This window comes from Elaeis guineensis, chromosome 1 (assembly GCF_000442705.2).
Source record: "Elaeis guineensis isolate ETL-2024a chromosome 1, EG11, whole genome shotgun sequence".
Lineage (NCBI taxonomy): Eukaryota > Viridiplantae > Streptophyta > Magnoliopsida > Arecales > Arecaceae > Elaeis > Elaeis guineensis.
Genome location: NC_025993.2, coordinates 99,270,531 through 99,342,619, shown reverse-complemented (window position 1 = coordinate 99,342,619; position 72,089 = coordinate 99,270,531). Strand labels below are relative to the sequence as shown.

Genomic DNA, 72,089 nt, shown 5'->3' with positions numbered 1-72,089 from the left:
GGTGAGAGATTCCTTAATGTTGGAGATGGAAGACCAGTTCCAGTTCTAACTATAGAGATTGTCAAACTTGTATTTAAATCTAATATAGTTGTTCTCAGTGAATGTCACTTCTGTCTTAATTTTTTATTGAATATTATTTCTGTAAGCCTTTTGGCCAAAAACAGTTATGAAATATCAATAAAAAAAAATTATAATGTCATTTTGAATGGTATTACTATTATGAATGAACAATTGAACAATGGGATTTACATATTATCACAGCCTGTTAATATAGTATACACATCCGAAAAATGCCCTAGAGTAGAAGATGTATCCGATATCTATCTTTGACACTGTAGGCTAGGTCATATTAACAAGAATAGGATAAATGGGCTGACACAAGAGAAAATCTTCGAAGTCAATAATTGTGAATACTACCAACCTGTGAGTCTTGTCTTCTTGGAAAGATGACCAAATTATCTTTTATTGAAAAAGGTGAGCGAGCTAGTGAACTTCTAAGTCTAATACATACAGATGTATGCGGACCTATGAACACAAGTACTAGAGGTAGATATTATTACTTCATTACGTTTATAGATGATCTATCTAGATATGGGTATGTCTATCTTATAAAATATAAATCTGAATCATTTGAAATGTTCAAATGCTTCCATAATAAGGTAGAAAAATAAATTGATAAGAGTACTAAAACTCTTCGATCAGATCGAGGAGGAGAATATCTTACTGGTAAGTTGGTGACATATCTTGAGGAGAATGAGATTCTCTCTTAATAGACCCCTTCTGGGACACCACAACATAATGGAGTGTCTGAAAGGAGAAATCGAACATTATTGGATATACTTCGGTTCATGATGGATTTTGCGAGTCTGTCGATCTCTTTTTGGAGATATGCATTAGAATCATCTTGTTACTTAATAAAGTTTCCAACAAGTCTGTAAGTAAAACATCATATGAGATATGGACAGGATGTAAGCTGGTACTCTTACACCTTAGGATTTGGGGATGTCCCACTTATATCAAGCATTCGAGAACAGACAAGCTCGGACCCAAATCAAAAAAATATTTATTTATAGGATATCCGAAAGAGACTAAGGGATATTACTTCTACCAGACTGATGAACAAAAGATATTCGTCAACAATAAGATATATTTTTTACAAAAAGAGTTTCTTAGTGAAGGAACAAGTTCTTTAAATGTCGATCTTGATGAAGTTCGACAGGTAGAAGAACTGACACCAGTGACTAAACCTGAATCGAATTTGATTAGATCAAACCCAAAGCCCAATATAGAACCACCCTTAAGGTAATTCGATAAAGTACCGCATCAGTCAAACAGATACTATGGTTTTTTCGTTCAGAATGGTAATCCTATTGAACTTGATGAGAATGACGAGGATCCGATCACCTATATGGATAGATGCAGAGGTCTGACTCTGAAAAATAGCTTGAAGCCATGAAGTTCCAAATGAAATTCATAAAGGTTAACAGTGTGTGGACATTTGTTAATCCACCTGAAGAGGTAAAACCCATAGAGTGTAAGTGGATCTTCAAAAAGAAAAGGGGCATAGATGGGAAGGTGGAGATCTATAAAATCCGTCTGATTGTCAAAGGTTATCGTTAGCATTATGATATCGACTATGACAAGATATTTTCTCCTATGACAATGCTCAAATCCATTCGGATTATGCTTACGATAGCAGCATACCTAGACTGTAAAATCTGACAAATGAATGTGAAGGCAGCTTTTCTAAATAGAAAGCTAGATGAAGAGGTGTATATGATATAACTTGAAGGATTCATATGTTAGATGTGTACCCTAGATGTCAGATTGGCTGACACATTCCTGTACAAATCTAAAGATAAATTTATAATTTTGACTATAAATGAATAAAAGGGTTATTCTACTATCACATTATGTACATTATGTCTGTGATACATCCTTTGAGTTAGTAAGAATGTTAATTCATATTTTCAAGAGTTGAAAATTTAAGGCATGAATTTACATAACTAACTCATAAATAGCTCCTGACCATAGGATCATCACGAGGATGGTGATCGATCCGAAAAGTTGGTGTACGATCATTTTCTTAGGATAGATATGTCTTGAGTCTATGGTGTAAAGACACCGGAGCGAGAGTACAGATATTCGTTGAGAACGAGAGTACTGAGCGTGATCACTTCGAGCAGTCATAAGGAAGTCTACCTTCTCGTCGATGACTAGCTCGATGCTGCAGCTGTGTGTCTAGTTCTTTGATCTGAGGTACATCGACAGTTCACCTTGAGTGTGTTATAGTTTGACTACACTATAACTCGATCTCCTAGCCATTCGAAATCCTGAAGTGTATGTTGGCTATAGCATATTTATTGTAGGAATCAAATCGCATCAAGATGGGATCTATCAACCTCGGTAGATAAGAGGAGTAGTCCTATGATGATCGAAAGATCGAGTCCTTAAGCCCATGGCCATGGCAGAGTGAAATAATGGAAAAAAAAATTTTATTGGGATTTCACATCGGACTTGGATCGATCGATTAATTCATATGACTGATATTGAGTTTGACAAGTTCACCTTAACTCTAATTCAGTTGGGACTCATGATAGAAGAACTCAATCACATAGGTAGCTGCACCGAGAGATTCGTCTTCATTTCTCATGGGTTGCCACCATATACTACTAGGTGTCACTGATGGATTTTGGGTGCAATTAGAATGATCTTGATGATCGATCATTCTAATTGTCTGAATCAGAAGAGTTCTGGTCCATCGAAAGGAGTTTCGATGATGTCGATGATGAGATCATGACATGTCTCATTACCATATGAAAATGAACCTAACTGGATCACACAAACAAGGGTTAGGGTCTGGATGTCATCAATTGAGCTAGCCCAGTTCGATTGATTTGGATTAGATCCAATTAGGTTCAAGAAAATCGTGCTAGTACACGATTGAGCCTAACTTTCTCCTCGTATAATCTTTTCTATCTCGACTGAACCAAATGTGATTTGACTCACCCAGAGAACCTTGAGAAGGTTTCTCTCAGACTGACTGGAGTCAGTCCAGCTCAGAAAGGACTTGTCTTAATTCATGAGATGAATTTAAGACAAGCACCTGCTAATTTCTGTCACCTGCCATTTTTCGTTTTAGGACATTGGTCAAATGTTGACCCATGGACATTGGACTGAAGGCCACTTGGCAAGAGATCATTGAAGAATTTTTGTGGAGTGTCCATCTGCTAATTTTACCCTTAAAGTGGGTGCCATAATCAGATATGGCATGCATCCCAAGTGGATAAGGATAGAGTCTCATGAGATGAGGACTCTGATGCCTTGATCGATTCAAACTGTTGGGCACCAATCTCACTGTGTTTATCCAATGTTGGCGCCAACAGTAGGTGGGATTGTGAGGATTCTTATCTGATATGATCAGATGACATCACTCCACCAATCAAAATTTTTTTAAAATTAATTAAAATTTTTTGATTGATCGAATGATATGGCACTGCATGACGCAGCAGGGTCTATTTAAACCCTGTCTGCGCCTAGGGTTTGTTGTTGTTGCGCCATACCTAGCAAAAGCCAAAAATCCCTCCACCTCTCCATGCCCCCTCTGGTCCTCTCTCTCCTCTCTTCACGTCCAAGGAGTTGGGCATCCATCTGGTGCTTGTCCAAGGCGTGGTGGCTCTTTGATCAGAAGGCTGCAGCAATCTATCGAGAAACTGCTGCTCCAACTTCAGAAGCTCTTTTGAAGAACTTCCAGATCAGATCCAGATTTGAATTTTGGAGCGAAGATTCACGAGGAGAAGATAATCCAGATCCTGCTCAAGTGGATATCGGTAGAGGCTAGATGACTGCGTGGCTAAATCAGAACCTCGGACATTGCTGCGATCATCTACAGGGTAATCAAGTTACCCTAGAGGTATTTCTGTATTCCTCATAGTTTTAGATTTAATTTTAGATTTAATATCAGATAATAGAAATCAGATCTAATGGATCTTAAATCTGAAATAATTGTAGGATATTTTTTTTTGAAATATTCTGCCCCAAATCTCATTAGATCTGGAAGATCCTACAGCAGAAAAAGCTATTTTCCCTTCATCATATCCATAGATGAGTCTAAAGTGTGCAAGCTTCAGAAGTTCATTTATGGATTGAAGCAAGCATCTCAGAGTTGGAACATATATTTTGATAAAACAATTAGAACATATGGCTTTGTTAAGAATAGAGAGAAATCCTGTATGTATAAGTGGTCTAATGGTTTTATTATCATATTTCTTATTTTGTATGTGGATGATATTCTCTTAATCAAAAATGATGTCTCTGCATTATAAAGAATAAAAGTGTGGCTATTGTCAAAGTTTTTCATGAAGAATTTGGGAGAAGTACCTATATCCTAGGGATGAAGATCTATAGAGATAGATCTAAAAGGCTGCTTGGGCTCTCTCAGTCCACGTACATAGATACCGTGCTGAAATAGTTCAACGTAGAGAATTTCAAGAAAGACTATCTTCCGATAGATCATAAAATTTTTTTCTCGAAGAAAGATTGTTCGACAACCCCTCAAGAGAGAGCGTATGAGTCGAATTTCATATACTTGGACCGTGGATTCTATAATGTACGCTATGATATGTACGAAGCTGGATATGGCATACTCACTAAGGGTAGTGAGTAGATACCAATCTGATCTGAGTGAAAACTATTGGAAGATTATGAAAATCATCCTTAAGTATTTGAGGAATACTAAGGATCAATGACTCGTTTATGGAGAATCTGACTTGAAACTAGTGGGATACGCTGATTTCAGCTTTCAGTCAGATCGTGATGATAGTAAGAGTATGTAGGGATACATTTTTACTCTAAACAATGAAGCTGTATGCTGAAAAAATTTCAAGCAGCACACTATGGCTGACTTAGTTTGCGAGGCGGAGTACATCGCAGCATCCGATGCTGCCAAAAAAGCTATGTGGCTGAGAAAATTTATCAGCGAGCTCAAAGTGGCACCTTCTATTGATGGTCTAGTTCTGCTCTACTGCGACAGCACTAGAACCATTGCTCAGGTGAAGAAATCGAAGGTCCATCAGTATACGAAGTATATTCTGCATCGCTATTATCTTATCCGAGAGATCATTGATCGAGATGACGTCAAACTTCAGAAGATCGACAGAAAGAAGAATCTGACCGATCCATTTACTAAAGCTCTCAGTATCAAGAAGTTCGAAGATCATAAATCGAAGATGGATATACGATACTGTATCGATTGGCTTTAGTCCAAGTGGGAGTTGTTGAAAAATGTATCTTAAAGCCAATCGTCAGCTTGTTGACGGTTGAGCTTATATTTATAAATTATATATGAGTTATTAATTATTAATAAAATATTATTTGACCTTTTTCATCACTTTGTGTACATCTTCTATGAACTCCAGTATTGTGATGAAATCCTTAGGACTAATTGAATCGATATAGAAAGATATATCATTTAGTCCTTAAAACTAGTTCACGATCAAATGATATACTATTATTAGGACAATAGCTATATCAAGTATAGGTCATTGTATGCCATGTACGTTGGTTGTCCTCTTAACCAAGAAATATAGAGACACTGGCATGACATGCAAATGAGATATAAAAATACATCTCACTGAACGTGATCAACTCCGGAACACTATACTATCAAGAGTTACTCCAAAGGGATATGGGTATAAGTGTCCCTTCGATCTAAGATCACCATGATGACTTACAAGTAACTCACTGTGCTTTGGTGTTGGACTATCTAAATTTTTAATTCAGGTTCGGAAGGATTCTAAGCACAGTCAAGTACTTGTGAAGTCGATGTGTGAGTCAAGATATGATTGATCACTCCAAGCCATTGAAGAGTATGCTTAAATATATTTTTAATTTAGCAAAATCTTAGTTAGGGTAGTCCTTGTGAGGAGTCATAGAATTAATTGGATTGAGACATAATTAGGATACACTGATTAAGAGTTGACAATTAACGCTGATGTCATTTTGAGTATCAAAGGTCAAAGGGATGAATTATACGGTAACTATAGTCCATTAGGTTCTTGGATATTGCTTCGCACATATTCGACCTATCCGAACGTCGGGTATCATTGCTAAATGGTCACTTTGATTGATATAGAAATTATTTCTATGCTACTGACTTAGATTCAAACCTATGAGATTATATACATAAGAAGTACCTCTCCGATCATATGGTTGATCGGCGATTGAGAATCATCTGAGGGTAAAATCATCAATACGATTGATGATTAATCCTGAGCAACAGTTGCAGTAAATTTATTCCTTGAGAGTCAGTGATGTATAGAAGGATTAATCAGCAATTAAATCACTAATTAGATCAATTTGATTGAGTATTAAAGTCTGGATTAAGTCTAATTGAATTGGATTCAATTAGGTCAAATACGATTAGGTTATAGGATGATCTAATCATCAAGGAAGATTAAGCCCTGATTTGATCAAGACTTGAATCCAATTATTTTCTAATTAAGTTAGGATTAAATTAGATTAGATTTAATCATTTCTAATCAAATAGAGTTTGATTGGATCAAATTTATTTTGAATTTAAAATCAACTTGAATTTTGAATTCGAGATTGAATTCAAAATTCAAACATTTGAGCTCTCTTGCGCCACCTATCTTTTCTACATCATTTCTCATCGCACAAAACTTGTTTGTGCATGAGATTTCTTTAGCAAACACTCTTTTCTGTCACCCACTTAGGATAGGGTGGAGATTAGTTGGTTTGATTTTAAATTGGATTTAAATTTAAACCCTAATCCTATCTCATCCCTTCGACCCGTCGGCCCCTTGTGAACGGACTTCTTTTATGGAACAATAAGGAAGCACTCCTAAGTTTTTTCCATGCCAATTAACTCATGTTCGGCTCTTCTCTGATCTGAGATTGGATAGGGATAAGGTCGTTAGATTTTGAGTTCAAAAAGGTTTTGAATTTGAACTCAAAACAAGCTCTTATCTCATCCTATCTCCCTTGATCGGCAACCATAAAAACATCTCCTTTTTGTGCGTTGAATATTTGATCTTTTCCACCAAGAGAAAGAGAAAAAAGAGAGGGACCGAACCTCTGGTTGGGGGCATGAGATCTGGGGTGGGTTGCCTTCCATAGGCGTGAGAGCATAGAGGAGTATTTCCTCCTCTTTGGTGAGAGTTCAACCTTGGCGCTGAATACTTTTAGAGAGAGAGTTTCAGATCAGATCTAGGAGATTCTCTGCCATTCCTCCATCCTCCAGAGACCTCCGTCAACTCATCTTCAATCTCGGAAAGATTCGAGGTGACTGTAGAAAAAGATCCAATTAGATCAGCCTCCAGATATAATTTTCGCGAGCTAGTACTTGCAGAGACGGCAGATCGGAACCAAAACTTCATGTGGACGTTTCGTAGAAGCCGGACCGCTGTGCGGCTGCGAACAACCAGTGAGGATCTCCAGATCTACGTTCACAATTATAGTGTTCAACTATCCACACTCAGATATTGGATTTGGATCTCTGATTATTGTAGATCAGATCTATTGCTTTACTTATTTTCATGCACATCATGCAGATTTTGTTATTCAGATTTTTTACATACACATGTATATATCATAGATTTTTATGTGGGGTGTTTTATGATTAGATCATGTATTTATATTATAGATTGAAATATTTAATTTAAAAAAAATTTATTATAAAATTTTAAAAATACGTACATGAAATACCAATGATTTTCCAACAGTCGGCCACTGATTTGGAGTCACGGCGGAGGTTGGACAATATCTCTTGGAGGCCAAAAATCCTAGATTGGGATTTGTTGGCATAGGTAGTCCAAAGAATATCCCACGCTTGTTGGGCAGTCAAAGCATGAGCAATCAATGGTGCAATAGAGTGATCTACGGAGGCCATAATTGCATTTCGTACTAGGCTGTCTTGACGTTGTCATAACTTGTATCCGGGATTCACATGTTACCGTTCATTATCCTGAAGATGCATGGGCGGACAAGAAGAGGAGCCATTGATGAACGAAAGAAGGTCGTACCCGAACAGCAAGGTAGTTACCTGGGCCTACCAGGTTGAGTAGTTGGTGCTTCCTATCAGTTTAAGAGATAGTTGAGAAGCTGGGTTCAATGATATCAGTTGGGGGGGCTGCATCACGGTGCCGTGTCCAAAGACGATGGAGGGTGAGGAGCTGGTTGTGTCTGATGATCCTGATGATCCTGGTGTAGTTGAAGAGCTGGTTGTTTTCGGGCTGGTTGGAGGAGGGTTGTCGGCCATAGCAAAGCAACGATGATCGGAAGAGAAAAGGCTCGTTAGAGCAAGTAGTGCTCTGATACCATGTAAAGTCTAGAGTTTAAAAATAATTTTCAGCTCATCATTCTCATTGATACAAGGCACTTTATATAGTGCATGATTTAGAACCAAAATTGGAAAACACCAGAAAATCAGGAAAAGAAAATAAAATCAGAGAATAAAATCAAAACAAGATCGGGAAATGTAACAAGATCAGGAAACAATATCAAATCTGCATAAATGAGAAAACCGTTATCTTCTTTAGTAACAAGTTGTGTTTGGGAAGTTTTGTTGTTGACGAAGGCTTTATGATGTTGTTTTAGCCATTTGCGCTTCTCAAAATGAAGTTGGTGCTGTTCGTCGGTTGCTAGCTGGAGTGGAGGCAATGAGTGCAGGGCGTAGAAAGAAAACAATATCATGGTTATTGCAAGGTTACGTCAAAGGAGGGTTTTTATTTAGATACTTCAGAAACTCTTATACAAATGCTTGATTTGGGGTTATGGCCTGAATACATAGACAGGGCAGCTGTGTTGCAGGGACCTGGGAGGAGCATACAGGAATCTGGAAACATTAAACCTTACATCAAGCTGTGCAAACGCCTATCTGATATGGATCTGACTGGACCCTGCCTTGTATATTTGTACATAAGTAAATATAATCTGTGGATTATAAAATTGCTCTGAAGGCTTTGATGAGAACTTCTGCCAACTTGTTTGGCCGATTGTTCTCTTACCAGCCAAGCTTTTCTTTATGCATTTTGCTGCACTTGTATGGTAAGATGAATGAGGACCGGAAGTTAAAGTGTTTTAATTGGCATCAAACATGGATCAAGATGAAATATGTCCAAAAAAATGTCACCATTGTCTATACAGGCATACATAAGATATATATATATAGTTTCAGATTTTTGTAACTTTGCCTTCTATGATGTTGTAAATCTTGTATTTCAAATGTGTGGGCGGTCTGAAATAATCCTCTGGATGGCTTTATTAAGTCTCCCTCAGGTTGAAGCTTGACTATCAAGTCTGCATTCTACTCAGAATGATGATGTCTTGAAACGCCAAACTACCCTTTTTCCCATTTTGTGGAAAATCAATGGGGGAAGAAGTGCAGGTGCGTCCTCCATTCTTCATCATTTCCCTTTTTCTAACATTTGTTAAGTGCTACTGATATCTACTCTACATGCATCGCTGCTCCACTTCCTGTTGTTATTTCAATATGCTTCAGATATTGTCAATCATTTTATTTTAATGCCTGAAGTTTCTCATCTCCATTTAATTTAGTCCTGATGTCTTTTTTTTTTCCTTTTAGTAAATCCATTTAATGCTGCTTTTCTAAGTTGTGCAGCTTAATGACATATACTTGATGCAAAGTTGTGCATTAGCAAATCTCTCTTTTGTAACTAATGAAGATGAATGATTATTCACTCTTCGCTAATTCATGCATAAATATGGTTTTCCAATAACCAAGCATCGTGCTGTTGTGGAGCAATCATCATTTTATGGTCATTATATTACTTGAAAAGCAAAAAAGATTGGTAAGAAGAAGAAGAGAATATCTTGTTCTGATTATGTCCATTGTTTGATTTTGAGACAGCAAGCATTTAACCATAATGGTACAAGCATTTAACTCCCAGAATTTGGAGATACATCATAGCTAATTGTTTAAAAATCGCTCCTTTCAAAATATGACCGTAATATATGGTGGGTGACAAAAAATAAAAACTTAGGTGTTTGAAAGCTAATTGAAGACTATAACATGTTTTTGTTTGATGATTATATAGCCATGTTCGCATATGTATGTAGTTGCTGACGTTCTATTTATAGGATTTGGCAATTCTACATGTGCGAACATGTGAGAAATAAAATGTTATATGCTTTGAAGGTTGCTTGCCAATGCATGTAACGGTATAAGACTGGTAGTAGATAGGTGTGCATGCATGCATATGTGAAGCAATGTTATGCAGTGTTGCATGTTCCTGGAAGAAGTCCCATCGCTTGCGTGACTGTTGTTGCATAAGTAGTCATCTCTGTGGTCTAACCTATTTAAGAAGCACCTTATAGGTCTGAAAAGTTGAGAACTCATCTTTCTCAGCATTTTTTTTTTAAATAATGTAGGAGTGAGGAAATGCATGAAGAATATCACCTATAAAGTAAGGCAGGATAGGTGATGAATGGAAGTATTCATGTTCCGTTGTATCAGGGAGAACTCCCTGAAAAAATACATGCTAATACGTACGTTATACATTACTAAAATTAGTGTACGTGTTTTTTTCCTAAATTAGATGAATTGTCAGTGAGTTTATATTGAATCTTGGGTTACCGGATCAAAATTTAAATATTACTGAGGAATTGCATGAAATGCCTGTTCACAGCCCAAAAAGTTAGTTTCCAGAACTCGTTGAGTATTTCTCTTAGGCTACAAAGCAGGCCACTTCATGTATGACCCTCAGGTATCTTTTTTAAGAATATTTTGGACAGTTAATATATTTTTTATTCGATACATTCATCTCGATTCATCTCTGTTTTTTTAAAAGATGCTAACAGGAGGTCATCAATAAAATGCGTGTGCATTCAACAATCTTGAATCAGATTAAGATCACAGCTTCTGGTCATGCTCGTTTTGCATTGCGTCGCACTTGCCTTAAGTTGATATATGATATCTGATGCCTCCAATAGTAACCAACCTTGGTTCTTAGCCAGAGGAGTATAACATGAGGCGGCGGCAGAAAACGAACACGCCAACAGAACATGAATAATCAGATGCAGGCTTCAATACCGCAGTCAATGGAAACCTGTCGCACATCTTTGCCTGCAATTATTTCTCATAACCATGTAGAAAATTGGCACTTCTCATCTGCCTTATTTTCTTGTTATCTTTGTTAGCAGTTCCTCAGGAGGGAACTAATAAATAGGTGCAGAAACAGTAACGTAAGACAAAGGATGTTGGTACTGGATTCCAAAAAAAGCATATGCAACTTGAGAGATTCCAAAGTCTATGCTCTCTGCCTAAATATGAAACTGGTTCATATTGTTTCGACATTTTTAATAAATTTTGGACAGGTATATATATATTATTATACAGATTATTTTTGGATTATATGTTTTTTATTTTTTTTTCAAATTTAGTAAATACCGACACTTTAAAGCATCGAAATTTATATTTTTATCGATGCAAATGATAGTGTCGGAAACATTTCTTATATTACCAACGCTTTACTAAAGCGTTGGAAAAAATAGTTTCCACACTTCACACTTTTTCCAATGCTTTTAAAAGCATCGAGGAATTAATTTGCGATGCTCATAAGCATCAAGAATTGACTAATTTTGTGTCGGCAATGCTCCATTATGCTTTAGTGTCAAATCTCTCCCCTATGCTCACTCTCAAAGCAGTGTGTATGTCTAGAACTAAATATTTAAATCTAAAAAGAAAGGAGAGATAACGAGCTCGATAGCTTAATAATTAATGAATATCTTTACCGGATATTTTAGACATTATCATATGATATAATATTCAAATACAAATAGCATGATTAAATATAAAAAAATAATTAATTTACTTTATTAAAATATAAATTTAAAAAATTAAATTTATTCAAATTTATTCATATATATTTAATAATTTGATTTAAAACAAATTTCATTCAACTCAGCCTTTAACTATAACCATTCTTATATCCTACGATCAGGCTAGAAATAGAAATAAAAATAATGAGCTCAATAATAATCAGAGTGTAAATGTATAGCTCCCATTGATAGGATCCAGAACCAATACATAACTCTAATTGGCAAGGGTAGAACTAGTTCATAACCTCTGTTGGTAGGGTCTAGATCTAATGCATAACCTCCATTGGTGGAGTCTAATACTAATGCACAACCCTCATTGACAAGATCTAGAACACCGTTAGGCTGAGAGCTCTAATTTGATGCACGTCAAAACTCTTTTGCAAGATAACATATACACTATAATTCCAATCAACATGTACATATTTTGTAATAAGTTGATAAACCATAATGTTTCAAAAATCTCAAAATTATTGCAAGTTTACCCTCCATTCAAAATATAACTTTATAAACTACACACAAATTAATAACTAATTTATCTACTTTTAAATAAGATATCTTGAAAAGATGGTTCATTACTTATCTTTGTAGAAATAATGAATAAATAAAGTCAATCAATTCTAAGGATCCTTTAGTACATTTTATTCAAAATACTTTCTTTTATCAATCTTAAGTCATAATTGATTAAAAATAAAAATCTTAAATTAAAACCCCACATAAAATTGAATAGTATAAGATTTTATCCTTTTAGTGGTAACTTTCTTGTGGTGACTACCTAGAGTTTTCATTAATACTAAGCTTTTTGTGATAACTATTGAAATTTGTTACTAATATTAATCATTTCTATGGTGATAATTTTTTTTATTACAAAATATCTAGTATGAGTGGCGACGGCACATAAAGCCATAAAAAGGCCACCACTAATACCTCCTTCTTATTTGCAGGTAACAAAAATTTGATATCAAAGTTACTTTTAGTGATGAATAAGTAAAGTCGCCACTAATAGTACTATTTTTTAGTGATGGCTTGATTTATTGTCACTAATAGTTATTATAATAATGATGCATGGTAACTAATATATCACCACTAATATTATATTTAATAGGTGACGGTAATAGCATCATTACTGATATCGTAATTCTTAGTGGCAGCAAAATTCTAATGTCATAAATAATGTGAATATTTGTGGCGATCACTAATTACAAGGATATTAATGGTGATTTCATTTGTTGCTGCTAATACAATACCTTACAAATTAGATCTCCCAAGATAAAAATCAAGCTAGGATTATAATGATCATGGAACATGGATCCTCTAGATTTACCAATCCAAAGAAAGATACATAGTAGAGAGGACAATACTCATGGTAGAGAGAGATAGTAGATAGATAAAATGATGGGAGAGAAACTCTCTTTTTTCTTTCTTCTACTTTTTTCCTTTTTTTTTCTTTTCTTTTTCTTTTTTTCTTCTCTTTCTCTTCATTTGGTTCTTGGTGAAATAAAGAATTACTTCCCCTTCTTTTTTGGAGCATAAAGGATCTCTCGTCAATAGCGGCTATGGTCGGTGATGCGGGCCATGATGGTCACTATGGCCGATGAATGTGCTGATCATGACAACACCGCCAAGGATCCTCCAACCAACGTTGACGGCATTGACTGGCATAGTTAGGATAAATCAAGGAAGCAACTAAAAAATGAGGGATCATGTTCTCGACTTGATCCGAGTGCTGGCCCACTCATTGGCGGCCATGATTTTGATGTGGTTACAAAGAAGGCACAAAGGGTTTGGTTGGAACTTCATCCAAGAGGGCCAGGACGATGGTGGTTGGAAAGGAAGGAAGAAGATTGGAATCAACTAAAAAACAAGGGAAGCAAACAAAGCATCATTATCTTGATAAAAAATCTGACGATTAATTCGGTTAGATGCTAAGATCTTAGATTAGAGAAGATGGGGAGAAAAGTATCTAAAGGATCAATGGATCATTCCATGTATTTTGATGGTGTTTAGCCATGATTTATGGCATTCATGGTAAAGGACATTCAAAAGAAGCAAGGAAAGAACAGCTTTTTAGTGATGAATTGACGGCCGGTGATGGTGAGGCTCGAAAGGATGTGGTGGTCGTTAAATAGGATGGAAAGATGCATTAGGAGTCTTTCATAGTGTTGGATTCTTTTTGACAAGATTAGGAGGAAGAAGACTCCAAAGTGGAGTCTTCTTCTCATCTTATCTTTTCTTTTTTTTTTCTTTTTCTTGAATTTTGGACTATTTTTTTGAAGTTTGGGCCAGTCAAATGGACCTGGCTCAACACTTTTTTAGTCCAACTGAATTGGGTTATCACAAGTTAGGAGATAGTTTCCTTTCAGGTCTAACCAATCAGGGCTAATTGCTAGCACATGCTGATGAAAGTATTTTTTATGTGTGATATTAAGACTAGTTTCCTTCCAAGCCTCAATAGGGTGATGACGATGCATGATCAATGAATGATATGCTGTAGTCAGGATCTAATCTCTTTCAGGGCTTACCATGGTTGATCATAGCCATAGTTCTAAAGACTAGGAGAGTGAGTGTAGATGGTCCATCCAAAGTTGATTCAAAAATTTAATTTAGCCCAATGCATCATATATCTTAAAATCTATACTGATATATATGATATGTTACATGTGTTCATTGGCATGGTTTTATAAAAAATCATACAAACTAAAAATATATTGCTTGCATAGTATATTTAATCGAACTAGGGGTTTTGGTAACTTACCGAGCTTGTAAAACTCATTTTCTCTCTTTCATTTTTTTCAAATGTCAAGGAATAGATGGCATCTGGGATAAAGTAGTGAGGAGCTTAGGATTTAAAGACATTTGATTAGTGTTTCTTTGAGTGACTTGATTAGACATTCTTACTCATTATTCTTAAATGATTGTGGACTATTTCTTTTAGATAATTATATTAGATTATTTGTTTCTACCACTACCTGAGTTTGAAATGATGTGAATATGTATAAATCAAAAGGCATATCTTATGGGATTAAAGACTATGGATGTGTGGCCATCTATCATGAGGTTAGCTTGGGCCATTGGATCAAGAAGTGATAGGGAAGACAATATATTTTAGAGTAATGTTAAAACAATTATCTTAGTGGGTGGCAATGGAGGATGATGCAACTTATAAATTGCTACCAACAACCCATGGGTTAGTTGATAAAGGAGTTGCTAAGTTAGTGACTATGGACTTGATGAACATGCATCAGGACTATAGGTCACTTGCAAGGAAGCTTCGAAGAACTCAGTCAAATTATTTATGTCACGCCCCAAATCCGGGACATAACACGGTCATGCTATCGAGGGATGGAGCCCACGATAACACGAAGCCAATCTATCATAATCATCTAAAATTCATCAAATAAAAAGATTCAATTTCATTATTCTTCAAATAATTGAACCAATATTGGTTCAGAGCATCTAAATCCAAAAGCAAGTACCAACCCAAATCTCAACATTCATAAATAACTACGAATCCGTAATCATAAAATAATCTAAACTTTCACTGTCAAATTTTCAAGCTTACTACGCAGATCTTCAAGTTTAAATCCTTCACCGATCCTAACCTTTTTTCTCTATAAAAAAAAAAAATAAAAAAGAATATGAGCTACACTAGCCCAGTAAGTAGAACTTGCACTTCCTTATCGAATCAAACATAATTTTTTCATGATAATGTAATATTTAAAAAATAACAGATAATATAAAATAAATTATTTTATAGAGCATATAATAAAATGAGTCATAAACCAATCATGTATGCATAAAATCATATATATTTCACAATCATGAATCATAAATCATTCTTATCATGTATTCATGTCAAGTTTCGAAATATTGCTCCCAGATATTCGTGCTAAGGTCACTATTATACCCGTGATAGGGCCATATTTCTTAATCGACAGAGTTCTTAATTCATGTGCCAACTTTATACCCGCTGGCAGGGCCATATTTCGTGTGGATGCTAGCTCCGGATGTCGACCTTTCCGAAGGAATTCGTTCATAGCCATCTGAGAGCCTTTGAAATCTTTATATCTTTTTCTTAAAACATACATATACATAGATGAAAAAATAATAAAATTTCATACTTCATAATCATGCAACTTTTTATAAAATACATTAATGCAATCAATGCTCATAATAAAACATACTTTTTCATATCACATATGCTGATCCCTATTTTATGAAAAATATGACTTCATCAATAAGAGATCATATGCATGAAAATCATGAAGATTTAAAAATAAATAAGGAGCGTAAGATCCACTTACCTCGTTCATCTTAGATCTTCAGACTTTGTTAGAAGAATCAGCTAATCCTATTTAAAATATCAAATCATCATCAATTTTTATTCCATAAATATAATAAGATTAAATCATAAGGAAAGATGACTGTTGATCGGATGTGTCAGACCATCCAGATATCAGGATAATTCAAGGTCTCTGATCTGAGGGTTAGATTTAAGTGACTTGATCAAAAAATTATGAAGCACAGATTAGATCAAGATCAATCAATAGAGTTCATTAATAATGAATTTGAAAGATCCTTGATATAATCAAATGAGATTGACATACAGCACGGATATCAAAGCAACTTTGGATCATCTTGTTAGGATCAATATGAGTCCCTAAAAGATGAAGGCATGACTCAGTACAGGATTCATAGACCTTTTTAGAGAGAGAAAGTCAGTTATGAGAGAGAAAGTAGAGAGAGAATCTTCGTATCCTTCAAAAGTGGCAATCATGATTGAGATCATCAAAGGTCATATCAGGATGACTTAATATGGATTAACCATGATCGATGTTATCAATTTCGAATAAGGATCGGATCAGGATCCAATCTACTGCATGTATTTTGGAGCAATCTCAGGTCATCATATTTTCATCTAAAGTTTATCCTAAGGTCTATAAAGCAATCAGAGAGAGAGAATGATCCTAGAGAGATAAAATCCATAAAAAGAGATAAAAGATCTAAAGAGAAAATAGAGAAAGAATTTAGAGAGAGAAACTGGAGAGAGAAGATAAAGAGAGGAGAGAGAAAAGAGAGAGAGAATTTTCTTTTTTTTTCTATTTTTCTTTCTTTGTTTTTTTCTTTTTCTTTTCCTTTTCTTTTCTTTTTCCTTTTTCTTTTCCTTTTACGGGAGCAGAGGACCTGTGTGGTTCTCTTCTTCATGGAGCAGGGGAGGTCCTTCCTCCCCCTTGTTCCCGAACTAAGGGCCTCCCCCCCAACCGACCACCACTCCGACCAGTGGAGCAGTCTCCGACGACGTCGAGAGATCGGGTCTGGTGACCGACGACGGCAAACAGTGACGGAAAGAAAAAAAATAAAGTAACATGGAGAAAACAGGGGATCTTCTTTGGAATTTATTTTTAGCAAAGTCGATGGCCGACGGCGAGGTCTGGGGTTGTGAGAAGATGAGCAAGAGAGAGAGAAGGAAGGATTGGGACCTTACCTTGGTTCCGATGGCATCTCCGGTCTTGATTTTCGGTGGGCACGGTGAAAGCAATCAACGACTCCAACAAAAGAAAAAAGGGAGAAAAAAGAGAGAGGAAGCCTGATGTTTTCATTGCTTGCTTAAGATAGAGAAGAGAGAATTTATAGATAGGATCTAGGGCTCCTAGAGTCCCAATCCCATTCTGATTCAAAGAGGGAAGCGAACTCTATCAGGAGTCCTCTTCCGTTCTCTTCTTTCTTTTTTTTTTTTAAATCTGGGTTATTATATTCTCCCCCTCTTAAAATAATTTCATCCTCGAAATTAACTTTGCTTGATCAATAACTTTGAAAGAACCTCAATTATATCATCTTCGAACTTTTAATAGTCTGCCTTACATAGTACTTGCTTCACAAGATTTTGATATAATAAAATTATGTGAGGTCTCAAACTCATTCTCTTCATACTGGGTTTTTTTTTTTTTTTTGAAGAACAGTAATATTTTGATCTTGTATTAAAATATCCTAGTTATTTATCTAATACATTCCACTCAAAGTTCATAATTGTCTCAAACTGCCTATGATAGAAAAATAAATAAAGGCCAAACATCGGGCACTCTTCACAATCATCGATTTCTTTCTTCTCTTGACTTTTTAATTAATTTAATAGATAGACTTTCATCTTAAGAAAACCTCAATCTTCTATATCAGTTCGAGTAATAATATTAAATTTTAAAAAATATGAGATCTGTGTCAAGGCATTTTAGATTTGAACTAATAAAAGAACTATCAAGCTGTTAATAATAAACTTGAGATATTTAAGATTTCTTGACATTATCTACAATGAAGCAACCTACTGACAAAAATTGCCCGACTATGATCAGATTAGGTCAAAATCAATAGCATCCTTTCATTATCAATAAAATTCTTCTTTATTTGCAACTAATGTATTCCATCATAATATCTTTTGAATCATGAAATTAATATTTTTTTAAATCAATTTAATCCACCACACTTTTGTTGCGCACTCTAATCTTAATTTATTAAATTATATAAGTTTTTCAAAAGATAAGAATATCCTTGTATGTTAGATCAATCAAAGATAGATTCAACTTTCAAATTTCATATAAAATTTAGAGCAAAACTTTAAGTTTCTTTGTCTTTACTATTTGTTGGATATAGTATATTAAAATTAAATCTTGATCCACTTTCTATGTTTGAAATCATTGTATAAGCTTCATCACTCCTCAAAAATCTAATATATCTGAATTTAATTAGAGTTAACCTTAGATTTACCTTACAATCATTTAGATAATTTTCAAATCAATCTTCTTTGTTTAAAAAAATTAATTCTAACTTGACAAACTAGAAGAACTCAAGCCAACATCCTTGTAAGTAGAATCAATTTGATTATTTCTTGTAGAGCTCTCTTCATCACAACCCTTAATATTAATCAATAAATCCATACAAAATTTTATCCCTCGTATAAGTCATTCAAAATTTAATACTAGCAAGATATCTTAGTTCAATTAAAAAATCCAAACTTTGATTTGAATAATTAATACACTTTACTATCTTCAACAATCATAAGAAAAATTAAAGAATCTAATCCAAAGATAATAATACAAATAATTAAAAATTTCATCATAACCTATATATTATACTCTAACAAAACTAATTTCTTATTCGAATCATCAAAATTCTTTAGATCCATTTAGAAAAGCAACTTTTGACTTGAAATTCAATGCAACTTGAAAGATCAAAAAAAATATCCAAATATGATATTTTGAATAACTAAAAATTTTATCAAGATGTGTATCTCATATTCTCATAATAAAATTCAAGTATATTTTTCATCTAAAATTGAGTTTCATATATGACCTCTTATAGGTTCAATGCTCAAAAATATTTCTCTCTCATATGATGTAATTTCTTCTTAGACCATACCCTAATTAACTTCCTTTAGATAAGTCCAAAATTCATAATGCTCAAACAATTATCATCGAAATTAGAAAATATATCATGATCTTCAATCATATAAGTTTAACATTTTCAAATCATCTAGTATACTCAACATAACTTGTCAATTCCTTGTACTTCATTCCAAGATCAACTCTTCTCATACTTAGGTCAACCTTTGAAATCCAATATATACTCATCAATTTTATTATAGACATCATATACCACTTATGCATAAATTTTATCATAGTATCTATTGATTTAAAATTCAAATATTGAATCTTATCTTTTATATCTATCATGTTCCTAATGATCATAGTCTAGAGTCACAATCCTGAATAATTATAACCTTAAGCTCAAATACCACTTAAGTCATATTCTTTAGTGATCATAACCTATGTTCTAATATCATTCTATTGCATCCTTAATGATCATAACCTTAAACTCCGATATTATCTATCATACTCTATTGATTATAATCCTAGAAATATCACAGTCCGTAGTGATATTAAAGTTTTAATATCACTTCAATCATATTCTCTGATATCACTCTATCACATCCTATTGATCATATATAAAGTTTTGATATCACTTCATAATTTCTAGTGATCTTAAACCTAAGCTCTGATACCATAAAATATCATGCCCTAAATCCAGGACATAATACGGTCATGCTACCGAGGGATGGAGCCCACGATAACACGAAGTCAATCCATCATAATCATCTAAAATTTATCAAATAAAAAGATTCAATTCTATTATTCATCAAATAATTGAACCAATATTGGTTCAGAGCGTCCAAATTCAAAAGTAAGTACCAATCCAAATCTCAACATTCATAAATAACTACGAATCCATGATCATAAAATAATCTAAACTTTCGCTACCAAATTTTTAAGCTTGCTACGCAGATCTTCAAGTTTAAATCCTTCATCGGTCCTAACCTTTTTTCTCTGTAAAAGAAAAAAAAAATAAAAAAGAATATGAGCTACACTAGCCCAGTAAGTAGAACTTACGCTTCCTTATTGGATCAAACATAAATTTTTCATGATAATACAATATTTAAAAAATAATAGATAATATAAAATAAAGTATTTTATAGAGCATATAATAAAATGAGTCATAAACCAATCATGTATGCATAAAATCATATATATTTCACAATCATGAATCATAAATCATTCTTATCATGTATTCATGTCAAGTTTTGAAATATTGCTCTCAGATATTCATGCTAAGGTCACTATTATATCCGTGATAGGGCCATATTTCTTAATCGATAGAGTTCTTAATTCATGTGCCAACTTTATACCCGCTGGCAGGGTCATGTTTCATGTGGATGCTAGCTCCGGATGTCGACCTTTCCGAAGAAATTCGTTCATAGCCATCTGAGAGCCTTTGAAATCTTTATATCTTTTTCTTAAAACATACATATACATAGATGGAAAAATAATAAAATTTTATGCTTCATAATCATGCAACTTTTTATAAAATACATTCATGCAATCAATGCTCATAATAAAATATACTTTTTCATATCACATATGCTGATCTCTATTTTATGAAAAATAAGACTTCATCAATAAAAGATCATATGCATGAAAATCATAGAGATTTAAAAATAAATAAGGAGCATAAGATCCACTTACCTCATTCATCTTAGATCTTCAAACTTCGTTGGAAGAATCAACTAATCCTATTTAAAATATCAAATCATCATCAATTTCTATTCCATAAATATAATAAGATTAAATCATAAGGAAAGAGGACTGTTGATCGGATGTGTCGGACCATCCAGATACCAGGGCAATTCAGGGTCTCTGATCTGAGGGTTAGATTTAAGTGACTTGATCAAGAAATTGTGAAGCACAGATTAGATCAAGATCAATCAATAGAGTTCATTAATAATGAATTTGAAAGATCCTTGATATGATCAAATGAGATTGACATACAGCACGAATATCAAAGTAACTTTGGATCATCTTGTTAGGATCAATATGAGCCCCTAAAAGATGAAGGCATGACTCGGTACAGGATTCATAGACCATCTTAAAGAGAGAAAGTCGGTCATGAGGGAGAAAGTAGAGAGAGAAAGTGGAGAGAGAATCTTCGTATCCTTCAAAAGTGGCAATCATGATTGAGATCATCAGAGATCATATCAGGATGACTTAATATGGATTAACCATGATCGATATTATCAATTTCGAATAAGGATCGGATCGGGATCCAATCTACTGCACGTATTTTGGAGCAATCTCAGGTCATCATATTTTCATCTAAAATTTATCCTAGGGTCTATAAAGCAATCAGAGAGAGAGAATGACCCTAGAGAGACAAAATCCATAAAAAGAGATAAAAGGTCTAGAGAGAGAAAATAAAAAAAAATTTAGAGAGAGAAATTGGAGAGAGAAGGTAAAGAGAGGAGAGAGGAAAGAGAGAGAGAATTTTTTTTTCTATTTTTCTTTCTTTGTTTTTTTTTCTTTTTCTTTTCTTTTTCTTTTCCTTTTCTTTTCCTTTTTCTTTTTCTTTTCCTTTCACGGGAGCAGAGGACCTGTGTGGTTCTCTTCTTCATGGAACAGGGGAGGTCCTTCTTCCCCCTTGTTCCCGAACTAAGGGCCTCCCCCCCAACCGACCACCACTCCGACCAGTGGAGCAGTCCCCGATGACATCGAGAGATCAGGTCTGGTGACCGACGACGGCAAACAGTGACGGAAAGAAAAAAAATAAAGTAACATGGAGAAAACAGGGGATCTTCTTTGGAATTTATTTCCAGCAAAGCCGATGGCCGACGGCGAGGTCTGGGGTTGTGAGAAGATGAGCAAGAGAGACAGAAGGAAGGATTAGGACCTTACCTTGGTCCCGGTGGCATCTCCGGTCTTGATTTTCGGTGGGCACGGTGAAGGCAATCAACGATTCCAACGAAAGAAAAGAGGGAGAAAGAAGAGAGAGGAAGCCTGATGTTTTCATGGCTTGCTTAAGATAGAGAAGAGGAAATTTATAGATGGGATTTAGGGCTCCTAGAGTCCCAATCCCATTCTGATTCAAAGAGGGAAGACGGACTCTATCAGGAGTCCTCTTCCATTCTCTTCTTTCTTTTTTTTTCTTTTTTTTTTTTAAATCTGGGTTATTACAATTTATGCTCAATTGAAGAAGATGGGGGAAGATCAAGCCCTTTCTTGGAGAGAGAGAGAGAAAGAGAGAGAAAATAATATATGATTCTCCTTTTGAGCCACTTTGGTATGTCAATTTGCCATCAAACACAACAGCAATCATCTCTAACCTCTTCTCTTTCTTCACTTCTCTTCCCTCTCTTCCTCTCTTACTGTTTTCATCATCTTCTAATTTCTCTCCTTTTTCTTCCCATTTTTCTCTTCTTCAATTATTATTTTTCTATAAATTCTTTCTTTCACTCCCTTTTTGTTCTTTCATCTGCCCTGACGTATGGAGTAGATATAGTGATTTATCCACATCACCAATGGATCAAACCTCAAACTTGATTTGACCCAAATCAAGTCTTATTTTTTTTAATTATTCTAATTTTTTCTTAATTGATAAATTAGATCTAACCCATGAACTTTCATCTAATCAAATGGAAACCCAAATCTAGATAGCAAGGAGGCATGATCGAGACTAATTCCTTTACATTCAGGTAACCATAAACTCCATCTCATTGTGAAATATTTGTGATAATTAATTGTTAGATCTAACTGATGGTCGGGACCCCTCAATGTTAGACTAGATTCGATAGTCTATACATGCACAAGGTAGACCCTATCATAGGACATTTTAAGTTATATAATGCCTTATAGAAGTCTAATAAGACTCTTGATTATTCTAGATTATTGGATGATTTTCCTAATTAGTGAATTTCAAGAGATTGTAGAGCAGAAATGGTAAGTTACTACTACCCCTATTATTCTATATCATCTGAATTTCCATTATTTGGAAATTAACATATTATGTTTTGCTTAAATTAGATATTTTTATGTTTGCTACATGAAATAATTTGTAAAATATTGGATCAACTATGATGCATTTTATTTAGGCATGAACTGTCTTTTATTGCATCGATGAATGCGATGATCTTGAATATGTTATGTGTTGATTTTGCTACTCTTAGTCTGACTATGATCACATAGGCTTAGGATCTAGTCTCCTTCCAGATCTCTAGTGGGGTGAAAATGGGTGCATGACAGCTGACGGCATGTTGTAGCTAGTAATTAATTTTCTTTTCTGTCTAGCCAATTGGACCTGATCACTAGCGCATGCTAATAGAAGTATAATTTTTTGTATGATATTAGAGTTAGTTTCCTTCTAGGCTTCTAGTGCGACAATCACTGGTAAATGATCAATGAACAGCATATTGTAGTTAAGATATAGTCTCTTTTAGGACTTGCTGCAGGCCGATCGTGGCCATAGTTGTAATGACTAGGAAAGTAAGAGTGGACGGTCCATCCATAGTTGATTTGAAAACTTACTTTAGCTGAATGCATTATATATCTTAAAATATATGTTGATAGATATGATATGTTTGATGTATTCATTAGTATGTTCTTCCAAAAAATCATGAAAACTAAATATTTATATTGCTCATACAATATATTCAATCAAACTAGGGGTTTTGGTAACTTTTCTAGCCTTTAAATCTTATTCTCTCTCTCTTTTATTTTTTTAGATGTCGAGGAATAGATGAGGCTTGGGATCAAATTGTGAGAAGCCTAGGGTTTAAAAGATATTTGATTAGGGTCTCGTTGAATAACTTGATTAGACTTATTCTTATATATTCATTATTATTAAATAATTATGGACTATTTATTTTGGATAATTACATTAGATTACTTGTTTCTACCACTGTTTGAGTTTGGAATGATGTGAATATATATAAATCATAATGCAGTCCTTACATATCCTATATGATTAAACCCTATGGATATGTAGCCATCTATCACATGCTCAGCTTTGGCCATTAGATTGGGGCATGATAGAGAGAATAATATATTTTAGAGTAATATTGAAATAATTCTTTTATTGGCTCATAATGGAGGATGCTACAACCTGTGAATTTGTTGCCAAACACCAATAGGCTAGTTGTTGGAGGACTAGTTGCCAAGTTAGTGACTATAGACTTGATGAACATGCATCGAGACTACCGATCACTTATAAGAAGGTTTGAAGAAGTCAAATAGTCAAATTAATTATGCTCAATTGAAGAAGATAAAGGAAGATTGAGTCCCTCCATGGATCTAGATAGATTTAGATATATGATAAGTGATATATTTTTATATTTATTTGAAGATATTTTTAAAAATTTATGGTACTAACATCTTCTTAAAAATCTAATTTCATGAATAAATTAGATTTTCTTGCAAAAATAAATAATTTTAAAAAAATATGAAATTAGAGCATATTTATGAAAAATATATGTCAATTTAATTAAGCACTTTTAAGCACCAAAATAATGTAAAATTTTTGAAAAATTTAATGTATATTTCTTTCTATTTTTTCAGACAAAAATTGAAGCAAAAATCAAGCCAAAATATCCTTAAAAATAAATTTTATTACCTTCGGTGCACGGTGGACCGGCTACTCTATCCACAGATTCAAGAGCGCGGTCCATAGAACAGTTTTGCGGTCCACAGCGTGGTCCACAGCGAGTGGAAGCCTCTTTGCACGATCTGACGGTCGAAAATGAATTTGGAATCTGATCCAACGGCCAGCTTCGATCTCGACTGTGTTAAGGAAATCAGAGGCACTGAGCAATGGCTGAAAATTCATCTGGGGCATGATCGGACGATTGAGAATGCATCCGACCCTGAGAAGGACTTGATCAATGATTTTTGGACCGATTTGGACGATCAAAATGTGATCTGACAGTCAGAATGAATTCCTACGGTTATAATACGAATTCTAAAGATTTTAAGACTCTTTTTGCTACCAAAAAAAGATAAAAAATTCACCTATAAATAGAGGATCTGGGAATAAAAGTAGGGGGAGAAAAAATTAGTGGAAAAGCAAGAAAAAATTAGAGAAAAAAATAAGAAAGGTTTAGGGATCCAAGAGAAAGGATGAATATGGAGCTAGAGATCTTGATGCGTGGCTAAATCCCTTCAATCCAGGAATACGATGAAGTCTATAAATAAATTTTTATTTTTTTTTATATTTAATTTTTATGTAATAAAATTATACTTTTATTCCATATCTTTCTATTTTCTTAAGGTATTGATTTAGCCTACACGGTCTATATCCTTCACTGACGTGCCGTGATCTCTGGATACGGTACGTGTCTAGAAGAGATAAATTATGGTATGTTAGATTAAACCTTATATCTTGTAATTAAATTTAGATAGTTTATACTCTGATAGAATAAGCTGTGATCTATTGATACAGTCTGTACTCTTTAGAGATAAGCTATACTAATAACTTAATCACAAGAATTAATATTGCAACATAAAAAAGAAAATAAATCTAATTTGCATGATGGATTCAAAATTTTTGAATTATTTTTTTGACTTATTTTTTTTCATAAATTAATTTACACTTCTAATTTAATTTTTACTATTCTATTTCTTTTTAATCCTTCTATAATCAATTTTCTTTTATTTCTTCTTAAAAATAAAAAAGATAATTGCCCTAAATCTATATGAAAATTATCCCGACTCATCCTATCTATATAGTTTGAGTTGATTTTTATTCTTAACCGCCTACGACAGCGATCAAATTTTGACACCGTTATTAGGGATCTAGGCATAATTATTTTTTTTATTAAAAAAAATTAGTCTTATTCTTAGTTTTTTTTTATTTGCTTTCTAACTTGCTTACTTACTTTGTCAAATTTACTTTCTTCTATAAAAAAAAAAATTTCTACATTGGCACCTCATAATCTACTTAAGAAATTAGATACTTAATCACAAAACCTAAAAAGTGAAATAAATCAATTTACTTTTGACTAACTACCAAATCTGTCCACCTTTTTCTTCTTGCATTGCATAAGTCCATAAAATATCTTAAGGGCACAAATCCTAAACAAGATAAGGTGGAGATTTCATCACCCTTTCTTAGCCCACAAACCACCATCCTGCATATTGTATTGACCTAAACCTTAACTTAAAATCAATTAGACGTGGGCCCCTAAGGACTCTCCAGCTCAATAGGATAAGGGATCCTAAGAGTTGGATCAGGTTAGGGTTAGTCAGTTTGACTGGTGTCTAGGAAAGTAGTTTAGGAACTACATCCTGAAGGAACATGGTTATTTTATTAATTTTGTTCGCTTACCTGACCAACTCAATTGGTATTTAAGAAAAGCAACGGGGGGATCCCCACCAACCTTACACTTATCTAGCCAGTTGAGTGGCTAGTCTTTTACCTAAAGTGCTCAAAAGCAACCTTGACAGTTAGGAGCTGTCTAAATCTAGGGTTACCTTTAGCTAGGATTGACTGTATGACTTGATTACTAATCTATGAACATTAAATCTAATTAAAACTCTCTCATCTATCAGTCTAGGATCTTTTAGGACTCTCATCTCTAGAACTCTTTTTTTTCTTTTTTTTTCTCTCATATATTAAAATTAAAAAAAAAATTCTACTAGGACAAAACGATGATTGCCAGACATAATCTAAAGCCTATAAGCTTATAAGGTCACTGAAGAAGAAATGAATTCTAATAGACAACCTAGAACCCTGCTGGACCTATATTATCCGATTAGCTCTGTCCAACTGTCTAGAATTAGATCCTCGACTAATAATTTTATAATTGGCTCTCAAATGATTAACATACATCCTACATTCACTGAAATTGAAAATGCATACGTTTATTCAAGGGCATTTGAAGACACTAAAATTGCAACTTTGACCAATAGAATTGAAGCCTTAGAATTCGAAAGACATATCCAATTTAACCAAGTGCTAGCACCCATGTGCATTGAATGCGATGCACCAGATCATGTTATGGAGGAGTGTCCTTATTTGACGAAACCAACCCAAACTGAGTTCATACAGGAGAATACATTCAATGAAAGCTACATAAATAAACCTTATGCACCAATCTATAACCTAGGGTCAGAAAGTCATCTCAATTTTATATGGTCATAAGATGCAACATTAGGAGCCCATAATTTTTGTCAACCCTATCTAAGGCCCAACCAAATACTGAATAATCAATCAGATTTAGATCCTGAGAAAGGAGTCAACACATTAGAAAAGAGTCTAGATGTCTTAGCGCAATCAATCTCAGATATTAAAAATACTCTCAATAATTTTATGCAAATCACTGACCAGTTATTTAAACAATTAGGCCAATCAACTATAACGGTTAGTAAACTAGAAGATGATAGATTATCAAGCCAACTAGAGGATGACCCTAGAGCTCAAAATGGTCTAGAACTTAAAGACTAGTTCAATCAGTTGAGAACATTCAGGTCTGAAGAACTGGAGAAGATACCAAAATTGATGATAATAATGAGGTATCAACACCTTGTGACCATTACACTCAGCTAAACCTAAAATTAATTGTTGAACCCTTCATGACACTGGTTGAACCTCTGCTTAAAAAGGAAGAGGCAATAATAGGAGATCCAGAAATACTTTCTCAGCACATCGAGTATATAGATCTAGGTCTCTTAAAACCCTGACTAGTACTTAAGTTATACCTGGATCTAATTATAGAGGAAGAATTGTTAGTTATCAGGAGAATGAGTCACATAATGTCCCAAGTAGAAAATACCTTGAGGAAGAACCTAAATCACATAGAGAATTACAGACCCATGTTAAGATTCGGGCAGGAATAGGATAGGCACTCTTTTAGCGTCTGACTGAAGATGTTAAACTTAGCACTTTTTGGGAGGCAACCCAATTTTTTTTATTTTATTTTAACTGATCTTTATTCTTTTAGGAATAAAGGATCGCTCTATGTGGAAGCATCTATCAATAATTTGGTCTGACTGAAGATAATAAACTTAGCACTTTTTGGAAGGCAACCCAGTTTCAGCTTTTGCTTTTACCTTCTTTTGTATTTTGTTTAAGTTAATCAAGTCTTGCTTTGTATCTTTTGAAGAAATTTGAGCATAATATTGGCTAAGTTGGGGGGAGAACTAATTTTGAAAAAGCATCTAGATCAGGTGACATCTATTCTTTTTTTTTCTTTTTTTTTATGTACCTTTCATTTTTTCTACTCCATTGAGGACAATGTCGATTAAGTTGGAGGGGAAAATAATAAAAATTTTTAAATTTCTAAAGTCCTCAAGTAAGTTAATATTTAGCATTTAAGCATCTGATTATGCTTAAGAATCGAGTTAAATCAAGTATTTTAAAAAAAAAATTGATGTACAGACCAGAGAGTTTGTGAGATATCGAGGAATCAAGTATTAAGAAAACTCAATAAAGAGTTAAGTTTAGAACTTAAATAATTTTTTTTGAGTATTTCTAAATTTTTTTACTAACATCAAAGAAGAGTTTACTTCTTATGAGCTTGTGTAGGGTAACTATATATTTTTTTATATTGAAAAAAAATTTTAAATACTTCATGCTGAGTAATCGGGCCTCTTTACCTAAGCAAGCATTGAGTTTCGTATCAAAAGGTATGAAGGGTAAAGAAGCTTTATTGTAAAGTTAGTTTTAACTCGTAGACTGTTTGATTCGAGCAAGTAGGTCCGAGAGGTATTCTATACCTAGTGCCCTAAAGCCATCTGGTTTGGGAGTCATTGACTAAAAACTCACTACATAGGTCAAACAAAAAGCTTAAGGGGTTAAGACACTCAATAGCAGTACAATATTTAAAAAAATAATAATAATAAATGAAATATGAAAGTAACAATATACTTGCCCATATAAGGTTAATGATTTGGAGATAAAAGTAAGGATAATTTAGAAAAAGTTCAAAAAATATTTAGTATTTTTAGCTTAACTCCTACATTGATTAGTATTAGTACTCCAATGACATACCTCACTCATGCTTTACTGGATATCAGTGATTTTTTTTTAAAATTATTTGATAAAATTTAAAATTTTAAGTTAAACAGTACTTAATTTTAAATTCTTTCTTTACTCGAGGACAAATAAAGTTCAAGTTGGGGGTGTGATAAGTGATATATTTTTATATTTATTTAAAAATATTTTTGATAATTTATGATGCTAACACTTCTTAAAAATCTAATTTCATGAATAAATTAGATTTTAGCATATTTATGAAAAATAGATGTTAATTTAATTAAGCACTTTTAAGCATCAAAATAATGTAAAATTTTTAAAAAATTTAATACATATTTTTTTTTATTTTTTCAGATGAAAATCAGAGCGAAAATCGAGTCAAAATATCCTTAAAAATAATTTTTATTACCTTCGGTGCATGGTGGACCGGTCGCTCAGTCCACAGATTCAGGGGCATGATCCACAGAACAGTTTCACGGTCCACAACACGGTCCACGGTGGGTGAAAACCTCTTTGCGCAATCTGACGGTCGAAAATAAATCTGGAGTCTAATCCAATGGCCAGCATCGATCCCGACTGTGTTAAGAAAATCAGAGGCACTGATCAATGACCAAAAATTCATCTGAGGTATGATCGGATGGTTGAGAATGCATCCAACCCTAAGAATGACTTGATCAATGGTTTTTGGGCTGATCTGGGCGATCAAAATATGATCTGACAGTCAGAATTAATTTCTACGGTTATAATACGAATTCTTAGGGTTTTAGGACTCCTTTTGCTACTAAAAAAAGGTAAAAAATTTACTTATAAATAGAAAATCTAGGAATAAAAGTAGAGGGAGAAAAAATCAGTGCAAAAGCAAAGAAAAATTAGATAAAAAAATAAGGAAGGTTTAGGGATCCAAGAGAAAGGATGAATATGGAACTAGAGATCTTGATTCGTGGCTAAATCCCTTCAATCCAGAAATACGATGAAACCTGTAAACGGATTTTTATTTTCGTTCTTGTATTTAATTTTTATGTAATTAAATTATACTTTTATTTCATATCTTTTTATTTTTTTGAGGTATTGATTTAGCCTACACGGCCTATACCCTTCACTGATGTGCTGTGATTCCTGTATACGGTACGTATTTAGGAGAGATAGATCGTGGTATGTTAGATTAAACCTTATATCTTGTAATTAAATTTAGATAATTGATACTCTGGTAGGACGAGCTGTGATCTACTAATACAGTCCGTATCCCTTAGAAATAAGCTATACTAATACATTAATCACAAGAATTAATATTGTAACATAAAAAAAATAAATAAATCTAATTTACATGGTGGATTTGGAATTTCTGGATTATTTCTCTGACTTATTTTTTTTATAAATTAATTTATACTTTTAATTTAATTTTTGCTATTCTATTTCTTTTTAATCCTTCTACAATCAATTCTTTTTTATTTTTTCTTAAAAATAAAAAAGATAATCACCCTAAATCTCTGTGAAAACGATCCCGACTCATCCTATCTATATAGTTTGAGTTGATTTTTATTCTTGACCGCCTACGACAGCGATCAATATAAAAAATGGATCCAAATGGATAAATCTATCCACTGTCTCCCCTAGAAGAAGCGGATGGAAGCTTTGGTCAAAGCTTTGAAAGGAGCTCTGGAAGGAGCTTTGGGGAGAGCCCATACTTGAAGCTATGGAAATTTTAGGTTCCTCTCTTTATACTCCGCTCCCTCTTCCTCTCTTTGCTCTCTTAGCAGCCTCTTCTCCCTTTACTCTCCTTTTCTCTCTCTTAACCGGATTGAAACTAGATTGAAAAGCCTCTTTTCAATAAGAAAGAAAGAGGAATGGAAAGGTCACATAATCACCATTTGAACTCTTGCCATTCTTGCCAAACAAAGGGTATTGTGATATTTTCCATCCACAAGGGTAGTATTTTCTATCTAAATTTATCTCACGTGACTGTCATTTGTTCATAGATCCTGATAGAACTAAATGATTGGGCCACATTGCAACAAAAACCTTAATTTTGAGGTCTAATTAACAAAAAAAAGAACTTTTGAAGTGTAAGTGTAAATCGCAAAAAAAAGAACTTTTAAAGATGTGTTGCTATAATTTATTCTAAATTTTGAGTGGTCTCAAAGTTTCCCTTGTAAAGTGGGCATTCTCTTATCACAATCCATTTTTTCTCCTCATAACTTTCTTAGAATAAAGGCATTCTTGTAACATGAGCCACATATATAAATACATCATCATTTTTTGGTACCTCCGAATTTAAAAAAAAGGTTCATAGAAGGAACAAAGAATGTCAATATGAGTTCGTAGTCAATTGTTAACTTCAATAACCCTATTCTTCTTACAAAGAAGACTTTCTATTGCCCTTCCAAATAGGTTAAACATCGGAAAGCTTATCTTTTAGGTTATAATGATGTTTTGCAAAGCTGTTACAAACTTTTCTATGAGTCAGCTTGTTCTTGGGCAAACATAGTGGATGACGATTTCTAAAGGAGTTTTGATTGGAGTGTGGGATCTTATTGGGAGATGATCATGTTTAAGAAAACTCTCCAGTTTCTTTCCTTCCACATAGCAATCATTAGTTGATCCCATGCTCATGTAGCAAGACAACAACCGCGAAACATCTCCATTGTATCCAAAGGATACAACAAAGGGCAAATTATACCTTACACCAGGTGCATTACATCAGTGATGCATTATAGGAACAATTCGAGTTGAGATGATGAATAAGGCCCATAGAAATGAGAAATTTGATTGGTGCGATGTAGCACATCAGCGTAAGGTATAATTTTGGTGTTCTTATCATAACATAGTCTTAAGACTATCATCTTTCAAATAGATTTAGTGGAGGTGCACTTGAGAAGTAAATTTTAGGATAAATTATAGCAGCACTCCTTCAACTTTTAGCAATTTACACTTATATCATAAAATATTTTAATATTAATTTTTATTTGATCCCAAAATTTAGATTTTTGTTACAATATGGCCTAGCCATCTAACAAAGATCTAACACCATTCAACTATTAAATTATGAATTTACCCTCTTATTTAAAAATAAAAAAAATATCAAAAAATTACAAAGATGGCTCTTTAATATTTCATGATTTTCATGTACATCCTAAAACTTTCTAAAAGTTATACTTGGCACCTCCCTTTATTGCCATATTTATGGTTGTTTACTAGGTGAAATCCTTCATATTAACCATCCCATACAACTTTCTAATGCTTCATTTCAAGGCCAATAAACCTCTTGTGATCATATTCAAGGGATTTGTGAGAGATCCCCCGCTAGGAAAAAAATAGTTAAAAATAAAATCTTTTCTAACCTAGTACATGAAGCACCCATAGAACCGATGCTCGAAATTTGCTGTGGTCTATGACATCTTCAATGGAGCCCTCAGTCCATAGTTAGAGAAAATAGTAGGAAGCTATAAGGTTAAAATCAAATTTAATACAGATCAGCTTTAATATATCCATATCCATATTTATTTTATTTAACGAATATGAATACGGATATGGATATTAGTTAGATATAAAAATTTATATTTATATTTATTTTAAATAGTTATGGATACAAATTGGATACAAGAAGTATAGATATAAATAGGATATAAGCCAGATAATTAAACTTTATAATCATGAAATCAAAGATAGTACTTAGTGATGGTAAATCAAGTTAATAACATATTAATATAGTTATATATATATTATTTTTAAAGTTTACGATTGCTATATAAAACTAAATATTTATAAGTAAAATTGGATATTCAAATACGGGTCTGATGATTGTCATCCATATCCATATTCATTTTTCTTTGATAAATATTGATTCAAATATAGATATTAATTAGATGCTTAAATTTTTTATCCATGTTCGGATAGATTCAGATACAAAAATAGATCTGAATGGATAATATCCAGTCCAGTTCACCCTATAAGAAGTGGATGAAAACTTTGGCCGAAACTTTGGAAGGAGTCTTGGGGAGAGTTCATACTTAAAGCCAGTGAAATTCTAGGTTCTTCTCTTTTTCCTCTGGTCTCTCCTCTCTTCTTCCTTCACTCTCTCAATAATCTCTTCTCCCTTCACTCTCTCCTCTTCACTCTTTTAACCGGATTGAAATCGGATGGTATGCAATAAGAAAGAGCAATTGAATGGGTCACATGCTCACCACGTGATCTCTTTCCATTCTCCTACCAAAATAAGAGTATTTTGGTATTTTCTATCAATAATGATATTGCTGGTATTTTCTATCTAAAATTATCTCATGTGCTTGTCATATGTTCATGGATTTTGATGAAACTAAATAGCTAGACCACACTGCAACAAAAATCTAAGTTTTCAAGTCTAATTGGCTAAAAAATTAGAACTTTTGGAATGTAAATGCAAATTATAAATAGTTGAAGGAGTATCACCATAATTTATTTTAAATTTTAAATGGTCTTGGAATTTCCTTTGCAAAACCAGCATCTCCTTATCACAATCCATTCTTTCTCCTCATAATTTGGCTAGTATGAAAGCACTCCTATGATACGAACTACATATATAAATATCTCATCATTTTTTTGGTACCTCTGAATTCCACAGAAAAATATACATATATAGAAGGAACGAAGAAAGCCCGAGCGTTGTAATCATAGACTTATTCTTCTCTTTACGAAGAAGACTTTCTAATGCCCTGCCAAATAGGTCAAACACCGGAACGACTTTGTTACACCCAAGTTCCCATTATCCTCCTCGGGTAGCTTTTTGCTTGAATGCACGGTCTTTCTCCAGCAATAGTTTTCAAGTTGTTTAGACAAGTCCACGCCCATTTTAAGGTCGTCTAGGTTTTTAACACTTTATGTCGTATGTCAATCTGCCATCAAGTATAACAGCAATCAGATTCTTTCAGTATGTGAATTTGAATGACTGAATGGGCGAAGCCTTTTTTCCTACCTTAAATCATTCCACTGCCTTTATTGTGCATCTCATGCTAAGTATTGTCGAACAACTCTTCAAAGAATTTTTTTTTTTACCAAAAAAAAAGATTATTTTTTTTTTTTAAACACCTTCCTTCGGTCCCTTTACTATTTGGTAAAGAAGCTTCTCTTTTCTCTGAATCCTGGTGAAATGGCTTCAACTGTCAGTGCGTTGACTTGGAAAGAGCTTCTCACTTGGTGGGGAGCGCGCAGCCATGAAGCACCCACTCAGTATCTCGAATTAAGGATGGACTCGGTCTTCCCTCATCTTCTTCGATCAAAGCATGATTGATATGACTGTCCGACTTCTTCGAAGCTTCCTTGTAAGTGACTGTAGTCTCCATACATATGTCGGCCTCTTGCTCGGCCAGGTCATACATGCTTCCGAATTAATCTGCTTGGCGTTCTAGCTTTTATTTTCTTGGCAGATTCCAATCAGTTTCGTGACATTTGCAGCTTCCTCAAAAGACCACAACATCACACATGGTCCCAAATAGCCCTGCGGACTTCCAATCACATAATCAGTCAATGGGAATTTTCCATCGCAGTGAGGTTCAAGTAATTAATATATATATGACTAATATATAGATCAACCTTCCCGGAGTGTCTCACTTCCGTCGCCTTTTGTCCACAAAAAAAACAAAAAACAAAAAAAAATTCTCTTACCTTGTAGCACACGCAAACTAAATAGAATAAAATTATTATCAGTAGAGCCCGGTAAATAACTGAAATTTAAAAAAATACATACAATCTAATCCAATAAACATCGATTTCGATGAAAGACATAAATCGGATAGAATCGGATTGAAATTTATAAAAAATTAATTATTTACGATCGGATTCGGTTCCTACACTTTTAATCCGTATGAAATCGAGCATAACCGATATAGTATTTTATAAACTAATTTTTATTTTTGAGACGGCATCGTTTAGACATCAATACTTTATTCTAAAAAAATACCTCGTCATCTATTTGGATTCATAAAAATATTAATATTGAATTATTGATGGAAGCACGTCAATTTAAGATAATTATAAGATGAAAGCTTTAATGTAATTATTTTCATATGAGTAAATCTTTCATATTTTTATTTTATTTTGTATAGGTTCAAAAATAAATCTAAAATTTATAATTTATAAGATTTAAATTTTTTTATATTAAATTAATAAAAAAATAAATAAATTTAAGTGGATCAATATTAAATTTAAAATTAATATTAGATTAATATTGAAGCTTAAATCGATACAATCCGTCCGAATCTATGATAAATCGTTTATTTCGGTTTCAAATGATTTATATATGATAAACAATCGACAGTGAATTGAATATTTTTTAATTTAATTAAATTTGATCGGATAAATTTTTTTTTTTAATCTGAATGATCTCGATCCATATTCAACTCGAATTGTTAGAATGGTCTGAAAAGATGGCGGGCTGCCCAAATATATTTTTTTTTTTCAATCCAACTGAATCTGGCGCGTGCTCAGCCCTAATTGCTAGAATGGTCTGAAAAGAAGACGGGCTGCCCAAGCCTCCAAGCCTTATATATATCACAACCACCTAAGCAGAAGTTCCCCGTACCTCGGAATACTTCCATCTCCAACACAACGACCCAGCCTCAAAATGCCCGCGAATTTACCTCCTTTGCCTGTGGCTTTGCCTGTGACTCTTCCACCCGATGAGAACAAGATAACTTCGCTGCTGCTACCTTTGTCTTCTTCTTCCCCATACCTCGGAATACTTCCATCTCCAACGCAACGACCCAGACTCAAAAATTTACCTCCTTTGCCTGTGACTCTTCCACTCGATGAAAACAAGATAACTCCGCCGCTGCTACCTTCGTCTTCTTCTTCCCCATACCTCGGAATACTTCCATCTCCAACACAGCGACCCAGCCTCAAAATGCCCACGAATTTACCTCCTTTGCCTGTGACTCTTCCACTCGATGAAAACAAGATAACTCCGCCGCTGCTACCTTCGTCTTCTTCCTCCCCATACCTCGGAATACTTCCATCTCCAACACAGCGACCCAGCCTCAAAATGCCCACGAATTTACCTCCTTTGCCTGTGACTCTTCCACTCGATGAAAACAAGATAACTCCGCCGCTGCTACCTTCGTCTTCTTCTTCCCCATACCTCGGAATACTTCCATCTCCAACACAGCGACCCAGCCTCAAAATGCCCACGAATTTACCTCCTTTGCCTGTGACTCTTCCACTCGATGAAAACAAGATAACTCCGCCGCTGCTACCTTCGTCTTCTTCTTCTTCCCCGTACCTCGGAATACTTCCCTCTCCAACACAACGACCCAGCCTCAAAATGCCCACGAATTTACCTCCTTTGCCCGTGACTCTTCCACTCGATGAAAACAAGATAACTCCGCCGCTGCCACCTTCGTCTTCTTCTTCTCCTCCCCCATCAGACCTTCCATTAATGACACACAAACAGAGTGCGGCAGCAACCGAAATCCACGATCCATTGCAGCCACGCCCCTTGTCATCCGCTAGTGGCGACACGGTGGTCATACCGGAGGGGGAAGATGAGGAGGAAAGGAGAGCAAAAGAGGAGCTCAAGCTAAAAGAAGAATGGGTCAAGGAGATGCGAGGTTGGCTCATGATCCTCGCCACCCTCGCCGCCTCTGTTACATACACCGCAGGGCTAAACCCACCCGGCGGCTTCTGGCAGGGAGACTTATCATCTGTGAATGGTACTCAACCGCACTCATCTAAGAATGATACTCAACCGCACTCATCTAAGGCTGGGGATCCGGTGTTGGCCGACACACATACAATTCGATACATTATTTTCGTTGCGTGCAACGACGGCGCTCTCGCGATGTCGATAGCTATCATCGTGCTGCTCTTGAATCAAAGCATCTTCCGAGCCGAGGTGAGGTTGGCTCTGCTGAAGGCTTGTGTGGTTGGAGACATGTTCACCTTAATGATGGCTTTCGGCGCAGGCAGCACTCGGCATAGCGCAGACATCGCCGGCGTCGCGCTTTTGTCTCTTTCGACCTTCTCCTATTTCTTTTGGTGGGTCCGGCATTTCAAGAAGAAACCACAGACGAGGCGTTCAAGGTCCAGCCAGGAAAGGGACGTTGAGTTAGGAGCAATAGGGCAACAAACAATCCAAGATCCTCAGAAGGAAGTTTCGCTTAGGACTCGGACTCCTTTGGTTTGTAGGAAGATCTTATCTTATACTAGAATATTTTCCAGATAAAGCTGATATATCTCTGGGTACATGATGCCTGAAAAAATATTTTTTATATATTTTGCTTGACTATTAAAACACGGCATACGATGCATACTTACAAATTGAGTTATATTTCATTGAGCATGTATGTTTCGGAAAAAATTATGTAAAACATCTGTTATTCCTTTACCATAAGGAAAATACATGACATATATAGTTTTTACAATAGGATACTTGGAACATCAAAATCTGGAGGTTTTGAAGTTTCGACACTAAAAAAAGGGACTATGAACTACATTTTTCATAGCTATTTCAAATATTTTAACTATTAAATTACCATAATTCATAATATATATTTAGTAGCTATTGTTAAATATTTTAAATCTAAAAATATTTTGAATATTTAATATTACTATTAAAATTATTTATTGGGTTGAATTTCTGGAGTTCTAACATTTTTTAATAGGACAAGTTTATATTTTGATAATTTTTAGTAGTTAGTAGTATATTTTTATATTAAAATTATCATAAATTATTTATATTGTGGTAATTCTTAATAGCATATTTTAATTGTTTAAGATTAATTATTAAAAAATACTTGTTAAGAAAATCATGATGGCTTAAAGGTATTTTTGATAAAAAAATTAGCACAATTCCCAACCAGTGGAAAAATAGCTTTTCTAAATCTCATATAGATTTTTTTTTTCCACAAAATATGGAAAACTTATTCCCATAAGAAAGCTATTTTTTGATTTCTCTTCTTTGAAATTTCCAGCCAAACATAAAGTATTTTTTTACTTTTTTCATGGGCCACACTTTCCTCTGTTCTCTCCAATTAAAAGAATCCTTAATATGTTGCTGATATAATATTATATCTGTTCCTTAGTAACCATACATTTGATGAGTACACAAAATCAATGTCCTCTGAAAGCTAAATGGTGGCTAAGAGAGCAAAAGACTATGACTTGCAAGCAGTTACTAAGTTCGGATTTATCCTAGCCTTTGGCCAAAGAAGTTTGAGCATTCTGAGCATGTCATGTCCCTAACCCATCACTTGGGTTGATCATATGATACGATTGCATAAACCTTGGAGAGATGCCTTAAAGATCATACAAGACCTATAAAATGACTCCATCACTCAAACTCAATACTCAAACCCATCTAATGCTCTGCATCCCATGACTCTAAAAGGAAACAAAAAATTGAAGTTGTAAGCTTTGTATTCCAATAAGAATCTAATCACACATATACCAATATAATAATATAATTCAAAAATAATGAATAAGCAATTATCACAAAAAAATCATAAGTCACAAAATCTCATATCAGGCATGAATATAACTCAACAATTACATAAATACATATATCATGAATTATATATTATTACAAATCCATCATAAATATCACTAACTATTTCGTGTGAGTTATCATTTATATTTATTAATATTATTGGTGCAGCTAACCAACCTCTGGCCATATGGTATCATCAAAAGGGCTAATATATCTTTGATCTGAGAATTGTATTGACCAAGTCTATTTCAGGCTTAGGTCGATAGGTCGGTGAAATGTCGATCTAATTTAACCTTCAATTTGACTGCATACTGATTTGAGTTGATTTAAATTAGCTCTCGATGGAACATTGTAATCAGCTCAGCCTTCTATTGATCTGCAAATAGAGACATTGGTCATGAATTGATGTAACCGAAAATTAGCTATACTGAATCAGTTACTGTACAGCTTTACTATCGCTATCTTTTGTTATATTACAGCTAATCTTGATATGGATGAACAACTTACGATCTTCATATAGCCAGTCATTTTGTTATAATAAACTAACGGCTTAACAGATTTTTAACGGTCTAACAAACTCTTTTAATGGCCTAACAGCCTGAGCATGCCCCCTCTATATAAGGAGGGACAGGATATCTCTGAGAGGTAAGTTGGAACTCATAGAGCCACAACTCTACTGAATTCATTTTAGCTCTCCTCCACTAAAGAAAATTGAGTTCTCATTCTTTCCATACAAATTCACTCTTCTTACCTTTCAATTCTCTACTTTTCACTATCTGTTCTCAAGATTCTAACTAACTTAAGCCTCGGAGGGTCTTAAATCAAAAGATATCCTGATGGTTTTAGGATTTGTTTTGTAGATCCCCTCGCGGTCTATATCAGCCTGACTTTTAGCAGCTCTTCAGCTTGATTCAACATCGACCTCATTATCTTTCCTCCAGGGCCTTGCAGTAAGAAATATATTCTAAATCAATAGTTGTCTTTTAATTTGGACTAATCATAGTCTTGCTTCAGTACATGACTAGCAAACTATATATAAACTACACTTCATTTCCTAATGGCAATCCATAATAATCGTGCTTCGATCCATAATGGCAAACTAGAATATTCATGCTCGATCCGTATGACAAAGTAGAATATCCATGCTTTGACCTATGGTAGCAAACCAAAATATCTATGATTCATCCCATAACTAACAATCCAAGGTGTCACTATTTGGCCAGTGACCCTCTATTCATATCATGGCTAGTCCAAATCTTCTTACGTAATTAATTCACTATTCGATAATTTATATTACATATCTTACTCAATTTCACAAATCAGATATCATATTTCTATCAACCAAAATAGTCAACATGTGATACATATATAATAAAAAATTATATATCCAAATAGAACTAGAATCATCATGCATGGTACAAAATATAAATATAGATGATCATGTAAAAAGATTCTTATCTCTATCACTCTCAAAGCCAAGCACAACAATTGATCTACTTCTTGATCTATAAATTTGGGGTCGAGATATTTCACTCGACATCTTCTTGTACAGACAATTACACCTCTACATAATCAGAATCAAATATAAAAATTATATGTGATTACAAATAAAGAAACACCAGAATATTATAGATCCAAGACCCCTTCTAAGGTCAACCAATTAATCTGGGTTTACCTAAATACTTGAACCCTCCACTAGTTCATAAGATCTCAAGAAAAGAAAGAGAGAGAAACTTTCTTTTTTCTTCTCCTTTTTTTTCTTTTTTTATTTTTTTTTCCTTCTTCTTTCTTTCTCGACGAAATAAGAGATTTTTGCTTCCCACTTCCTTGAGACAAGTAAGCCAGCATGGCTGCCATTGGTGGTGGCTAAAACCACAGAGGTGCAGTCGAAGGTACCCAAACAATCGATCGACATGACGAATGACCACTACAAGAAAAGAGTTTTTATGATGAATTTTTTTACGACAAAAAAAATTTCCATCGTAAATAACACTATTTACAATGTTTCAAAATTTCTATCGCTAATAAAAAAATATTTATGATGATATTATATTTTCATTGTAAATATATATTATTAGCGATAAAAAAAATTCATCATAAATATAATTAATTTGTGATGATTATTTTCATCGTAAAAAATAAAATATTATTTTAAATTTAAATTTTTAAATATTATTGATGAAAAATTTTTCATCGTAAATAATACAAGTGTTTGCGATGAAAAATAGTTTTTCATCATAAATATTTATTATTTATGAATAAAAATTTTTGTCACTAATATTTGAAGAAACATAAAAAATTTTAAAATTTTGAATATTAAAGATTATTTATGATATAATTTTTTATCATAAATAATTATCTTATTTGTGATGAAAATGATATTTATGTCGTAAATAAAAATTATTAACGATGAAAATTTTATCGATAATATTTAAAAAAATTAAAAATTTTAAAAATTAAAGATTATTTACAATACAAAATTCATGTTGTAGATAACAAAATATTTATGATGAAAAATATATTTTTCATTACAAAATACTCATCATTTATGATGAATATTTTTTGTCACTAATATGTGAAAAAATAAAAAAAAATTAAAATTTTAAAAACTCTACTATTAGCGATGAAATAATTTTCATCATAAATAATTAACATATTTATGATGAATAAAGTTATTATGTCGCTAATACCAAAATTTTTATGATGAAAATATTTCATCGTTAATAATAAAAAATTTAAAAATTAAAAAAATATAGATTATTTATGATGAAAATATTATGTCGTAAATTATCTCATATTTATGATGAAATTTTTATTTTTCGTCATAAAATCTTTGATTATTTATGATGAATATTTTTCGTCGCTAATGTGTAAAAAAATAACCATATAACCATTGCATGGTAGCAAATATAACCATATGCTCTCATGCCTTGAATTCAATGGTACTTGGATCACATCAATTGCATCTTATCTTGCTTGTGTTTGATATTCAAAAAAAAAGTTATATGTGAAAATGTTCAACGGTCCCACTAACTGGCACTCATTTTTGACCTGGTCAGACTTGGCTGCATAAACTTTTTTTTCCAAATGGTTGACATTTAAATTTTTTTTTTTAAAAAAAATCTTATCAATAATATCTATGAGCCTCATGGAACTTTGAAAGCTAACACATGCTAGATTTATAAAAATTTCCTGCAACATGGGTTGTAGAAAATTTAACACCTACAATACCCTTTATATCCCAATTACTTACCACACATCCCAAGGATAGATGACAGCAGCACCTTAAACACAGCAGGTTGAAGCCCTAGCATGTTTCATCAAATTATATCCAATCCCACCAAACGAATATGATCTGTTGAAAGTAACACACTTTCTAGATATTTTCAAAGAAGTTGAGAAGATGGAACTAGCTCTATATAATGCAAGAAAAAGCTAGAGAATTCTTTGAAGAAGAGCTTCACCACCAGTCTAGAAGCATCTATCTAAAAAAGGAAGCAATAATACAAGAAAAATATCTATATAAAGAAGAGAATGTACAAGAAAAATCTATAATGACAAGTAGTAAAAAAAAATCATGAAAACTCTAGAGCATCCAAGTAGGTTGGTAAGTTCTATAAATAGCTGTGTAATGTGTTTGCAAGGCCATAAAGAAAAGAAAACAGCCACCCATTTCAAGCAAATCACTTGCTGCTCTCTCCCTCTTACATCCTCCCATTTCAAATACCAAGAGTGGTATTAGAGCCCTTTTGATCTAATCTTAAGCCAAACCACATTCTATCATCTTGCAACCTATCCAAACCCAATGGCCTCCTTATCAACCTCTACTTCACCCACCTTCAATTATACCCAATCTCTAGTACCAATATTTGATGGAGAAGCTTATAATTATTGGAGCATTCAAATGCAAACTCTATTCATCTCACAAGATTTGTGGGATGTAATAGAGGAAGGATACCAAATTCCATCAAGCCAAGAAGACTTCGCAACATGGAATGAAGCGAAGCAAAAGGAGTATAAGCAAAACAAGCAAAAGGATGTAAGAGCACTACTCTTCATTCAACAAGGAGTAAGCAAGGAAATTTTTCCAAGAATCATGAGAGCAAGCACATCAAAGGAGGCATTGGAGATTTTGAAGAACGAGTTTAAGGGCTCCGACAAGGTAATTTCTATCAAACTTCAATTTCTATGAAAAGATTTTGATACTCTTCTAATGAAGGAAGATGAATCAATTCAAGCATTCTTCTCTCGTGTCTCAAATATTGTCAATCAAATTAAAACCTACAGCGACATGATAGAAGATAAGAAAATAATTCAAAAAATATTAAGGAGTCTTCCTATAAAGTATGATCATGTAGTAGCTGCTATTGAAGAATCCAAAGATTTATCTAAGCTTATTCTACTAGAATTAATGGGCTCTGTTGAAGCTCATGAGAAAAGAATGAAGAGATTGATCAACCACTAGAGCAAGCATTTCAATCAAAGTTAAATATTTTCAAAAATGATGGAGATAGAAAAAATAGCCATGATCAAAATCCTCAAAAAAGAGGAGCATCTAATAATCATGGTAGGGGAGAGGAAATTATAAAAATCAAGGGAGCAATGGAGAAAAATCTAGCTCCCATTGCATTTTATGCAAGAAAAATAATCATAATACTAAAAATTATCGGTTTAAATGTAAAAGGTACAAAGGCACAATCATTTTGAAAAAGATTGTTAGTACCGGCAAAAAAAAGAAGCTAACTTTTTTAAAAAGAATGAATCCCTTGATCAATTATGTTATTCTGTATTTTCTACTCATCAAGAATCAAGGGATGTTTAGTATTTAGATAGTGGTTGTTCAAAGCACATGACGAGCAATAAAAGTTGCTTTATCAAATTAGATGAAAATATAAAATCACAAGTTATACTTGGTGATGGAAAATTTCAAAAAGTTGAAGGAAAAGGCATTATTGCCGTTAAAACAAAAAATGGCAGCCAAAAATATATTCATGATATTTTCTACATTTCGGGCCTTGCACAAGATTTGCCTAGTGTTGGCTAATTAATTCAAAAAGACTATAAGTTGAATTTTGATGATAATAGATGCACTATCATTGATAAAAATAGGGACAACTTATAACTACTATCAAAATGGCCCCTAATAAAGTTTTTTCTTTGATGATGCTGCTTGGGCAAAATATGCTTTAGAATGTGAAAATGTGGATGAATCCACATTGTGGCATTTGAGATATGGCCATTTGAATTTTAATGGCCTCAAATTATTAAAGCAAAAAAATATGATGCTTGGGCCTCCATTTATCTTTTCTAAGAAAAAAAATTGTGAATGATGCATTTATGAAAAAATGCAAAGATTGCCATTTACAAAAACTTCTTGGAGAGTGAAGGCTCCACTTCAATTGATACATGCTGATGTTTGGGGTCCTTCAAGAACCCTATCTCTTGGAGAAAAGAGATATTTTCTCTTCTTTATTGATGACCACACCTGCATGATGTGGGTCTATTTTATTCAATAAAAATCTGATGCTTTCTCATGCTTCACTCCATTCAAAGCCTTCGTTGAAAGGCAAAGTAGGCATTCTCTTAAAATCTTAAGAACTAATCATGAGGGAGAATTCAATGATCATAGATTCATAAATTTCTGCAAAGAGCATAGAATCAAGAAGGAGCTCATCATTCGACATACACCTCAACAAAATGGTGTCGTTCGAAGAAAAAATAAAATAATTATTGGAATAGCCCGCACCATGCTCCAAGGCAAGAACTTGCAAAAATTTCTATGGGCCAAAACTATTGACACCTATATATATTCTCAATCGCTCTCCCACTAAAGCTGTGAAAGATATGACTCCATATGAAGCTTGGTTCAAGAGGAAGCCAAAAGTTTGATCATTTTAAAATCTTTGGATGTATTGCTTATTCACACATTCCAAAGAAGAATCAAGAAAAGCTAGATGAAAAAGAAGAAAAATGCATCTTCATTAGATACAATGATGAATCAAAAGGCTATTGCCTCCTCAAGCTTGAACCAAGACAACTAATTATTTCAAGAGATGTCATCTTTGATGAAGGAGTAAGCTAGCAATGGAGCAAAGAAGTAACCAGAGGAGTTCAACTTCTTGAAGAAGCCCATGAGTCCAACGAAGGTGATCCAAGCCTAAGCACGCAGCCATCAATGTCTCAGCATGATCAAGAAGAAGAAGAGAAAGAGGAAGAGACACCACCACCACAACTTAGAAGATCAACAAGGCAATGAAGACCAAATCCTAAGTATGCTGATGTTGCACTCCTTTCTCGTGAGCCTCAAACATTAGAAGAAGCTGCCAAAGAAGAAGTATGGACAAAAGCCAAGGATGAGAAAATCAACATGATCGAGAAGAATCGCATGTGGGAGCTTGTAGAGAAGCCCAAAGATAGAGATTATTGGGTTGAAGCAGATCTACAAGATCAAATACAATGAAAATGGATCGATTCAAAAGTACAAACCCTAGCTTATCGCCAAAGGGTACTCTCAACAATCCGACATCAACTTCAACAAGACATTTGCTCTAGTGGTGTGCATGAAAACTATAAGAACTGTTCTTGCATTAGCTACTCAACTGAAGCTGCAACTTTATCAACTGGACATCAAATCTATTTTCCTCAATGGAGAAATTTAAAAAGTCTACGTAGAGTAACCACAAGGCTATGAAGTTCAAGACAAAGACCACAAGATGTACTACTTGAAGAAGACTCTTTATGGACTCAAGCAAGCTCCTCGTGCAGGAAATAGCAAGATCGATAAGCATGGATTCCTCAAAAGCCCAAGCGAGCCATCTTTGTACGTAAAAATGTAAGATAACCATTTTCTCATTCTGTGCTTGTATATGGATGATCTAATCTACACCGGCAACAACTCAAAAGATGATTGAAGATTTCAAGAAGGCCATGATGCAAGAATATGAAATGATCAATCTTGATTTTATGAGATATTTCCTCGGTATGCAAGTGATGCAAGGGCCTGGACGAATTTTCATCTCTCATGAAAAATTTGCAGATGATCTATTAAAAAAATTTAAACATGAAAGATTGCAAGCCATTAGCCATGCCTAGGATGATGAACGAGAAGCTGTCCAAAGAAGATGGCAATGAGAAAGTAGATGCAACGATCTATAGAAGTCTTATTGGCTCATTAATCTATCTCACAAACACAAGGCCTGACATCATGCATGCGGTTAACATTATTTCAAGATTTATGAGCAACCCTAGCAAAGATCATTTCACTGCTGTAAAAAGAATTTTAAGATATGTCAAGAGCACAAAAAATTTCGGCATTCTATACGAGGCAGAGAAAGATAGTAATTTAATTGGCTACATAGACAGCGACTGGACTGAAAGCATCGATGATCGATGAAGCACAAGTGGATATGTATTCCTGCTCGGTTCCAAAGCAATTTCATGGGCATCAAAGAAGCAGAAGACAATTGCAATTTCTTTCGTTGAAGCTGAATACATGACCGCAACAAGTGCTGCATGTGAAGCTGTATGGCTCAGAAGAATTCTGCAAGATCTACAATAAAGTGCCAAGGCTCCAATAAAAATTCATTGTGAGAATATGTCTACAATCGTCATGACAAAAAATCCAGTATTCCACAATCGCACAAAACACATTGAAATTCATCATCACTTCATCCAAGAGCATGTGGACAAATGAGAGATTGAGATGAAATTTTGCGAAACTGAAGAGCAACTCGCTGATATTTTCACCAAGCCCATTTCAATGGAGAAGTTCATCAAGTTCAGAGATATGCTTGGAGTTACAAGAAAGTGCGTTAAGGAGGAGTGTTGAAAGTAACACACTTTTTGAATATTTTCAGAGAAGTTAAGAAGATGGCAGTAGCTCTACACAATGCAAGAAGAAGCTAGAGAATTCTTTGAAGAAAAGCTTCACCACCAATCTAGAAGCATCTATCTAAAAAGGAAGCAATAATGCAAGAAAAATATCTAGATAAAGAAGAGAATGTACAAGAAAGATCTAGAATGATAAGTTGTAAAAAAAATCATCACTACAGGAAAAATGGTCATTAACGACGCTATTAATGGTCATTAACGATGCTTTAAAGCATCGCTATTTCTCTTTACGATGCTTCGAAAAGCGTCGGCAAAGCGTCGCCTATGTAAGAGTGGAGACGAATAGCGCCGACGCTTTTTAAAAGCGTCGTTATTTTTTAACGACGCTTTAAAGCATCGTAAAAATTAACATTAACGGCGCTTATAAGCGTCGTTAAACTTGTCTTAACGACGCTTATAAGCGTCGTTAAATATATTTTTAACGACGCTTTAAAGCGTCGCAAAAAGCAATTTTAACGGCACTTTTTAGCATCGTTAATGACTCTGCGTCATCCACTCTACCAAGACGCTTTTCGAAGCGTCGGCTTTTTGTCTTTAACGACGCTTATAAGCGTCGTTAAAATAATTTTAACGACGCTTATAAGCGTCGTTAAAGGTTTTAAGAGAAAAAAAAAATATAGGTATTATCTACAAAAAAAAAAAAAATACAATACATTTCTGTACGAAATTATATCAATTATTCGAACATAAACCTGTACAATCACCACATTCACATTCACACCTGTACAATCACCATCATTCACATCAAAAGCAAACTTAAATAGAAAATTTAACCAAATCAAAAGATAATATTTTATATAAATAAAAATAAAGTACTAATCATCCATTACAATCAAAAGTAATATAAATAAATATAAAAATATAATAAAAATAAAATAATATCAATCTGCAGGCGGATGGTCGTCGTTGTCTCCACGTGACGTGCCGCTATCTCGACGGGTGCCTGATATGCCAGGAGCCTACAAGAAACATATCAAAAGCATGATTTGCATATCTATAAATAAAAATATATAAATCATTAAATTAATATAAAAATATATATTTAATATTATGTGTTTACCTGAGATGAACCATACATCTCTAATAAAGATGTAAGGCGATCAATCTGTCCCCTCATGGCCTGCATATCGACACGGCTCTGTCGCATCTCCTCCATCTCAGCGGCACGACTCTGTCTAATCTCCTGTATCTCCATCTCGAGTCTGGGAACGCGTGAATCCTGAGCATCTGCTGCAGCATGCTGCGTATATCTACTAACCTCAGATAACTGAGTGGGGGTGACTCCTACTCCATAACCCCTCACTCGGTCGTAGCGCTCTGGTCCCATCAACTCTGTGAACACCTCGGCCTCGATACGGCTCTGCTGCGTAGATGCTGCGGACTCGTCGTCACGCTCTGCAATGAGAGATGTAGCCCTCTCCTATATTTTTTTTTGAAAACAAGAGTTATACATTAATAGCTAACAAAATTAAATTTAAATCATTGCAAAAAATATAATATTAATAATGCCGTACATATAAATCTCTCGACTCATCTCGAACAAAAGTACCATCCTGATGAGTATGAGTCATCCGGTAAAACTCCACTTGTCCGGGTTCCCTCCCATGCTCATCCTCCTACACAAATAATTTCAATTTTAAGCAAACAGTTATAATAATTTAAAAAAATATATGAGTATCATGATACAGACATGGTCCACGATACATAATGATATTAGTTATATAAATATTTCAACATAAAAATTAAAAATTAATTATGAAAGTTTAAGGAACATACAAACTCCTGTCGGAGTCGTGCATAACTCTTCGACCCCGATGTATGAGGAACAGACTGAGCTGCTCGTGCAGCTCTATCAATAGCAGAATAAGTCTGTAAAATAAAGTAAAGAACTTGTTATATATATAATATATAATAAAAATTAATATTTTTATAAAATATTTAGGAAAAAAAGATAATAAACAGATAATATACCTGTGCCCTCTCGGAGAACCAATAATGAACCAACTCCATCCACTGATGAGGGGGTACATCAGGAGGACAATTCCTAGCAACCTCCTCCTCTGTCATACCCTGTCTCATATAGTCCTTCTTCAATTGTGCTCTATATTCTTTCCATTTGCGGTTGAGAGACTTCATTACAAAATCATGAGTGGATGGAGGGAGAACAAACTTGCTCTATAAAAAAAAAAGTTAAATGAAATAAATTATATAAATGATTAACAATTAATATACAGTATGAACATCAATTCATTACCTCTATAACTCGGAGGAGCTCAACTTTGTACGTTGGAAGCATGTCATTCCATTTTGCATAGCCCAACGGACATAGCTGAGGCCTCCGAGCAATAGTCTCCAAAAATGAAGTCAATAAGCAGGCAGCTTTCTTAATTGGCTGACCTAGCTGATTGCACTCCACAACAATCCTCTCGCCCTCACGCATCTGCCACACATCTCGTACTACTGTGGGTCCGCGTCTGGGGCGTACTCTCCCGGATCCGTCTGCAAAAAATACATAAAAGTAACTATATCATAAATATATATAAAATGAAATAAAAAAAAAATTACATGAAAGACAATATATACCCTGCATGTGTATCTCATCATCTGACTGATGAACAGGAGGATCGTGCTGTGCTGATGATGAAGGACAGGGCTCAGAATGCTGGACAGCTGAACTAGCCTCAGGCTGCTGTGCTGAAAAAGACGTACCGGCCTCTGTCTGTGAAAACTGGAACTGCACACCAGCATATCGTCCCCTACGACGCATGATGTCACCTAGCATTTATATAAATAAAAGGTAGAATCAGTTAATATATGGAGTAAAATAACACAATAATTAATACAAAATATATACATCATAAATAATTATTACCAGTAACAATCAAGCAGTAGTGTTTTCTTCGAATTCTGTTCTAACCAACGTCGTCGTAGCATTTAAATCATCAGCTGGCACAAAATTGTAGGGCATACATTGTGTATAAGTGTCATCGTCATCATCCTCCATTTGGTTTCCCATATCATATAAGTCTCTAGATTTTGTTTTGATGACAGTAAATCAATCTTTATCTTTTGCGTCTTGTACATAAAATACTTGACGAGCTTGAGATGAAAAAATGAATGGATCATCCTTCAATAACACACCAGTGTGTATCAACCTTGAAAAATTTATAAGTGTAAATCCATTTGCATCTTGTTTCAAACCCCTTGGTGAGTTTATGTCTATCCAATCACATCTAAACAGTACTACTTTAAATTTTTCATAATAATCCAACTCATAGATATCTTTAAGTGCACCATAATAGGATTTTCCATCCGCTTCCACCATAACACCGCTATTCTGTATTTTTCTAAATTTCTCTCGTTCTCTGGTATGAAATTTAAAGCCATTAATTATGAAACCATTATATCTATTCACAATCTTGTTAGGTCCTCGAGCAAGAGCTATTAGTTCATCTGAATTATTTGTCTCCATCATCTTTGATACCTAACAAAAAATGATATGACAAAGTGCAGTTGAGTTATCTGATATTAAATATGTATCAAAAATTAATATATCCCATAATTAAATATAAATCACACCTGATTCGAAAGCCACATAGGGAATAACTCGACCAATCATCGCTGTTCAATCTTTGCATTAGGACGAATGTTATGATTGGCTCATCTCTGATAAATTAAAAATTTACTGCATAAAATATAAATATATCATTTAGAACATTATATCTAATATAAAATTTAAATTTTGATGTCATTCCTTAAATATACTAACCTGCGATGGTCAGATATTATGTCACTATGAAGTAACACATAACGATGTGCTTGTGCTAAGAATTTTTGATCAAGTACAATACTTTCAGCTCTTCCCAAGAATTTTCCAGCAGTTAAGAACTTATACAGTTCTGCATTCTCCACAAAGTCATTATGCCGTTGAGGTCGACTAAAAATAGTCTCTACACCTTGAAGATATCTTGAACAAAATGTCAAACATTCATCCGCAATATATGCTTCAGCAATCGAGCCTTCGGGATAGGCTCTATTTCGCACATAATCTTTAAGACGCACAAGATACCTTCAAGAATTAAATATTTATTAAAATATCAGTATGCTGTTGTTTTTAATAAAATTATCAAAAGATTTAAGGTTTGTAATAATACCTCTCAATAGGATACATCCATCTATAATGTACCGGTCCACCAACTTTAACTTCTGAAGCTAGATGAATGAGCAGATGTACCATAATAGTGAAAAATCCAGGAGGAAAAATTTTTTCCATCTGGCAAAGTGTAATTGCAATATCGGATTCTAACTGATCAAGTTTTCGAGGATCAATAACTTTGGAACATAATGCCTTAAAGAATGACGATAATCGAAGTACAATTGTAACAACTTGTTTCGGCAATGACGATCTTAAAGCTATTGGAAAAATATCTTGCATCAATATGTGACCATCATGACTTTTAAGATTTGAAAGTTTTCGATCCTTTAGATGCACACATCGTGAAATATTTGATGCATATCCGTCGGGTACTTTGATACTTTTCAAAACTCCCAAAAAATTATCCTTTTCTCGAGCAGACATTGTGTAACATGCAGGAGGCACATAAATTCTATCATTAGCAAGCATTTTAGGATGAAGTTCCTGTCGGATATCCATTTCTTTTAAATCAAGACGTGCCTTCATGTTATCTTTGCTCTTTCCATCAAGGTTTAAAAATGTTCCAAGTAAATTATCGCAAACATTCTTCTCTATATGCATGACATCAAGATTGTGCCGAATAAGAATATGTTTCCAATAAGGTAAGTCAAAAAAGATACTTCGTTTTTTCCATAAATGTTTACTTGGCTGTTGTGTAGATGTTATCTGTGTTTCTTCCTCATTTTCATCCTCGAAATAATTGTCTGGATCTTGAAACACCTCTGCATCTATAGTACTGATACTGACTTCCTCTGGTAAACCTTCGTGCACTGAGCTTTCAACATCATCCCTTCCTCTTTTTTTAGAGGACTTTGAGTGCTTACCATAGCTGTAATTCATGCCATCCATTTATCTATGAACATCAGTTCCAGAAGGTGGAATAGGGGCACATCCCAATTCTATAGTACCATCAAACAAATCTTTCTGAAATCGAAACGGATGATTTGCTTCCAACCATCGACGATGTCCCATGTAACAAAATTTACCTTCATGTTTTAACCAAATTGAATGTGTTGAATCTCCACAACAAGGACATGCGACCCGTCCCTTTGTACTCCAGCCAGATAAATTGGCATATGCTGGAAAATCATTAATAGTCCATAACAAAGCTGTCCGTAGTTTAAATGTTTGGCCGTTGGAAGCATCAAATGCATCAACACCCTCCCACAACTGTTTCAATTCCTCTATCAAAGGCTGTAGAAAAATATCAATATCATTGCCTGGACCCTTATCTCCTGTAATAACCATTGACAAGATAAGTGATGATTGTTTCATGCACATCCACGATGGCAAATTGTAAGGTATCAAAACGACTGGCCAAGTGCTGTAGGTAGAACTCAGGGTCCGAAATAGATTGAAGCCATCAGAAGCTAAGCCAAACCTAACACTGCGAACATCAGAGGCAAAATCAGGATGCCTATCATCAAATGCTTTCCATTGAAGACTATCTACTGGATGTCTCAACATTCCATCCTTTGTACGTCCTTCATGATGCCATCTCATTGATGAAGCTGTTTTTGATGATGCATAAATCTTTTTCAATCTAGGTATAAGAGAAAAGTAACGCAATACCTTGGCCGGTTTCTTTTTACTCCGCGTTGCATCCAATTCATTCAGTACATCATCTCGATCTTCTTTTTGTGTTATCCATCTTGAAGATCCACATACATTGCATGACTCTTGATTAGCATTTTCACCTCGATATAACATACAATCTTTCGGACAACTATGAATCTTTTCGTATCCAAGATCCAATTCCTTTACTACTTTCTTGGCTTCATAATACGATGGTGGTAAACGAGTGCTTTCTGAAAATGCATCCTTTAATAACTTGAGCAGCATGGTAAAACTCTTTCCAGACCATCCATTCAAATATTTTATATGAAATAAATGTACAAGAAAAGAAATCTTAAAAAATTTGTACAACCCGGATATAATTCTTCGTCTGCATCTTTCATTAAGGTGTGATAACGAGCTGTCTCATCATTAGATGTATGTATGGACTCCTCAACATGCATACGTTCCGTATGCGTACATCCATCAAACATCCCAACTGTTTCTTGTATACTACTAGATTCTCCTAAATTTTGAACATCAAATCCAAAAGCATCTGTGATCAAACCCCTTATATCATCATCTCTTGCAGAATTGTCTTCTAGGCTAGTGGATCCAAAATGAGTCAGGGGTTGGTTACATGATGATGGCAACATAGATTCTCCATGAAAAATCCAGTCGGTATAACCTCTTAAAAAACCATTCCATACCAAATGTTCTTCAACATTTTGTGGATCTAAAGAAGAACTATTTACACATTTCCGACATGGACATAAAATCTTTCCATTCAAACTACTTTTCTCCATACCAAATTTAATGAAGTCATGAACTCTATCTAAATATTCTTTACTATTCCTTGGTTTATTTATCCAACTTTTGTCCATTGTAGGATAAAACTGACCGAACTTGCAATTTATCTAAAAATAAAAAAAATTATACAATCTATATTAATGCAATGAGTAAAAAATATCAGTCATTTCATAAAATCCAAAAAAATAACAGCTACATAAAGTTTACATAGTAAATGCTTGCTATCATCAACTAATAGGTAAAGAAGGTCCTATCCCATTCAGAAAATGCATTAATTCTATAGGTCAATTACAAAAATCAAATGATATGCAACAAGAGCCAAAAAAAATTTTGGCAGCATTTCCCCTTAGTTCTTCCGTATAGGAAGAACAAAAAGAAAATACCATCTGAAATTTATTCCGAACCCTCAGCATACCATTTGATTATGGTAATGACCTATAGAATTACTCACATTTTCCAAACTGTCCATACTGGACAATCAATTGATCAATGTACATAATTCTTTTATCCGTACAAAAATAAATAAATATACGGATACAATAGAATATGTACATTAATCAAAAGACGGGTCTACGTTTCTATGTAATGTAATTTTTTTTAAAATTAATTCATAATTAACATTGCCTGGCATTAAATTCACAACCATCACAAAAACACCCATGAAAATCTACTTAGCATGCATTTTAAAATTATTGCTAGCCATTTCTGTGATAAATTTTTATATTAATGCAATTTAAAATTATTTAGATAAATTTCAACTCTAGCCATTTCTGTGATAAAAAGTTGCAACTAATACTATAATTTAATGAGAGATTATCAACCAACTTGAATATTTCATAATGATATAGAAAACTATGCACCATGTGCTCATAATCTCCATATAACAGAAAAGATATTTAACTTTTCAATCACAACAAAATGAAGTCTAATCTGATAAATGGAAAGCTTGATATCTCGCTAGCATTAGGCTAAGAGCCACAAGGAAAAAAAAAACAAGTGTCATTTGATTGGACTGATCAGTAGTATGTGAACATTAGACCATACAAATCAAACAAAGCCACTTTCAACCATAAATACATGTCAAATAAGGACATACAAACTAGATTTGGGTAGTCACATCAATAACTAAAAATGTTCACAATCAAAATAAAAGAGCTTTCCTCCACCTTAAATTGAGTCCATGGTAGATGCTAAGTTATCTTATGGGCCTAATTCTCATGCGAAAGTTCAAAATTTAAAGCTAATTAGCTTTTTATCTTGTAAGGTGCTTGATTAGGACATCATATTTTACACAACTTACTAGTTAAAATAAATAAGTTTTATTTTTGCTTTTGAGAAAATCTTAAGTTATATTAGTTATTAAGATGAAAAATATTTCAATACTTCAATTATAGTTAATTTAAAATGACCATTTACAACGTGATATCCTTTTTTCTTCTATTTCCGACTTTGTAATGAACTCTATTTCAGAATGCCTTGAGGGAGCTGATAATATCTTTCTAAAAATTTGAGCATCTACGAGGTGGCTTCCAACATCTTAAGAATTTCACCTTCCGATGATACGTAAACTCAATTTGCTTTTTTCAAGATTTCGAATTATTAGAAATGTATCTCCATCCTCATTTTGCAAGGAGGGCTGTATTTATCTGACGAATGTCCTTGATACCAAGACCTCTTTCTCTCCTATGAAGACAAGTGCTTGAACAGTTAACCTTGTAAGAGAAACCACTATAGGATGTTGAGCCCGTCTATAGAAATGACCTTCTGAGCCATTCAATCTTCTTGATAATCTAAACCGGAAGCTTGAAAAGGGACATATAGTATAGAGGAAGTACAGTGATGACATAGTTTTATCCATATGTTTTATCATTCTCGGGCATATGCCAGCTGATATCATGATTAAAACACTCCTGTGGAGGTATCCATATGTCACTTTACTCCCTCCTAGGCTAGCTGTGATTTTGAAAGGATATTCTTTTACAAGGTTCTAAAAACTAAATTTAAATCCAGTTTCCTGTACTTTTCTTTTTCTTAAATTCTGTGTAATCTTCCACAATAAAAAAGAAAATATCATTCTAGTGCCATGGTTCCAATTTCAGGACCTTCAAAGAGAAACACATCGTCTTGTCAATGGAATGCACAGAAACCACAATTTTCACTCAGGATCACGTGTAGATTGCTTGACAAGCTATGGGCATGATGGCCTTGGAATACAGTTTGGATTGCTCTTAGTAATTGTGAAGACCTCTGATTTTCTAAATCCTTTTTAAGTAATTGAGGCTTATTCTTATACTCTAACAGCTTCACTGTATCAAATCTCACAAGCTTCACACATGATCTATCTTTCGAATAAGATTGGGCAATAAATTATTTATACTGTGACTAACTATATTCTGAAACCATGCTTTGCTTGCACCTTAAGTCGTAATCTCACCTCCAAATAATCAAAATTTCTACAAATTAGCTCATAGAAAACCTAACATGCCCAGTGCATTTCATTTGTTCAATTCTTCCCTTCTTTGTGAAGTGCAGCTCACAATAACCCAACCATTTATGATGAATTTTGGGTGGATCATATGTCCGCATTTTTCTTTTTCTTTTTTTTTTTTTTTTGATATTTTTTTATTTGGTAAGATAGGAAGGTGGAGGTGTTGAAGAGAAGAGGGGAGGAAAAGAAGACAGATCTAGTCTAAATTTTTTGAAGGTCCAAAGCTTGAACCTAAGAGCTCTGGCCACAAGGGTTGATGCAAGTCTGTATTCTCTCCTGCAATTGGTCATGTGAAAGTTGACAATGCCAAAGCATGTTCCACCAAAATCCAGCATTTGATGATAGGCAAAGGTTGCCAACTTCACCAGAACTTTTTTAAAAAAGGAGGAAGCTTTCCCCTACCCGATCTCAAGGCATGGATGAGGATAAGGCTACAAGAACAGTCGGATTGGGTGTCGTATGCCAGTGAGGGATGATCGATGGTGTTTGGATTGATTACACCAGAGAGTAGCTAAGTTATCCATTGATTACTTGAGTTAATCTCCTTTCCTATCCTCTTCTTTTAAATCCCAATCTTCTCTCGGTTGATCTACCATTAAAACCTCCCCTCCTCCCTCCTTCCTCATCCCTGCAGTTGCCATGCTTTTGCCGAGTGTCGCCACCCTCCTAAGATCGGTTATTCCTCTTCAAACCACTATTGTCCCATTTCTTTCTATTCATCAACCCCCGTCGAGATCCATCCCACCGGCTTGCAACCCATCGTCGCCACTGCCATGTCACCATCGTCGTTGACCTCCATCCCCTTCTTCTCCCCTCTACCCTCCCCCTTGATGGAACCCTCTACGGCTTGGGATAAGAGAAAGAACGAAAGAGGAAAAGAAAGAGTAGAGAAAAACGAGCGGAAAAGAGAGAGAGAGAAAAAAAAAAGAAGAAAGAAAGAAAAGAGAAAAAAAAAAGTACCTCGGAGGACAGGTACTCGAGGACGGCGGTGAGGAAGACCGGAGTGCCGGTGCTCACGGACAGCGACTGCGCTACCACAGGTCGGCGGAGGAAAGGATGGAAAGCAGGGGCGGCGGGAGATAGATTAGCGCACGGGAGATTGGGGGTATTAAACGAACCTAACGACGCTTTTTAGCTTCGTTAAATACTGTACAAAAGCATCGGTATTTGCTTTATTTAACGACGCTTTTGCTAAAAGCGTCGGCGTTGACGTTGGATAGTTTTACGACGCTTTTAAGCGTCGTTAAACGACGACGCTTTTTAAAAGCGTCGGCAGGTCAGCGCAACCTGCCGACGCTTTCCAAAAGCGTCGGCAAAAAAAGGTCGGTATTTCACTGTTTTCTTGTAGTGCATGAAAACTCTAGAGCATCAAAGTAGGTTAGTGAGTTCTATAAATAGCTATGTAATGTGTCTGCAAGGCAACGAAGAAAAGAAAATAGCCACTCATTTCAAGCAAACCACTTGCTGCTCTCTCTCTCTTACATCCTATTTAAAATACTAACATAATCATGACCAATGATCACTTAATGGGGGATGTAAGATATAGGTTTGGTCTTCTGACTTAATTCCTAGCTTATTTGCTGGTATGAAATATGCTAGCTGATCAATAGCTGCTAAGAAGTCCAAAGAGGTCACTTTCAATGGTTGACTTCACCAACCACAATTTGCTTGTACACCAAGAATAAGAATATAAGAAGCTTATGTTACCATGAGGTTTTGTAAAGCAGTTACAACCTTTTCTATAAGCCAGCTCGTCCTTGGGCAAGCATGGTGCACCCCTATTCCTAAAGGAGTTCAAAATGGAGTGTGGGACATTAGGTTGGAAGATGATCATGTTTAAGAAAATTCTCTGGTTTCTCTCCTTCCATATATGCCAGCATATGGCAATCACTAACGGATCTCATGCTCATGTAGTGAGACAGTAACTGTGGAACATCTCCACTCATGCTCATGTAGTGAGACAGTAACTGTGGAACATCTCCACTATGTCCAAAGAGATGCAACCGAAGGGAAATTATACCCTATACCAAGTATGCTACATTAGCGGTGCACCACCGGAATAATTTGAGACGAGATGATGAAGGAGGCCCATAGGAATGAGAAATTTGATTGGCGAGTATAATTTCTCCGCAACCAAGGATGTTCTTTTTGAAACCATAGTCTTGAGTTATCATCTTACAAATGGATTTAGCAAAGGTGCGATTGAGAAGCAAATTTTAAATGGTCTCAAGAGTTTCTCATGCAAAGCAGGCATCCCCTTATCACAATCCATTCTTTCTCCTCATAATTTCCTTGGTATGCAGGTGTTCCTACAATATGAGCCACATATATAAATACCTCATCATTTTTTGATACCTCCGAATACCAAAAAGAGGTTATGGAAGGAACAAAGAAAAACCCAGAATTGTAGTCATAGAAGAATTTCAACATCAATTCAAAATTAGCTGTTTACTTCAATAGGCTTATTCTTCTCCTTCCAAAGAAGACTTTGCAATTCCCTTCCAAATAGGTTAAACACTGGAAAGACTTTGTTGCACCTTGCACCCTAGTTCCCCCTATCCTCCTTGGGTAGTTGGATGGTTTAATGCACAATCTTTCTCGAGCAATAGCCTAAGTTGTTTAGACAGGTCCATGCCCATTCCGAAAGCAGAGATCTATTTAAGGTCATCAAATTTTTTTAACACTTGGACCACCCTCTGATTTTGCTTTGCATAATGACAGGTAATTGATTAGGCAATGAAAACTACTCAACTTATCTATTCTATTCTTCACCTACTTAGGGAGCTTGAACAACCCCATAAAATAGGATGAGTAGGCAATGGCATAGCATTGATGTGTAATACTATAATAACAGTTAATGATTCTAAGATATGTTCTTGGAATTTGAAAACAAGATAACTAAATGAACTATGGGATGGGAGTGTCTGCATTTGTATTTCTCCTGCATTCACATTTGTATGGTTCCCTTCCCTTCAAATTTTCCTACACCGAAAGGAATCTTTCTTGGTGTCTCATGACTTGGGTAAGCTTCCTAGGCTACGCATGTAGGGATCTCAATCTTCACCTATGAAGCTCCATCATATATTTACAATAACAACTTCCAAGGTAAGATTTACAATAACAATCTGGAGTGAACGATACAAAGAAATACCTCTAAACAAATTACTGCTTTCTTGATTTAGCGGTGACAAACATGGATTCTATCATAACATTCTCCTGCAGCTACATGAACAAAATTTCATAAGGTTAAGCAAACTCTTTCCTATATAAAGGGAGAAACTACAAACCTCAAACTTTTTCTGAAAAGTTATTTATTAGAAGATACAGATAGTGGATGCACAACATTAAATTATGAAATAGTAACTCCAGGCAAGGTAATTATCTAATTAACATTTCTATACAAGCCAATTATTGAAACATGTAGAGATGACATATAAAATTTCTTAGTAGTAAAATCAACTTCACTCTGAAGATGGCTTCCTAATTTTTACATGGGAAGTATCATGTAGCCTCCTCCCAATGGGGTTTTACAACAACAGCTTCAGTTAGCACTATTACTTGTCTAGTGGTTTCTGTTTACAATGGTAGTACTAGAGCCCAACAATTAAAAGAAAAAACAGCTTTAAAAATATAACTAAGACTTCATTTTATGCAAAAATTTGATTGCTTCAATACCATGTGCATCCAAAATTTTAAAGAGATTCATAACAGCAGATGAATAAGCAAAGCCGAAAGAACAATTAAGTCAACCCATCAAGTTCATAAGAAATAACTATAATCCAAACTAAACAATCATCTAAACTCAATTGATTTTGAGTTCATATAGTGGGCTGGACCTTGCACTTTCCTCACAGTCAGAAACGATCTCCTTCATGCTCAGATGAGAAGTAAACACAAGGAGTGGCTTCATTCTAGGCACAGATATGGGCTCTGCCTCAGAGTTGAGAATCTGAAGAACCCTTCTCATTGCAGGCCTCTGGGTGCAATCTGGATTTGCACAGCTTAGACCCACAAGCAAAAGTCTCAACATTTCTTCCCTATCAAACTCGCCATTTAATCTTTGGTCTGCAGCTTCGATAAGCTTATCCTTTGAATACAATCCCCAAACCCAGTCAACCAAATTGACCAACTTATGATCCTGGCCATCTTCTGTATCAATTGGCCTCCTCCCACAACAAATTTCCAGTATCACGACCCCATAGCTGAATATATCGGTCTTTTCTGTGGCCGTACCACACTGGAGATACTCAGGTGCAAGGTACCCCATTGTCCCAGCAGTCAAAGTTGAAACAGGGCTCTTATTGTGATCCATCAACCTTGCCAAGCCAAAGTCTCCTAGTCTTGGATTAAAATTGGCATCCAGCATTATATTGCTGGTCTTTATGTCTCTATGGATCACTTGCTGTTCGCATCCTTGATGCAGGTAGGTGAGAACAGAGGCAATGCCGGTGGCTACATTGTACCGCTGGGACCATTTAAGCATCGATTCAGGTCTGCAGTAAAGGGCCTGATCAAGGCTTCCATTCGGCATGAACTCATACACGAGCAACAATTCATCCTTCGCAGTACACCAACCTTCAAGCTGGACTAAATTCTTATGCCTCAAGCAAGCTATTATGGACAACTCGGCAATGAACTCTTTCTGGCTTTGCTGGGCTTGCTTTGACCGCTTCACTGCGTATGTGATGCCGGATCCAGGATGAACCGCTTTGTATACCATTCCAAATGCTCCATTTCCAACAATTCTGCTGCTGTGGAATCCTCTGGTCGCTGAGCTGAGCTCCCTATAGCTGAATTTTCTTGGGCCCCTCAGGAGCTCTGATTTCAAGCCCTCTTTACTTGCTTTCAACTCCATCCATTTTGTAACTGAAATCCAGACGAACATAACGAAGGCCATACAGAGTGCCACAGGACCTATGACTGCTAGGCTGAGACTGAGCTTATTGTAAGAGCTACTGTGAGGGCCGGTGATGGGCATCGTCGGAATCTTGCTCCACGAGCTATCAGACACATTGTAAGGAACATGAGATGAGAGATTAGGGGTAGTGAATCCAAAGGTCCGGAAGCTCCACCCTTCAATCGTGTGGACCTCAGTACTTCCCTCTGTTGCTGCTGAAAAACCAACGTACATATACTCCTGAAAATGCTTTGAGAGGTCATGTTTCATAAACATGACAGGATTTCTGGGCTTATCACTGGAGTTTCCCAGCCAGATCTTCAGCATACTCTCATCGTTGTAGTAATCGATCCAAGCTGTAATAAGATTCCCACTCTTGAGTTCGATTCCGTGGGGACTAAGATCCTCCGCCTTGACTGAAATGGGGCTGTTGATGTCAAAACCGACATGGTTGTCACTTGAATCATTGAATCCCTCATCCAACCTGGTGTCAAATTCAATGGCAATGATAGATACATTGTTGGAGGCACTTAAAGAGTTAAACAGACCAAGATACCCCCTGTGCTTCCCAGTGTTCCATTGCCTGGGGACATGAAGAACGTCAATCCATCGCCATATGATTCAGGATTTGGGTTTGTGATCGAGAAGGAGAACTTGGTAGAGAAAGAAGCAGAGGTATTCTCTCTAGGGTCATAGAACTGGATAGGGAGATTGCATATGGCAGTACCAGAGCTCGATGAGGGTACACCGGTCTCTCTAGTGAGCCCCACCGACCCGTTCCTGAGATAGGAGTCTCCGAGGAGGGTAAGGTTGAGGAAAGAGAAGGATGTGAAGTCGAGGCTTGTGTTTTTGGCAGGGGCTTGTGTAGAGAATAATGAAGTCAAGAGAAGGAAGAGGGGGAAAAGGGATGATCTTACATTAGAGCCCATGGAAGTAAGCGAGATATGAGACCAATGTTAGCAAGTTTCCGAGATGGATTGGAATGGACGAAGGGGAAACGAAGGAACAAAGAGAAGAAAAGGAATTTTCTTGGATGTAGATTTCATGGAAGAAGGAGAGCAACTGAAGTTTGAATGGGGGGGGGGGGGGGGGGGGGGAGAGAGAGAGAGATGGAGTGCTGCAGAAAGTCACAAGTAATGGAATAAGCTCTGGCCGGTGTCTGGAATTTTAAATTCAGAGGGGTTCTGTGAATTTCGACTTTGCCGTTAAACGGTCGGAATGGGCGCGTCGTGCATGTTTGAAAATAGGGTTTGCAACGGTCGGAAGGGCTTCGGGCCGTCTGCCCCTACAGTATGTGGCGGCTGAGTAGAGTGGAGGCCTGGTGGGTCCCCAACGGGAGTCCATCGTGAATCGGGCTAGACATGGTAAAAACGGAACATTAATGCCGGCTTGTTTAATTTTTTATTTTTTTCATTTCTAAAAAATTATAAAAATCAAGATAATAAATAAATATCATATTATTATTATTTAAAAAATATTTCTTATTATTTTAAAATAAAAAATTATATTTTTATTACTTTCAAAAATAAAAAATTAGTATCATTTACAATCATCGTTAATATCATCTTCATCATGACTGTCATCACTATCATAATTATCACTATTATTATTATCTCCATCATTGTTATTGCTGTTACTGTTGTCAGTGTCAAAACAATCAAAATTGCTGCTATCCTAACTATATCTGCTTTAGCATTATTGCTATTTGAGTCTTGACCACACCATCGCCACGTATCAAACTTATTGACCGATGGTATTGGACATAAGTGACGCATTCCTCTTTTTGGGAGGGAATGAGTGATGAAAGAATGGTTTAGCCTGGCAAACTCTATTTTGTAATCATGGAAGCACTCGAATAGGACAAGCATATCATTTTTGAACACATCGAAAAGTTTGATAGAAAGCAAAGCACAATCCATCCAACCCATTGCCTTTTGCCTATCTAGGCCAAAGATTGCCTATCTAATTTCATGTTCATCAAAACTAGCATCTAAAGAGGAGAGCTCAAAGTAGTCATGATAGAGCTGCTGTTAGTTTGGGGAGATGGGATAATGTCCGCTGAAGATGAGTAGAGATCGGCAATTAAGGATTCGAACTTTTTTGATTGCATCTTTCATACGAATCTACCATTGGATCCATTGGATCACTAAGTGGTCGCTTTGCGATCTGTGCAGAAGGATGAATGGCAAAGTTTAGTGCTTTGAGAGCTGTGCAGTAGCTGATCCAATGGTGGATTTGTGCCAAGGAAGATGAATCCTTCTTTCGTGCAATAGATACGACCCCTATCCTTTTGATTGACCACGTGTCAAACTTTTTGTCAACAAAAGCTATGACTAGTCAGCGTTCTATTTTTCTTTTTAATAAATAAGATGCCTTTGGGGGGAGTGGCTGAGGCCACGTAATTTCCAGTATACTAATATATCATATTGCATACGATAAAGCAGACCCATTAGCTCCTTACCAGGAGCCGTCAGTGGCTGTTGGGAGCCCGATGCCAAAGCAGGAGCTGAAAGTTATCCAAATGATGCTGTTGGCATCATGAAGAGGGGATGCAGGATGGTCATCATCATTGTCTAACATATTGTTGATGGACGGGCGGCCCGTAATGCAGGCAGGAGAAGCATAGCCAGCCATGATGAATTTGGTGAGGTTGACTCATTAGCGGCTGGATTGGCAGGGGTAAGAAGCACACAATTTGATCTCCTAAAATGAAGATGTGAGAGACAAGGTAGTTGATAAAGGTGTTGCAGCTCATTTTCGGTAAGATAGTCAGATCGTCACATCTGAGTATTCAACGGTAAGGAGTCGGTGGAGAAGGACTGTTCGTCGGAAGGAGGGCACAGTTGAGACGGTCGAGAACGAGACTGAAGACTCACGGTACGTTGAATGGAGACAGGATCAATTCGGATCGGACGAAAAAGTCGGCCAACGATGTCCGGTGGCGACAGGAAAACCTGCAAGAAAAGCTTGCGCCGGAGATGGTTCCGATGAGAACCCTCCAACGCTCAAGTCAGTTTTTAACTCAACAAGTGAAGAAGCGAGTAAGTCAGAGTTTCAAGCTTTGTGTACTTGAGTGTGAATACCTCTTAGGGGTCCCTTCTTACCTTCATTATATAGGAAGCAAGATGAAAGATGAAAGGATGAGAGAGCATTCTGATAAAGCTTACGCCAGAGATGGTTCCGGTGAGAACCCTCCAACGCTCAAGTCAGTTTTTAACTTAACAAGTGAAGAAGCGAGTAAGACAGAGTTTCAAGCTTTGTGTACTTGAGTGTGAATACCTCTTAGGGGGTCCCTTCTTACCTTCATTATATAGGAAGCAGGATGAAAGATGAAAGGATGAGAGAGCATTCTGATAATGTCCAATCATATGGAGCCGTATGGGGGCATCTTTAAATGGCCCTATCAGTGGGCATGCCTCTTGTCCGACGTGCCGGTGGTCGCTACGGCGGACCTTATCACATGTATATGGCATAATTAATAACTTGTGGTGTCCTATCACGGCATCCAGCTGACCATCTAGGGTATGACCTTGGTATGATGCGACTTGATGTAACTCGATGGGACTGTACGACGGTTACACTTGATTGTCAGCTATTTGCTGGATATTGATATCCAGGTCGGCCGCTAGCCGGAGCAAAATAAAAGGGATTTGAAGTAGTTTGAAGTGAATATCCCGCATGTCAGCAGTCCCAAGCTCGCCAAGTAGGATTGGAGAGCCAGGTCGGCAGATGACCGACCTAAAGTATCAAATGTCATAGGCAGCTGAAGAATCTGATCTTCGGATCAGGACTGTCGCGATAGACAAGTATGTCAGTTTCTCACTAATGCCATTAAAGAAACAGGTCGGTCGATGACTGATGTAGTTTTTAACTAGGACAATATTGTCACATCCAGATGATGTTGAGATCGGACTTCCATCAACCTCAGCTTTCAGACGAGATCAGCCTTCTGATAATGTCGGCCCTCTAGTGACCCCAGCTTTGCATCGAGACTGACTTTATGATGATCTCCACGATCCGACTCCATATCGGTAGCTTCATGTTGGTATTCTCCCAATGGCATCGGCTTTTATCAAGATAGGCCACCGATTGAGGTTGGTTGGTTGAGATTGGTTAAGTGACGAGGATCTACCCCAATACTTGCCTCCCAACTCCTAAGTCCGATTACATAGTCTTCATCGAGTGAAAGAAATTAACCGATATGTAGGTCCAAGTTGCTTTTCTTGATGACCATCCTCCGAAGCCGCATGCGGCAGACTTATTGTTTCGAGGCATAGGTCGCCATTCGACAGAGCATCTTGTCAAGTTCGAAGCATGGTGGTTGAGGCGAAGCATGATCATATCTCCACTTCATTTCGAATCAATTGATCCTTAGTCAATCGGAGACAAGACTAACCATAATTTTTTTTTGCCTGGATCTACGCCACGAACTGTAACTTATACTCCAGTGGCCCTTCGGCCATAGCTAGCACACTAATAGTTGCCTGACTCCACAACTTTATCAAACAGACATTAGCCAAATAACGTCAGATTTCGTCTGGGTCTGCACCGCGAACTATAGCTTATACTTCAATGACTCTTCAACCATAGCTGGCACGCTAACAGTTGTCGGATTCCATGACTCCATTAAACAGGTATTAGTTGAATAATGTCGAATTTTGCTTGTGTCTGCACTATGAATTGTAGCTTATACTCCAGTGGCCCTTCGATCATAGATCGCACGCTAACAGTTGCCAGACTCTAGCTCTGTTAAACGGGTATTAACCAAATAACATCAGATTCACCTAGGTCTATGCCGTGAATTATAGCTTATACTCCAATGGCTCTTCGGCCATAGCTAGCATGTTAATAGTTGTCTGACTCCATGACTTCATTAAACGGATATTAGCCAAATAACATCTCGTCAGTTATCAAAGGATTTTTTCGAGTCAGAGGAACATCCCGAGTCACCTACCCCCCATAATGTCAGTCTCGCCGAGGTCATCGTCGACTCATTTTGGAGGGGCTTCTTGATGAGGACTTCTTCGGAGTTCCTCGAATTTTCTCCTCAATTTCGTCAGCCTTGTCGTGTGCAGCTCTCTCCTCCTATCATGAAGGCTTTATTGAGGATTCGGCCTTCAGAAGGTCAACTTTGGGAGGTCAGTCCTCGAACGAGGTTGGCCTCCCATCCTTGCTCTATCGAGGACTAAAGGGTTTCGTCATCACACCTCGGATCCAGCGGAGGCTACCTCTGGTCTCATCGATATTCCTGCTGTTGCACCTCGGATTTCATCGAGGTGATCTCATGTCCTGTCAACGATCTTAACCGCACTGCACCTTAAAAACCACCAAGGTGACTTGGGGCCTTGATGAGGATTTTTATTGTAGGCCATTTCCTCACCGAAGAGCATCGTCGTTTGCTACGCCTCAAATCTCACCAGGGCAACCTTGGTCCTTGACCAAGGATTCTCATCGTTACACTTCGGACCTGGATTCAGCCAGGGGTTAAGCCTTCGAGAGTTAGAGTTGTTTAACACAAAATTATAACAAAAAAAAAAATTTATTTATAAAGCATTCCTATTAATAATACATCCATAGATTCTCAGCATTCCAGATTCGAAGAATCTTCATACCATCCGGGCTCTCGATCTCGTATGCTCCAGATCGTAGAACCGCTGAAATCTTATAGAAACCTTCCCAATTTGGGGATAATTTTTTTTGCTCGATCGGTTTGGAGACTTCGGTTCACCTAAGAATTAGGTCTCCAACTTGAAAGATTTTGAGCTTGATTCGGGAATCTACCTTAATAGAAGGTATCCGTAGAAGCATTGGGACAGTTATCTTTCCAGATGGGGTTGTATAAAATGGGTTAAGAGAAGACCGTCGATGGTAGGAAATCATGGATTCAAGGAATTGGTTGGAAAATGGCAGCTTGGAAGAGCGAAGGCGTAGGCTCGGGGTCAATAGAGCTATTGGGGACACTTGAATCAAGGCTGGGGTTGACCTGGCGGGATGTCAAGGCAAGAAGCAAGTTACAAACAAGGTTTGCTGTTGAAGAGAGGAAGCGAGAACTATTGCGAATGTTGGAAGAGTAATGATTAAGGTGCGACGATGGAGCAAATGGCCAGGGGCTGTGGGCATGTGGGGGAAGAGGGCAGTTGGCCGATGGTAGCAAAATGGGCAGCCAGTAAAGGTTGTGGTGGTGATGGAGTTAATAATAATGTAATGGCAAAAGAGATGATGATAAAAAAAATTCAGACCCGTCCGCTCCAAAACGATCTCTAAATATTTATAAATATAAATTTAGCTCAATCTATAATTCTACGATCTTCTTGATTGTACTGACCCAACTTATGAATTCTATAAATTTTTAGCCTAATTATCCAAATAAACTTTAAAAATTTATTTAGATGTCCAGGATCAAAATCCCATGAAATTCATAAATCTAGATGAGTGCGATCAAAAAAAAAAATTCTGAATTAAACTTATATTGCAATACCCAAAGATCTTTAGAGTGGGCTGACCCGAATCCTATAAGAAGTAAAAAAATATTAGCTGATCAATTTTTCCCTCATGAGATTCAAGCCAACCCATATAAAAAATAATCTTGAACAATTGCAGACATAGGCTTAACTCAACCTCTAATTTAATATTTTTTTATGATTATACTAACCCAATCTATGAATCATGTGAGATTTTAGCCCAACCATCCAAAAAGACCCTTAATATTTTCAATACACCACTATAAGCAAACATGCTCTATTTTTAACGAAGAGATCCAATCTCCAGACAACACTAATATTAACAGGCGGGCGGGAGGGAGATGAGAGAGAGAGAGAGAGAGAGTTGCACCGAGATAGAGTAACAGAAATCACGGTTATCTTCATTGAGTTCGATGGAGAACAAAAAAAGTTTCTGCACAAAGATCTGACGATAGTCAATTGTAAGCTGTAAAAATTGTTTCCTTTCAAGGAACTCCACCATTCTATGAATAACTTCTTATGTACACAAATAGGAAGGTTAATTCACGGACCATACACTTTCTGTGGACCTGTAAAATAAGGCTATGCAATCGTCTAACTCCAAAATAATTGGTACATGAGTACTATTACTGTTCCAGATGTATGTGGAGCACCATACTGACCGCATGATGCTATCAGAGCCGTGAACTTCAAATGCAATATATTTTGGAGGGTGGAGAGTGTAGACCGGGCGAGGGGGGGGGGGGGGGTTGTATTAAGCGTACACATCTCCTTGACACCCCACAATCATCACCCCGCACCCTGCACACACCCCATATGGCACAACAACCAGGCCATTGAGGGAGCTCTGCAGATACACCACTATCTAGATCAAAGGTTCACCAAGCAGGCAAGCGACCATGTTATCATGATGGCAGCCGAAGAATACGAGGCAAAAAAACTGCAGAAAATGAAGATTGGATGGCACCATCAGCCTATGGTTGATGTACCATATATACATTTGGGAATAAAGCATTCTTGGTTGCTTTGCTTAGAACTTACCTTCATTTAAATCAAAAGAACTCTTATGACAGAAGATTTCTGTTGGGTCTAGATGTTGATTGGAAAGTAAAATTTGATCCAAGCATTCTCTCCTGCAAATACCAGTGTAGATCATTATAATTGTTTAGAAAGACAAAATGACAATTCTTGGAAAAAAAAATATTAGTGAAATCAAATGAACAGCCCACTATATAAATTAGTAATCAGGAAGGCTACTAGTGCACAAATCAAAACAATGTTAGCATGTGTCAGTCCAGGCACCCCAGTGAGAACTACAATACTCACTTCATTCGGACATTTTTTGGTATGAAAATCTTAACCAACCAAACCTTCTTGTATTTATACTTATCAGGACAAGTTCAAGTGGGAAACCAGAATATGGTCATCTCATTTTCAGGATTGCTTTGAGAAAATGAATGTTATTAAATTGATGCACAGCACAATTAATGCAGCTACAATTACTACATTAAAACTGTTGAAACTTGTAGAAAATGAACTCGTATGACAGCAAAATATCTATAAGATATGTGCATGCATTCATCAATAGTCAGCTAAATGGAAATCAATTGTTCACCTTGCCCAAGAAGGAATGTATTTCCTTTTGCGCCTAATTTCCTCTTCTGCATCATCATCCTCAACTTCAGAATCTCTGTATGGAGACATGTCGTACGACTGCAAAAGCAATAAGAATAAGATCAAGAAGAACAATGTTATTTGATTAGCTAGCAGCTTCATACTGAATGGGTGCAGGCCATTATACAAATCTATTCACATTTAAAATTTGACAGCAGAATATATTCTAGTGGTTCATCCAAGCCAGCAATTATTTTCATTACCGATTGATAAACTAAATTGCTCTTAGACAGCCTTGTTACTTAAAGCACTTAAGCAAAAACAAATCCAGCATTGCCAAATAAAGACTCAGTTATAAACAAATAAAATCACAGGGAAGTTAAAGTAAACAAAGCCAACATAATGCCATTACTTCTGATTGCAGAAGGGCAACCAATAAGTAATGAAGAATAAAGACCTGCTAGGGCACTATTACCTTTTCAAGATCATTTAATTCTTTAGATGCATCAGGGCCTGCAAAGCTACTATTTCCATGTCTCCCTTCACCCACTACCACCTCAGTGGTGTTGGCTTCCAAATCAGCAGCTTTTCCACACCCAGCAATTTCCCCCTCTTTTTCTGATTTCAGTTGCCAATTTGCCTGTTCCATCAATTCTTTCTTCCTCCATTCCTTCTCATCCTATGAAAGTCACGATATATGTGTTGATGTAAAGAACAAAAAGTTCAACATGTTAATGAAAAAAATTGAGATAATAGCTTACATCCGCTTTGCACCGTAGCTCTCTTTCCTCTTTCTCAGCACATAATTTTTCCTCCTGCTCCCTTTGTAATTTTCGAGCTTCATCAATACATCTTCTCTTTCTTTCCTTTTCCTTTCTTTCTTCTTCTTCTCTCTTCCTCTTCCTGGCAGCAACTTCGGCTTCCTTTTTCTTCCTTTCCTCTTCTTTCTGCTTTTGCTGAAGTTCTTTCTCCTGTTCTAACCTTGCACGCTCTAGCTTCACAGCTGCTTTTCGCATTTTGCGCTCATTTTGTTTCTTTTCTTCGAGACGCTTCACAGCTTCAGCTGCCTCTAGTGCTTTTACTTTAATTTCTCTCTTCCCTAAGAGGCAACAAGTATCACATTATTAAGGTGTCCAGTTAAACGAAGCTTTCTCATTTTTCTCAAGTAGCCCCAAACAGTGACACGATTTTTATCATCTTTAGAATATAAGATACTACAGGAGCGAACACAACGTAATGGTACCTCATACTATTCAGTTGCAACCTTGTTAGAAAAATCCTATCTTCCAAGTAATAGCATATATAACCTTACTCAGGTCATTCTTCCTCCGTCAGTTTATAGCACCTAGATGTAACTGACTGCAGAATTTGAAAAAAAAAACAAATATTGCAGACAGCAGCTCAAACTTCAAGCCAAAAAACACCAACAACAATTGCTACTTTAGGAGGAAAAATGGTTCTTTATGCATGAATCTAATAATTTTGTAATACGCAATATGGCAAGTGGCAGACCCTACTAAAATCAGAGGTATATCTAGAATTGAAAAAACAGTTTAATTATGGACAACAATGAGTTTTGACCTCAGCAGTTTCTGCATTTCAGAAACAATGAAAAGTAAAAACAATAAAACTTAAATAAGTACATTAAATACTACCGTAAGCAGATATTGCATTGTGGAGCCTTTAATTGTATTATGTATGAATTTGGTGATTCACATGGAAATGGAAAAGATCTTGCTTAGTTTCTCCAAATTTAATTGCATAAAGATCAAAAAAGGGAAAAAGAAAGAAAGTAAAGCTGATGTTTCCTTTAAATTCTTACAACCCATCACCATCACATTATCACATCTGATTCAGTTTGTAAAATTTGATTTTAATCTTGCAAATTTGAATTATAATGTTTTAAATTACTAAAGCTCAACTCTGAAAAGTCAAGGAGAAGAGTGCACTATAGGACTAAATCCTTGCATTTGTCAATTTTGGTGGGAAAGAAACAACACTGTTCATCGTTGACTGAACATGCATTGCTAACTAGTTAGACTAACCATCTGTTAAGTTGAACTTATTTAAATCGCATTTTCGTAACAAACAGAAAAAAATTTCTCACCTTTAAACCCATGAATCTGACTCAAAGCTATATTGCAAGCTAAAAGATCACACATGCATGACAAGAGGGGAAAGGAGAAAATCAAATTAAAAATCAACCCAAGATTCTATTGTTATTGATGTAGTTTTAGGTTTTTAGGACTTTAAACTTTCTTTTTTTCCTTTTAGCAGACAATGAATTTTACATTTCATAGAAACACTGAAAATGAAAAAGAAAAAAACAAACATAGTCTGATGAAACTTTAGTTGGCTTTTCCCAAAATTTCTTCAGAAAACATTAATGAATCTGTAAATAATCGAACATAAATTAACAAAATAGATCAGTTTTATGCATGTTGCTGAATAATGGATTGCTAACCTTAAAGATACTTTATATAGCCTTTTAATTATCATAATTCCTGAGGAAATAAAGAAACCAAAAGGAAGAAAAATAACCTTTTGCACTTGCTGCTTGCTGCTTTTGTTGGACAAGTGGAATAAAAGAAGATATATTGGACACAATATTGTTGGGCTTGCATCCTTTTCCCCGTAGTGTCTGGCTTTTGTTTCTATCCTCTACTTTTCCAGAAACTTCTGGCTTGCTTGACCTGCTACTAGTAGATTCAGATGCTTTCCGAACTCGATTTCTATTAACTGGAAGACTATGATTCTCCTTATCCACTACCTTAGGCTTCCTGGCACAAGCATTTCCCACAATCGAACGGACACTTTTTTGAGCCCCAGAGTAGGACTCCATGGTGACAGACTCTAGACTACCTCTTTCAGCAAACTTCTTGGAAACAGAAACTAAAGATGGTGCATTCTGATAAACTGCAGTGACATCTAGAAGAACCTCTTTGTCATTTGAGATCTCTCTTGATCTAACCCTCTCTTTAGAGATGTCTAGTCCCTCTGGATTTTCATTTTCTTCAGTGGTGCTGGTATTTTCATCAATACGAAAACAAACAAGTTCTGGGTTAGAACCCACTGTCTCTGAACTGGTGCCACTCCTACTCCAAAAATTTTTCTGGCTGGACTTTTCAACTGGAGGGGTCAAAGGAGGCTTACCAGTGAGCCAGCCAAATCTTGCACTTGAAGAAGGCATACTGCGAGAATGAAACTTTCCATTGAAAGAGCCATCACATTCCAATTCCAAGTTAAAAAGACCAGAAAACTTCTCATCTTCACTTTCCCTAAATTGTTTCATATCAACATTATTAAAATGGAGTGGATTGCTTAACTGCATGTGCTCCAGATTACCAGCAGGTAAAGATTGATAAATATCAGGAAGTCTATTAATTTTATATTTGGTGGACAGGCGAGAACTTGGGGTAACCAAATTCCTAGAAATGCACAACTGCTCAAGCACAGAATGCCGTTCTTTTGCAAGAGTTGGAATGGCAGAATCATAGAAGTCGCCATCCTCTATAACAGAAGGAACA

General features: G+C 35.5%; 4 protein-coding genes across 7 annotated transcripts in view; 1 reads left to right on the top strand and 3 right to left on the bottom strand.

Annotated features, from left to right (window-relative positions):
* The first annotated feature begins 35,763 nt into the window (after nt 1-35,763).
* LOC140857901 (uncharacterized) lies at nt 35,764-37,461 on the top strand. Its single transcript, XM_073257301.1, has one exon. It carries the CDS (start codon nt 35,795-35,797, stop codon nt 37,388-37,390), a length of 1,596 nt encoding a protein of 531 aa, XP_073113402.1. The 5' UTR covers nt 35,764-35,794; the 3' UTR covers nt 37,391-37,461.
* Nucleotides 37,462-47,346: 9,885 nt separating this feature from the next.
* LOC140854758 (uncharacterized) lies at nt 47,347-49,295 on the bottom strand. Of its 2 annotated transcripts, XM_073250804.1 has the most exons (6): nt 49,127-49,295; nt 48,798-49,042; nt 48,320-48,718; nt 48,058-48,159; nt 47,604-47,963; nt 47,347-47,502 (listed from the first exon to the last, which is right to left on the bottom strand). In XM_073250804.1, the coding sequence occupies exons 4-6, from the start codon at nt 48,112-48,114 to the stop codon at nt 47,425-47,427; spliced, it is 495 nt and encodes a 164-aa protein (XP_073106905.1). In that variant the 5' UTR covers nt 48,115-48,159; nt 48,320-48,718; nt 48,798-49,042; nt 49,127-49,295; the 3' UTR covers nt 47,347-47,424. The 2 variants fall into 2 exon arrangements, with proteins under 2 accessions (XP_073106905.1, XP_073106906.1); XM_073250805.1 differs by lacking the exons at nt 48,798-49,042; nt 49,127-49,295 and having other exon boundaries at nt 48,320-48,788.
* A 9,852-nt stretch (nt 49,296-59,147) lies between these two features.
* On the bottom strand, nt 59,148-61,555 carry LOC105061102 (probable L-type lectin-domain containing receptor kinase S.7). Its single transcript, XM_010945061.4, is given in 2 exon segments — nt 59,148-61,047; nt 61,050-61,555. Coding segments are annotated over 2 exon segments (2,022 nt in total). The 5' UTR covers nt 61,417-61,555; the 3' UTR covers nt 59,148-59,392.
* Nucleotides 61,556-67,343: 5,788 nt separating this feature from the next.
* LOC105061054 (uncharacterized) overlaps nt 67,344-72,089 on the bottom strand; it is an 11,384-nt gene continuing 6,638 nt past the window's right edge. For 2 of the 3 annotated variants that reach the window (XM_019845976.3, XM_010944983.4), the window contains exons 3-8: nt 71,104-72,089; nt 69,324-69,661; nt 69,038-69,241; nt 68,564-68,661; nt 67,990-68,081; nt 67,344-67,888 (exon numbers count right to left, since the gene is read on the bottom strand). The exon at nt 71,104-72,089 is cut by the window's right edge and continues 386 nt beyond it. In XM_019845976.3, the coding sequence (XP_019701535.1) occupies nt 67,854-67,888; nt 67,990-68,081; nt 68,564-68,661; nt 69,038-69,241; nt 69,324-69,661; nt 71,104-72,089 (1,753 nt within the window). In that variant the 3' untranslated portion in view covers nt 67,344-67,853. Of the gene's footprint in view, nt 67,889-67,989; nt 68,082-68,563; nt 68,662-69,037; nt 69,242-69,323; nt 69,662-69,805; nt 69,922-71,103 lie in introns of those variants that run through there. The other variant, XR_003798559.2, reaches the window with a different exon arrangement.

Coding starts and splice junctions, on each gene's coding strand:
- LOC140854758 (XM_073250804.1), bottom strand. CDS start 48,114: ATGACTCATACTCATCAGGATGGTACTTTTGTTCGAGATGAGTCGAGA. Junction 47,964..48,057: donor ATGAGTCGAGAGATTTATAT/GTACGGCATTAT, acceptor AAAAAAATATAG/GAGAGGGCTACATCTCTCAT. Junction 47,503..47,603: donor AGATGTATGGTTCATCTCAG/GTAAACACATAA, acceptor TGTTTCTTGTAG/GCTCCTGGCATATCAGGCAC.
- LOC140857901 (XM_073257301.1), top strand. CDS start 35,795: ATGCCCGCGAATTTACCTCCTTTGCCTGTGGCTTTGCCTGTGACTCTT.